Genomic DNA, 72,089 nt, shown 5'->3' on the forward strand with positions numbered 1-72,089 from the left:
TGATGCCAATTGAAGGATAGAAAAATACTTAGAAAGGGGGGGGGTTGAATAAGTGTGACTTTAAAAACTCTTAAGATAAAAACAATGAACACAATATTTTTATCCTGGTTCGTCGTTAACGAAACTACTCCAGTCCACCCCCTTAGAGTGATTTACCTCAACTGAGGATTTAATCCACTAATCAATCTTGATTACAATGGTTATCCACTTAGAAACACTCTAAGTCTTCTAGAGTATTCTGGTCACACCTTGATCACTCTAGGAAATCAACACTTAGAAACTTCTAAGTCTTCTAGAGTCTATTAATCTCACTGATCACTCTAGGAACCTTTTACAATCAATGTAAAAGTAAATGTTTACAAGAGTATGAATTGCTTCTTATAAAGCTATAATCACAACTGTGATATTTCTCTTAAATTCTAAGCTTAACACTCACTAAATATTACAAGAACTTGTAAGGTTGAAGATGAAGTTCGTGAGATTTTAGTTGAACAGCGTTTCAGTATTTTTACAAGAGATAGTTTTGTTGCTTCTGATCAGAACTTCCATATTTATAGGCGTTTTGAGAAGATGACCGTTGGGTTGCATTTGATGCTTTGCGTGAATAGTACAACGCTGCATTTAATGTTGCCTTCGATGTTGCCTACAATTAAATGATGATAGCCCCTTCGAATGCTAGGTATCCCTACGAGTTGCCTTCAATGATCGTATGATGACCCTTCGATGTCCCGCTTACATCCAATGAAAGGACTTCCTACCCCGACTGGTATGGATAGTTTCTTTCCCTCAAGACTAAAAGAACAAGAAAACTATATTTTTAGGGTAGTTGCTCCTAATTGCTTGCTCTAAAAAACAAATGCTTTTCACACCTCCTTTTAAAACAAATTCAAAGGCTACGCTTTCTTTTCAAGCTAAAGTCCTTTCTTTTTTCAAATTATTTTTCAAAGCAAACAAACAAATCAAATTGAGATAAGAAATTAAGAGCCCATGGATAACCATGGATACAAAGGGTGCTTACACCTTCCCTTTGTAAAACCTACGCCCCGAACTCAAAATCTTTCAAAGGTCTTTCCTGTTCTTTTTCCCTTTCCTAAATTGGATAAAATAAAAGTCAGTGGCGACTCTTGCTATCCGCACATTTCAAAAAGTCAGTTCTCCCACCGTGTTACACCTTCATCTAAAACACTCTCTCTTCATCAATTGTCAGTAGATGAAAGCTTTTGGTGGTGTGTTCTTGAAGAATATTCAAAGTTTGTGAAAGAATTGGTAAATCCCTATATGCATTCCATCTTCCAAGATGTGATCCATTGTTTTTTGTGTGTGATGCACCTTTGATGCTACATTGATGCTATTTGATGGTATTTTCGTGCACAAGTTGATCCAAGATCACAAGGTGTTTGATTTTATGTTTAAACAAGTTTTCTCCCTTTAATTGCTGTTAGTTTTTCAAAAAATTGCATAGTGCAATCGATTGCTCTCTTTGTGCAATCGATTGCAGAGTTGTTTTTATGCGCAGTTTTTGAAAATTTGGAGAGGTGCAATCGATTGTAGCATTAGAGCAATCGATTGTATGATGACAGAATATGGTTTTTTTTGCATTTTTTTAACTTGTTTTTTGTATCTCTTCTTCCTCTACTTTATTAATATCATTGGATCTAGGATGTTGATAGGTTTGAAAGAACCAAATTCATAATATTAGATGAATGATATTAATGATAGTTTGAGTGATTTTATTTTAATGTGGTTATATCTTTCTTCTTCTTCTTTTTTATTTTGATCGATGAAAGTATTCAATATCATTGGATTTCTCTTGGCTTTTTGATGAAGATGAGACTACTACCTATTTTTCTTTTCGTGCAGTATTGCTCTCAGAGAACGATCTACACATCATTTCCCTCGCATGAATTAGCATAAAAATTGTTGACCGGCCTCGTTGTAGGGTAACTTCTACATAAGTTACTTGGCGATCTGCTTAATATAGCGTAACATTGTCCCTAAATAGGATAAAAGATCAAATATGGCAGAGATTGTATGTGGTTGGTTTAAGACTTACGAAAGTTTATCACGTAGTTGCTATGATTTTATCAAGCTTCTGATAAACTTTCATTGAATTTAAACCCAAGATCATCATTCACTTACCATCGATCTTCATTACTAACAAATCAATGATATACTTGACAAGTTTCAAGATGGTCATCTTGCTAACATTTAACAATTAACTTTAATTTACGAACTTTATTATATTGTTCTTTATATTTCTCGCTTTATGGTTCAGTTATTTTCCCTTTGTCCATTTGGACGTATTGTTTATTTTTCCTCCATTTTCCTTTTGTCCATTTGGACCATACTCTATTTTTGTGCTAAAACATTAATAAACAACTTAAAACAACAAAAAATACTTAAGGCTCTTTATGGACTATTGGTTACTATCCCGAGCATTTTGGAGACTTAGAATTTTTAGATTTAGTACCTCTGGACCCTATTATTCTACTGTTATTCTCTTGGTTATTCTGTCTAGAATTGGGTTGTTGTCTGTTTGTGTGTCAGGTATTTCCTCAAAAGTCTTTGATGGTTAATTCTAAGGCATTGTGATAAGGATTTCGTCTATACACAGCCGTTATTGTAACACCCGTATATTTTAATTTTTAATTTATTTGGAAATTTAGTTAATAATTAGAATTATTGGTGGTTTGTGGAATTTAATTGGAAAAGAAGGGTTTATGGTGTTAGGCCATGTATGATGTTAAGGAATGAGGGGGGTGTTATGATAGTAAAGGCCATATTCTAATTAAAGGTTAGTTTATAAAATAATAAGGAATTGGGAAGAAAGGAAGGGAACGTGAAAAGAGTTTGGAAAAAGGGAGAACATGAAAGAACTGGAGGATTTGGAACACGAAGAACGTGAAAGAGGAGCAGTAGAGGGAGAGACCAATCAAGAACTCTTGTCTAAGAAAATAGGGGACTCTCCGGTTAACATTTCTTACCGTGTTTTGGATGGTAACATTGATTAGGGATATTGTCAAGGTCAATTGAATTATATGTTAGGTTTAGAGAGGTTATAATTGATGAAATTGCATAGATTATTGGTTAATTGTGTGTTGTTTTGATGTGTGATGATGAATAATGATGCAATTGATGATTAACTGTCTGTAAATGATGTTTAGAATCGATTTTGGACTTAGAATGGGTGAGATCGCAGGGTCTGTCGTAGACCTGAGAATCTGTGAAATCTCCAGTTTGCGCCGCGCCCATGTGTTGGCGCCGCGAACTTCTTGGCAGAATGTTAAAGGAAAATTTGATTCGCTCAGTTCGCGCCGCGAACCTTGTTTGAGCCGCGAACCTTGTTTGCGCCGCGTGCTGTTGGTGATAGCTGTTTTGGAAAATTTTTAAAGATGCATAATTTTCAAACCGTAAACCTGTTTTTAGTGTCGTTTCTAGTGTGACGCACCTTATGAAATAATCTACCTGTTTAGATGATGAAATGAGGTATAACTTAATTATTTTAAACTATGATTTAATTGCTTGTTGAAGGATGTATTGTACATATATGTGATGAGATGTGTTAATATATGCTATGTTTAAAATATGAGTCGTATGATGATTTGTTTAGTTGGATGATGAAGTTTATAAAATACTCTATGCGAGGATATGAGTAAGATGTGAATATTTTGTTGTTTGATGGATGATTTATTGTTGACATATGTGAGGAAATGTGACAATATAAGATGTGTTTGAAAACATGATTATGTGATGTGATGATTGTTGAGAATTGTATAATGATGAATGTTTTGTTTGGATGATGTGAATACATGTATGCTCCTTATGAATGATGATAATGAGGATTGATATGAATACATGTATGTTCTTAATGATGATGATGATTGATTGTATTTGAATGATGCTAATGTATATAAACATACTTTGATGATGATGATGATGATGATGATGGTTGAGTATTGGATGATGTTACTCATAGACTTGACGATGGTATAAGTATGTTTCATATATGTTTGCATTAATTCATAATCATTTGTTGAGGGCTGAATCTTGATGAGGTGGGGATTAAGTGAAGGGCATAATTCTCATTGTGTGGAATTTGTGCTGGCAGGGCCGTATCTTGATGATGTTGGATCTGTCGGTGGATTATTCCATTGATGAGGATTGGCACCACATGCATAGTGTCAGTTCATACATATGCATGATTAGTGTTACTTGAATGATGAGTGTGATTATATGTTTGAATGATATATTCTGTTGACGTTTATGTAAATGATGGATGTTTCCTGATAATCTGAATATGATGAAATTGGGTGGATAATATAATTATAAGGTATTATTATTTATGATGCAATAATATTTGTTAATTGTGATGAGACTCACCCTTACTGTTGATATTTTCAAATTGAGGATAACGGCTTTTGGCTTGGTGAGGATTAGCTCAAAGGCCAGTTTGTTTAGTATAGCATCGGTGAATGCTCTGATATTGTAACACTGGGGGAACGACAGTTTAGAGTTTATGATGATACTCTAATTTGTTGTTATCGGATTAATTTTGTGAGCTATTGCATAGATGATGTTATGCTTATCCGTTGATTAATGTTCCGCTGTGTAGAAACATGATTTTATTAAATTGATGATTCGTTCCTAAGTGAAGCATGACAAGTGAGTTATAATAAATTGTTTTATTGAATTGTGGCACCCTTGTTTCATGTTTACTCTGAAATTATTTTATCAAAACCTCACCATAATTACCATCATATAATCCCTTATCATGAAATAATCTCATCCTTACCTTGGGTTTAGATTGAAGACAACTCTAATCTTCAATCTTGGGGTTTACCTTGCTTTCTCCTTGTCATACCCCAAAATTTTCTTGCTCATATTCAATCAAAGGTTCCTCAATTTCCCAAGAGCACTCAGGGTTCTATCAGACAAAGCTCTTCCTAATCCAATCCAAAACTTGGGTTTGCATTTTATCAAAGGAGTTTGAATCTCTAAGGCCTCAAATGGACCTCCAGGTATTTCATATGTCTCAGAGCATCTCCAGGCCAATTTGCAAGCCTTGGATCACAAGATTGTTCAGTCAATGGTTCATATGATTAATAATCAACTATGTTGACCTAAAAGTCAACTAAAGACAAAATACAGTCAAACCTCAAGACTTCTGGTCAACATCAAGTATTTGAGGTTATATCCATCATTTGATCAAAATTTGATCATGATTCATTAATATAAACTCAGAGATGAATAAAGTCAAAAGGTTCAAATTAGGGTTTTTTAAGTAAAAAGTCAACTCAACTTTGACTGGCCATAACTTTCACGTGGAACATCAGAAATTCCTCAATCAAAGCCTATTTTGAAGGAAATTGGATTCTCTACAACTTTGTGTCTCACATGCCAAGTCCAGAAATGCTTCATTTGGGAGATATGGTACAAAATATTACAGGTCATTTTCAAAAGTCAACCAAAAGCAGTCTTTTGTCAAAGGCCATATCATCAAGATAAATCTCCAAATGGAATATATGTTCCAAAGTGGCTTGTAGAGGACATCTTGAGGTTTCTAAAAAGTCCTAGAACTCTCCCATATCATAAAAACTGAGGGAGATATGCCTTGTCAAAGTTGGGCAATTTTGGAGGCAAAATGTGAAGTAAAAGTGGTTCAAATGGGAGTTTCTTGCAAATGGGCATAACTTTTTAAGGTTTAATCTTGGTCCACAAGTTATCCAAGACATCCATTTCAATTTCCAAGAATTTATAGGATTTATTGGATTTATTATGATTTTTTATTCATTTAAAGGTGAATAAAATTCAAATAAATCAAATAGAAAATCAAGTATTGGATTTGAGAAGCAATTTGAATCACATTTAACCACCAATCCACTCCAAATTGATACAAATTCGTGCATATCAAGTATTGGCGAGATTGGATTGAAATTGACTATAATTGGAAAGTTTCACAAAATCAAATTTCCAAAAGTTTCAATCATAATTCAAGGAGGATTTGATCCTATTTTATTAACCTAAATCAATCTACTATATAAAGATACAAAGGCCAGACATTAGGGGGGGATTTTGGGACGAAATTCTGGCCTTCTAAACCCTAATCAAACTTCAAAAAAACTCAAGAAAAAACCAAACTCGGGTTCAAATTCTCAGGAGGATTTAGGCCAAAAAAAGGATCCCAACTGGTTCCCTGGAGTTTTCTAAAGCCTTTACAGTCGTTGCCTTCAACGGAAGCACTCATAATCGCGCCTCCATAGTCATGGTTTGCTCACTTTTTTCCAAACTCGGTTGTAATGATTCGCGCATGATTGGCATAGTTTGACTGCATATTTATGTTTATCTCAATGTTATGATGCTTCTTGGTTCATTTAATTGGAGTTTAAGTGCAGGAATCACGCGATGCCATTGCTACGGTTCGAGGTTTCATTCATGGGGGTTCTGCGTGGAAGTGATTTTAGGCTAAATAAATAATCTCATTGAATTCGTATGGTTATTTTGATTTGATCTGGGTTATTGTTCATGATTGATGGCGCTTGTAGCTCGAGTTTGGAATTCACAAGTTTGGCTATGGACGCGATCGTAGCTAATTCCCAGGCCAATTCGTAGCTAAAAAATACAGGCTTCAAAACATGAAGAAGATGACTGCGTGGCAGTCAGTTATTGGTTTGTTTTAAATCAAGGGGGAGCGCGCGTTTTGTCTTCTGGATTCCATATAATACTTGTTTTTACATAATATTTCATTTGTGTATTTTGTTGACAGCATAAAAACGTGGTACATTTGGCAAGAGGCTCTTCCTGGTGTCATACCCCAAAATTTACCTCCCACACTTTTCTCACAACAAAAACAAGGTTCAAATCTCAAGGCATGGCTCATTCACATAATCCAGATAATCCACAGTCAACTGATCCAAATTGAAAGGTCAATCATAATCAAGGCATGATCCAAACTTTAACCATTGGGCAAATATCAAGTATGGGGTGCATAACCATCATTTGATCAAGAATTGATCATGATTCCATTAATAGAAACTCAGAGATGAACAAAGATGAAAAGGTTCAAATTAGGGTTTCTTAGGAGAAAGTCAACCCAACTTTGACTGGGCATAACTTTCACATGGAACATCAGAAATTCCCCACTCAAAGCCTATTTTGAAGGAAATTGAATTCTCCACAACTTTGTGTCTCACAAGCCAAGGCTAAAAATGCTTCATTTAAGAGATACAAAGCAAAAGATTACAGGTCATTTTCAGGCATCCTTCAAAAGTAGTTTTTTTCCCAAAGAGGATATGATCAAGATAAAAGTTCCAAATGAAAAATATATTCCAAAGTGGCTTGTAGAGGACCTCTTGAGGTTTCCAAAAAGTCTTAGAAATCCCTCATAGCTTAAATATTGAGTGAGATATGATCAATCAAAGTCAGGAGATTTTGAGGGACCAAATGTGAAAAAGGAGGGTTTCAAAAGTGAAATTCTTACAAATGGGCCTACATTTTATGGCCTAAACTCGGTCCACAAGCTATCCAAAACATATGCCATGAATTGTATCATTTTATTTGATTTTACATAATTTTATTTCATTTAAAATTAATTTTTAATGATCTAATTAAATGAAAAATCAAATATTTGATAGAAAATATATTTTGATTATTTTTTTAATCAATATTAATGATCAAATATAATATAATTTCGTGCATACATGGATTGGAAAGATTTGATACAATATTGGCCAAAATAAGAAGCTTGCCATTCAAGAAAGAAATCAAATATTCAAATATGGCAAGATTCGATTTAAAGACTTTGGGCATTGTTTGTTAACCTAATTTTGTCCTCCTATAAGTACTGAACACAAGCCAACACACTAGGGGAGGAAAAATTGAGAGAGAGGCAGACTTGCAAGAACACAAAAATCTTCAAGGAAAGTGGAATTCGGTTTCAAAGATTGGGCGATTTTCAGAGGGATTCAAGCATTGCTATAGTTTCCTTGGATCATTCTGAAGCTGTTGGGATACTCACACGACACCAACAACCCCAGAACATTCTCCATTTAACGCAGGTAAGTCATTCTGAAAACTTGATCGATTCGAATGATTCATACACTTCCATTGGAATATGATTGCATATTTAGGTTTGTTTTGATGCTGTGAACATTTCTGGATTGCTTGTTGGGTGTTTATACGTCTGAAACGGGCCTTGCCATTAGAGCCCGAGTAGAGCTTTTAGGGTTTATATTTGGGGCTTTCTGATAGGTGTGAAATTGAGTCAAATTAATAGCGTGGATCGATTTGTATGATTAAGGCGAAGAAGTTAGGACAGGTGCGAAACGTTTATTGCAGGGCATGTGCTATTCGCTATTATGGAGGTAGGTTTGCTACGAATAAATTCGCAGCGAATTCGTAGCTAAGAAATCTGTGTGTTGCAGGCTTTTGTGAGGAAGACGAAGACGTGTCTTCGTGTTATTGGCCTGTTTAAATTTCGCGCTCGTTTTCCATGAGATTTCTTATGTTTTATATGTATATTATGGGGAGTGTTTCTTTAACATGCGCGCGCTTTGGTTGAATTGGCAAAGACCTGGGATTTGAGTTTGGGGGCGTGGGTTCGATACCCAGCTCCAACATTATTATTTTTAACTGAAGAACCTTTCTGGATCCTGTGCGTGCATTACCTTATACTCACTATACGCCTTCCAGATCTGGGCCCTTAATCCAGTCATCACCTAGATCCAACGCACCTGACCTTTGATGCCTATATCATACACCTTAATAATAATCACACCTGATCATAACCCTAATAAAAATCTAAAATAAATTCTTACTATTTGTTTTATTTTAATTAAAATACTTATATTTAATATATATTAATTATATAATAATAATTGTATTATAATAAAATAAATACATGATATTTATTATTAAAATTATAATTTGTTATTCGTGCCGATTAAATCGATTAATCGCTATGGTTAACAATATTTTTGATTGAAATATTATTTAATTAAAATATAATCAATTTCTATTATTTGGTTAAATGGTTGCAATTATTTTATTAATTGTGATGATTAACCGTCTCTTCCCTTCGACTTAATTTGTTATTCTTTTTAATCGAATCAATCGATTACGAGGAGTAACAATGCATTTAAAATTCTATAAAAATTATTATTAAAATATACCTTAATTCATTATTAGTGATAATCGTATCAATCGATTAAAATTGGTAGTGATGCAAATTTCAAATCTTTTAACTATGGTAATTGAATCAATCGATTATCGCGGTTAATAGTGCCAAATCAGGGTTGTACGCCCACGCCTTCAAATAATTCTAAACTCCATTCAAATTACAAAGACAAAACAAACTGCGATAGGCTAACCAAAAAGCCTCTAAAAAAACATATCAGATCAAATTCAAACTCTAAATGGCGTACAACCCTTCCCGAACTACGTAGACTCTGATCCTCCCTAAGGAGGTACGTAGGCACTTGGCAACAAGGCGAGTCCCCCTCTTCAAAATCTCAATCGTGTCCTAAAATTCTGTTTGCCACATTTCTCCCTAATTCCTGCCATGCAACCCTAATCTTTGAATGTTAGCCTTTAGGAAAGGGCTGAGGGTGCCTCATACCTTCCCTCAGCCTGATTATAATAACTTACCCTCAATCTCTTATCTGCGTAGGGTTCCTATTCGCCCTTCAGAATAGGTGGCGACTCGAAAGCATAAATTTTTTAGGCAGGTTGCTACAGCTGGCGACTCTGCTGGGGAAACACTTTTAGTAAATTATTATGCTCCTAAGGCTTGAGTGGGTTTAGGTTTATGGTTCGTGGTTTGTGGTTTAGGGTTTGTGGCGCATTTTAGGGTTGGGGGAGGTTTATCTTTTAATATTAAATTATTTATTTGTTTATTTGTTTTATGTTTGTTTATCTGCCTGAAAATATCTGCTTTATTATTGTATATTTTGCTCTATTCTATGTCAGTTAAACCTTAAATGTGGGAGTTAACCTTGAGATCACTAGGGGAGTATGAATCTCCTACGAATCTCATTGATAACTCCACTCGGAGTGAGTTAGGTATTTGGAAAGGTCCGAAACGAAGCTTGACTTTGTGGAGGGGTGGACCGGATACTTAGCTGATCTCTCCGAGAACCTACCCCAAAAATTCGAACCTCATGGATAAAATGAGTCGTTTTAAAATCCGAAGAGACAAAGAGTCTCGGAGGCTACGAATGACCCCATGAGACCTTCTAGAACCCCCCATAAAAGGTTGGCTCCCTAGAGCCCCCTACGTCGAACCTATGAACTTGGGTTTCTTAAAATATTGTGTTATATATGTTTGATTTGTTTTATATATATATATATATATATATTTTTTTTTTTTGTTTGTTACTATGATTTTCTTTTTTTGTGTGTTTGCATGCATCATCTCTCATTTGCATCCTCATCATGTTTTATCCACAAAAAAATAGGAAATAAAAAAAATATGATATAAATGTAAAAAATATATTCTATTTGGTGAATGTGTAGGAAGGATGAGTACCAAGAAGACCATTGTTCACCTTTCCGTTTCCACTCCGGATATCAAGAAGCTGAAAATAATCAAGGAAAAATTACCATCAAGTGCTTTGGATAGATTTGTAATCCGCTATGGGAACATTTTGGACTTGCTAAGGGTGAGAGTACAAGAAGAGGCAATTACTGCTTTGGTTCAATTTTATGACCCTCCGCTTAGGTGCTTCACTTTTCAAGACTTTCAGTTGGCTCCAACTTTGGAAGAGATAGATGCTACTTTGGGGTTCTCAAAAATTAAAAAAGAATTCTATACTGGTGCGGGTAAAGAAGTTGACTTTTCAGATTTGGCAAAAGCTTTGGGGTTATCTGCTACGGAATTGAAGACTAATTATAAAACTGATGGGGATGTGCATGGGATCAAAAGATCTTACTTAGAAAATCAAGCTTTAATGTATGCTCAAAAGAAACAATGGGACATTTGTGGACATTTACTAGCTCTTTTGATTTTTGGAGTTGTTTTATTGCCAAAAAATGTTGATTATGTTGATCCCGCTGCCATTCATGCTTTCACTTCCTTTAAGGTTTATGGAAAAGATCCTACTCCGACTATCCTCGCTAATATTTACTATGCTATCCATACAAAGTACGAAAAGAAGAGAGGAATGCTATTTTGTTGTGTCCACTGGCTATATTCTTGGTTGACTTCTCATCTCTACAAATCTAGTTGCTTTATCAAAGAGCTTGCTAGGAACGAGTGGTCTCAAAAGCTAAGGGCTCTTAAAGCAGATTCTATCCTATGGTATGCAAAGAAATTAAAATCTGATAGGATCATTTACAAATGTGGAGATTTTGACAATGTGCCATTAATGGGGACTCTTGGTTGTATTAATTATAACCCCGTGTTAGCATTGCGTCAATTAGGACATTCTATGGATGGTGAACCTTCCGAACAACAAATAGAAGAATTGATCTTGCATGATAATGGGAAAGGTGCACCTAGAACATTGAAAAGAGTAATTCAAGCTTGGAGTCAGGTTCAAAGAAAATATTTTGGGCCAAAGAATGCAATTGCAAAAGCACCTTACACCACCTGGGTTCAAGAAAGAGTTGGAAAGATTTTGCTACCTTTTGTTGTGGATCCCGCATACAAGCCTGATTCTCCCGATCCTGTTCCTCTATCAATCGAAGAGATAGAAGGGATCAAGGCTGCCCTAGAGGCATCCCAAAAGGAAAAAGAGAAACTAGAACTTGATTTGCATCAACTTACCAACGAAAGGAGTCAACTACGCTTTGACCTCAAAGAGAAAAATCAAGAACTTCAAGCAATGAAGGAAGAGAATGATAGGCAAAGGGGTAAGAGGAAACGTGCAACCGAAGGAGTTCTAAGTGCTAATTTTAATTTGGAAGCACATAATGAGAGGTTGGAACAAGCGGATAGGGAAATTGCAAGGTGGAGAAGGCGTTACGAAAAGGCTTCCCATGACAAAACAGAATCTGAGAAGAATCTAGAAGCTGTGATCTTTGAATTAACTGATAGGACTAAAGATCAAGAGGATGAAATAAGAGGTCTCAAATATGATCTTCAAGAAGCCCTCAATGCTGGACAACAAGAGCATGCAAGAAGATTAACCACGGAGGAAGAACTTTTACAGCGCACTGGTGAGTATGAAAGGGCATTTCAAGCTATGGTGTCACTTAGGGAAGTATTCACAAGACAAAAAGAGGAATTTGAGGCAGCCTTGGAAGAAAAAGATTATTGGAAAAGACTTTATTCAATTATTTCTGCGGCGAATGAGCATGTGAGCATGGTTCCCAAGATGCTCGAAGAATATGAAAAATGTCGTGAGGATCATGCTAAGCTAGTCTTCTTGTGTAATGATCTAATCCTGGATATTCCAAAAAGTTTGGAAAGAGAAGAATCTTCTCCCATCATCCTTCCTGAAGTCGTCAAAGAGTTTATGGAGCTTTGTAGGAGCATGGTGGACAAGTTCAAAGAAGACATCCAAAGGCGCTCTTAGTTTTATGTTATTTCCTTGTTGCTTTTATTCCAAGTACTTTTGATTCAAGTTATTTTAAGTATTTTTAATTTTCAGTTTCCTTTCTTTTTTGTAAACCAACAATGAAGTGGTGTTTCCTTTCAATTAATAAAGTGTGTTTATTTTCGCATTTACTTGTTGTTCCTATAATATTCACCAAATAAATATATGCAAAAAAAAAAAGAAAAAGGAAGAAAAAGAATAAAAAGAAAGAATGTATATTTACTATAATAATGTGGATAAGACATGAACATAGCATAAGCATAACATTCATATCATGCATGTCATATTTAATTACCAAGCATTAAAGAAAAACTATCTTCATCTCCAGTCACACCATTGCAACTCAACCGCTAATTCAGACAAGATCTCAAAAGAAAAGGGCAATGGAACAATTGGAACAGAACCAGGCCGCCCTTCGTGAGGAAATGACCCAACTAAAGGGTACTGTTGAAGACCTCCAGGGAGGAATGGCCCAAGTGCTGAGCTTCATGAAAGACCTCAAAGATAAGCAAGACAAAGCTAAGGAAGTTCATGATCAGTATGAAGAGATACCTAAGGATGGCAACCCATTGTTAGGATATGTTAAGGGTCATGACCCTCACAAGGCAAAAGCTCACTCCTCAAAAAGGGTTATTACAACTCATGAAGAGGGGGAGGCCTCTCAAGAAGGATTTATCCCTACTACTCAGAAAGAAGGGACGTCTCGCACAGTTCGCATTCCAATCAACAATCCGCTTAGGGATGAGGACTACTTGGATCTACAGTATGGGGACACTAATGACACAGATCAAGTCCCTCAACCAAAGATGACCTCTGCTGATTCTGGGGAGAATTCCAAGGAGAGTGAACAGATCAAGGCGCTGGAAGAAAGGATGAAAGCAATGGAAGGATATGATGTCTTCGATGTGGATACCTATGAAATGAGCTTGGTGCCGGATTTGACTATTCCTCATAAATTCAAGATACCCGACTTTGAAAAGTACAAGGGACTCTCTTGTCCGAAGAGTCACTTGCGCATGTATGTGCGAAAAATGGCTGCTTATGCTCATGATCAAAAGTTGATGATGCATTTTTTCCAAGATAGCTTGAGTGGAGCATCGGTTGACTGGTATATGCAATTAGAGAAGTCTCACATCCGAAGCTGGACCGACCTTGCTAATACGTTCCTAAAACAATATAAATACAATTTGGACATGGCACCCGATCGGATGCAACTCCAAAATTTGTCGCAAAAGAAAGAGGAATCGTTCAAGGAGTATGCACAGAGATGGAGGGAAATGGCCTCCCGAGTCCAACCTCCCCTGTTGGAAAAAGAACTCGTAAAAATGTTTATGGCTACATTACAAGGGCCATACTACGATAAAATGGTAGGGAGTGTGTCCTCAGGTTTTTCAGATTTAGTGGTTATTGGTGAAAGAATAGAAGACGGAATTAAGAGCGGGAAAATACAAGGAGCATCATCTAACTCCTATCAGGCAAAGAGGCCTACCCCTAACTTCACAAAGAAGAAGGAAGGAGAGACTAATGCTGTAGGGCATCAGGAGAACAGACCCCCCATATCATATCCACCACAACAAAACCGGTTTCCGGGAGGACAAAGGAGATTCGATCCGCTACCTACTTCCAAGAAAGAAATTCTGAAATATTTAATAAATGAATCCTTGGTAGAAGTTAGGCCACTGCCACCTCTTCCTCCAGGCAAGGTTACACCCAACTACAAGCCGAATGAAAGGTGTGAATTTCACGCCAATTCTCCTGGACATACCCTGGAGAAATGTTGGGCCTTCAGGCACGTCGTTCAAGATTTGATTGAATCAGGGGCAATCGCCTTTGACAAACCCAATGTGAAGACGAACCCGATGCCACACCATGATGGCGCAGTCAATGCAATAGAAATTGTCAATGAGCAAGAGTTGGTTCAACAACGTAACTCCCCCATAGATGCCCTTAAGAGGTATCTTCTTATAAAGGGGCTTGTCCTAGAACACAACGAAGCTTTCAAAGACACTTTGCAGAGACTCACGGATCAAGGGTTGATCCAATTGGAGGAACACCCTGAAGAGGAATATGTGGCGATGGTGGAAAGAAACGAGCCTTTAATAATACCCGCACAAGGGGCAAGAAAGCCATTAATCATCCCGTGCTCAAGGTCACCAGTGATGATACCTACGCAAGAGCATACCAAGATCATCCCAGTCAGAGGACCATATCCTTTGGACAAGATGAAAGCGGTACCATGGGAATATGAGACCGATACTAATACTGCAGTATCAAGCATCGTTGGACCTGGAGGTATGACCCGTAGTGGGCGCATATTCAAAACTGCGCAAGTACAACCAACGTCTAGTGGAAACTTGACACAATCTGGAGAACAAGTTGTCACGAGATCAATTGACGAGGCTGAACCTAAGGATAAAGCAACTTCTAATAAGGATGCTGAGGAGTTTCTCGCTCTGATTAAGAAGAGTGATTATAGAATGGTAGATCAGTTGCAACAGACACCGTCCAAGATATCGCTCTTATCACTATTGATACACTCTGAGAAACATCGAGATGCTCTGATGAAGATCCTAAACGCTGCCCATGTAACTAAGGACATCACAGTCAATCAATTTGACGGAATGGTGGCCAATCTAACTGCTGGGGCATGCCTAGGTTTCAGTGACAATGAGCTACCCCTACAAGGTAAGTCACACAACAAAGCCTTGCATATCTCCATGCAGTGTGGGAAGGCTCATCTGGCTAGAGTTTTGATCGACACAGGGTCATCCTTAAACGTGATGCCAAAAGCAACACTTGACAAGATAGCCTTAGAAGGACTTGTGGTTAAACCTAGTCGTCTGGTGGTTAAGGCTTTCGATGGGTCACAGAGTCCGGTGTTTGGAGAAGTAGACCTCCCTGTCATAATTGGTCCCCACACTTTCTGCATCAATTTCCAAGTGATGGAAATTGAGCCGGCTTATACCTGCCTGCTAGGGCGTCCTTGGATTCACGCAGCTGGGGCAGTCACCTCCACCCTCCATCAGAAATTAAAGTTTGTGAATGGGAACTCCATAGTGACTATCAATGGAGAAGAGGATATATTTGTCAGCAATCTAAACTCATACAGATATATTGAGGCTGGAGACGAAGCATTGGGTACCGCATTTCAAGCTCTAGAAATTGCAACTGCTATCACACTACCAGTGGAGAAGATAAGAAGGGTGGTAACCTCATGGAAAGACCTACAAGACGCAGATACTAAAGGCTGGGGCAAGCTGCCAGAAGTTCTGGAGAAGAAGGATCGCCTGGGGTTAGGATACCAACCCACCAAGGTCACAAGCATTAAGAAAGAAGAACGACCATTTCCCCCAATAATGCAAACTTTTGTGACTGGCGGTTATGAGCATGTGGCTATGGTGTCCAATCAGGACTCTCGAGAAGGGACGTCCAATTTCATTCGAGAGATCAGGCCAGGAGAACAGCTTCAGAATTGGACAAGCCTGGAGATACCGGAGATAGTTTTCATTTCGAAGTAATTTGCTTTTGTGTGTTTTATTTCCCTTTTTTTAAATAAAGAAAAATAATAACGCTCATGCCTCGCCCGAAGCATAGAGCTAGTTTGTAAGGGCCCCATTTACTTTCAAGTTCGAAGTTTATTAATAAAATTGTCTTTGCATTTTGGTATTGAAAATATTGTCTTTTCTCGCATTTATTCCTTTTCCATTTCTGAAAATGACAAATAAATTTCTTGCACAAACAAAGCACGTTCACATCTGCATACTAAAAGAAAACAAACATAAAACATGTGCAGATCACTTTCTGACACCACCGATAATAATACTGCTGAGACTCTATACAAACTCGAGGCTCTCGCTAATCAGGCTGAAGAAGGGGATGAGGAAGACGATGAACCTCCGGAAGAGTTGTCAAGGTTAGTGGATAAGGAATCCAAAAGCATGCTCCCTCCACAAGAGGCCATTGAAATCATAAACTTGGGAACGGATAAAGAACCCAAGGACATTAAGATTGGGGCAACGCTAGGTAAGGACGTAAAAGCAACGCTAATCAAGCTCCTCCACGAGTACGCAGAAATTTTTGCTTGGTCATACCGTGACATGCCGGGGTTGGATACGGACATCGTGGTACACAGGTTACCTCTCAAAGAAGGATGTGCGCCGGTCAGGCAAAAGCGCAGAAGGGTTCGACCAGATATGGATAGTAAGATTAGGGAAGAGGTGCTCAAACAATTCGATGCAGGGTTTCTTGCTGTAGTTGACTACCCACCATGGATTGCAAACATAGTGCCAGTCCCTAAGAAAGACGGGAAGGTGCGCATGTGTGTAGACTACAGGGATCTAAATAAAGCAAGTCCAAAAGATGATTTCCCACTTCCACATATAGATATCTTGGTGGATAATACAGCACAAGCTTCAGTGTTCTCTTTTATGGATGGTTTCTCCGGGTATAATCAGATTAAGATGGCTCCCGAGGATATGGAAAAGACTACCTTCATGACCTCTTGGGGCACTTTTTGCTACAAAGTAATGCCATTCGGGTTGAGAAATGCAGGGGCAACATATCAAAGAGCCATGGTCACATTATTCCATGATATGATCCATAAAGAGGTCGAAGTATATGTAGATGATATGATTGCCAAGTCTCGCACTGAAGAGGAGCATATCACAAATCTACATAAGTTGTTCGAGCGCTTAAAGAAGTACAAGCTAAGGTTAAATCCGAACAAGTGTACGTTTGGTGTAAGGTCGGGAAAGTTGTTGGGATTCATTGTAAGCCAACGAGGCATAGAGGTTGATCCTGACAAAGTAAAAGCCATACAAGCAATGCCCGTCCCGAAGACAGAAAAAGAGGTACGAGGTTTCCTGGGTCGATTGAATTACATCTCAAGGTTCATTTCACATCTAACAGCTACATGCGAGCCTATATTCAAACTACTCAGGAAGGATCAACCTATCAAGTGGAATGATGATTGCCAAGTAGCCTTCGAAACCATAAAGAACTACTTGCAAGAACCACCTATACTCTTACCTCCTGCACCCGGAAGACCGCTGATCATGTACCTCACAGTACTCGAAAGGTCTATGGGGTGTGTACTGGGGCAACAAGATGAAACAGGCAGGAAAGAACACGCTATCTACTACCTCAGTAAGAAATTCACGGATTGCGAATCTCGGTATTCACCATTGGAAAAGACATGTTGTGCCCTAGCATGGGCTTCCAAACGTCTAAGGCAATATATGCTAAACCATTCCACATGGCTAATATCGAGAATGGATCCTTTAAAATACGTGTTCGAAAAGCAGGCACTCACGGGTAGAATTGCAAGGTGGCAAATGTTGTTGTCTGAATACGACATACAATATGTAACTCAAAAAGCAATAAAAGGGAGTGTACTGGCGGAGCACCTTGCTCACCAACCCCTCGACGAATACCAGTCTATGAAGTTCGACTTCCCCGATGAGGATATTATGCTAGTAAGAGATTATGAAATACCAGGACCCGACGAGGGACCCGAACCGGGTTTGGTATGGAAACTCATGTTCGACGGTGCCTCAAATGCACTAGGACATGGCATAGGGGCAGTATTGACATCTCCCGATGACCGGCACATACCCTTCACTGCAAGACTATGTTTCGACTGCACCAACAACATTGCAGAATACGAAGCGTGTATATTGGGGTTAGAAGCTGCGATCGATCTGAGGATTAAATTACTTGATGTATACGGAGATTCAGCATTGGTAATTCATCAAGTCAACAAAGAATGGGACACTCGAGATGCAAAACTAATCCCATACCGAGACCTTATACTGGAGTTGACGGCTGAATTTGATACTATCACTTTTACTCATATCCCGAGGGAAGAAAATCAAATAGCCGACGCGCTAGCAACGCTCTCCTCTATGTTCAAGGTGACCTGGCCGAACCATGAACCACGGATCACTGTTAGACACTTCGACGAACCTGCCTATTGTCTCACGATTGAGGAGCAGTCTGACAACGAACCATGGTACCACGACATTAAAAAATACCTGGAAAAACAAGAATACCCGGAGAATGCCTCAACAATTGATAAAAAGACATTGAGGAGACTTGCATCCAAGTTCTTCTTAAGCGGAAGCATCCTGTACAAAAGGAACTATGATTCAGTGTTGTTGAGGTGTGTAGATAAAAACGAGGCCAAGGAGATTATCAGGGAGGTACATGAAGGAACCTTCGGAACTCATGCAAACGGACATTCAATGGATAGAAAAATACTGCGAGCAGGGTATTACTGGTTAACAATGGAGGCCGACTGTTTCCAATATGCAAGGACCTGTCACAAGTGCCAAATCTACGCTGACAAGGTGCACGTACCACCAAACCCGTTGAACGTTCTGAGTTCACCATGGCCATTTGCAATGTGGGGAATCGACATGATAGGGATGATAGAACCTAAAGCTTCGAATGGACACCGATTTATATTAGTTGCCATAGACTACTTCACCAAATGGGTCGAAGCTGCCTCTTACACCAACGTAACAAGACAAGTAGTCACTCGGTTCATCAAGCATAATATCATATGTCGGTATGGGGTTCCAAGCAGGATTATCACCGATAATGGGTCGAATCTGAACAATAACATGATGAGGGAGCTGTGCGAGGAGTTCAAGATTGAACACCACAATTCTTCACCATACAGGCCTAAAACGAACGGCGCTGTCGAAGCTGCAAACAAAAATATCAAAAAGATAATACAAAAGATGGTGAAAACATATAAGGATTGGCACGAGATGCTTCCCTTCGCCTTACACGGTTACAGAACCTCAGTGCGTACGTCTACAGGGGCAACCCCCTTCTCTCTAGTCTACGGTATGGAAGCCGTCCTCCCAATCGAAGTGGAGATCCCGTCACTAAGAGTCATAACTGACACAAAGTTAGAAGAATCGGAATGGGTAAAAACTCGTTTTGATCAGCTTAATCTCATTGAAGAAAAGCGACTGACAGCTTTGTGTCATGGACAACTCTATCAGAAGAGGATGAAAAAAGCGTTTGACAAGAAAGTCCGACCTCGAACCTACAAAGAAGGTGATATTGTCCTCAAGAAGATACTGTTACCTCGACTCGATGCCCGTGGCAAATGGACACCTAACTACGAAGGGCCATACATTGTAAAAACAGTGTTCTCGGGAGGGGCATTAGTCCTCACTACAATGGATGGGGATGAGCTACCGCACCCAATCAACTCAGACGCGGTCAGAAAGTACTATGCCTAGCAAAAGCAGGATTACCGGACATAAGCCGAAGGCAAACTACGAAGGATAGGGTATCGTGCAATCATCTACTTATGAAGTCGAAGGATTATTGGGGCCCTCGATAACAAAAAAGAGCAACGGCAGTATTAATATCATTTCTATTTGTCATTTTCTTTCTTCACATTTCTGTACACTCGCCAATTCAAGGCAATATCAATAAAATTTCTTTTTTTGCATACTGCGCTTCATTTCTAATTTCAGTACCAGTTGCAAAGGATAATTTATTTTCATAAACTTTAACATGGATTTAACATGAGAAACTTGTAAACTTGCAACACAAAAGCAAAAAGACAAAATCTCCGAAAGGCTACACACGCCTGGCACTAGTGTTACCCCGGGTTGATCCTTTCACAAAAAGGGGGTCGGCAAGTCATTCAATTACAAACTAAGCCGAAGTTCACAAACCATTCAAAAGAGGTTAAACAAAGGCAATGGGTGATAAGGAGATGAGTGGTAAAGAGATAAGGTGTCAGGGTTATTATACATACATCATTGCACACATTCGTCAGTATACATACAACATATACATGTGTAAGCATTCACACATACGCATTATACAATCGACAGGGGCATGTGCATAACGCATAAGCATGATGCATGCGCATTTACAAAACAAAATTCTATTGGTGGTACAGGTAAATTCTGCGATAGCATTCGTAGATAACCCTGATAATATAGGTAAATTTCACGATGACACTCGTGAATAACCCTATTGGTAGTACAGGTAAATTCTGCGATAGCATTCGTAGATAACCCTGATAATATAGGTAAATTTCGCGACGACACTCGTGGATAACCCTATTGGTAGTACAGGTAAATTCTGCGATAGCATTCGTAGATAACCCTGATAATATAGGTAAATTTCGCGACGACAGTCGTGAATAACCCTATTGGTGGTACAGGTAAATTCTGCGAGAGCATTCGTAGATAACCCTGATAATATAGGTAAATTTCGCGACGACAGTCGTGAATAACCCTATTGGTGGTACAGGTAAATTCTGCGATAGCATTCGTAGATAACCCTGATAATATAGGTAAATTTCGCGATAACATTCGTGAATAACCCTATTGGTGGTACAGGTAAATTCTGCGAGAGCATTCGTGGATAACCCTGATAATATAGGTAAATTTCGCGACGACACTCGTGAATAACCCTATTGGTGGTACAGGTAAATTCTGCGATAGCATTCGTAGATAACCCTGATAATATAGGTAAATTTCGCGACGACACTCGTGAATAACCCTATTGGTAGTACAGGTAAATTCTGCGATAGCATTCGTAGATAACCCTGATAATATAGGTAAATTTCGCGATAACATTCGTGAATAACCCTATTGGTGGTACAGGTAAATTCTGCGATAGCATTCGTAGATAACCCTGTCAGTGCAGGTGAACTTGCTAGAATTATAGCAAGCAATCCTATTGGGGTCCACAAGCTACGAAGACTTACTAGAACTATAGTAAGTGGGGGGTTCACAAACTACGGAGGCTTGCTGGCCATAGCAAGCCAATTACGCAACCAACAAAAGGTCCTCGCTATGTAAGACTCAGGCTTTAGCAGGACATTTCTCTTCGTCCATACTCAAATTCAAGGTAAATTCAAGGGTCTTCCAGTATTTAATAACTCTTCGATCGGAACGACGCGAGGTCTACACACCCTCTTGTCACCCAATCCAAGGTAATTAAATAGGGGCAGCTGTCATACCCCAAAATTTACCTCCCACACTTTTCTCACAACAAAAACAAGGTTCAAATCTCAAGGCATGGCTCATTCACATAATCCAGATAATCCACAGTCAACTGATCCAAATTGAAAGGTCAATCATAATCAAGGCATGATCCAAACTATAACCATTGGGCAAATATCAAGTATGGGGTGCATAACCATCATTTGATCAAGAATTGATCATGATTCCATTAATAGAAACTCAGAGATGAACAAAGATGAAAAGGTTCAAATTAGGGTTTCTTAGGAGAAAGTCAACCCAACTTTGACTGGGCATAACTTTCACATGGAACATCAGAAATTCCCCACTCAAAGCCTATTTTGAAGGAAATTGAATTCTCCACAACTTTGTGTCTCACAAGCCAAGGCTAAAAATGCTTCATTTAAGAGATACAAAGCAAAAGATTACAGGTCATTTTCAGGCATCCTTCAAAAGTAGTTTTTTCCCAAAGAGGATATGATCAAGATAAAAGTTCCAAATGAAAAATATATTCCAAAGTGGCTTGTAGAGGACCTCTTGAGGTTTCCAAAAAGTCTTAGAAATCCCTCATAGCTTAAATATTGAGTGAGATATGATCAATCAAAGTCAGGAGATTTTGAGGGACCAAATGTGAAAAAGGAGGGTTTCAAAAGTGAAATTCTTACAAATGGGCCTACATTTTATGGCCTAAACTCGGTCCACAAGCTATCCAAAACATATGCCATGAATTGTATCATTTTATTTGATTTTACATAATTTTATTTCATTTAAAATTAATTTTTAATGATCTAATTAAATGAAAAATCAAATATTTGATAGAAAATATATTTTGATTATTTTTTTAATCAATATTAATGATCAAATATAATATAATTTCGTGCATACATGGATTGGAAAGATTTGATACAATATTGGCCAAAATAAGAAGCTTGCCATTCAAGAAAGAAATCAAATATTCAAATATGGCAAGATTCGATTTAAAGACTTTGGGCATTGTTTGTTAACCTAATTTTGTCCTCCTATAAGTACTGAACACAAGCCAACACACTAGGGGAGGAAAAATTGAGAGAGAGGCAGACTTGCAAGAACACAAAAATCTTCAAGGAAAGTGGAATTCGGTTTCAAAGATTGGGCGATTTTCAGAGGGATTCAAGCATTGCTATAGTTTCCTTGGATCATTCTGAAGCTGTTGGGATACTCACACGACACCAACAACCCCAGAACATTCTCCATTTAACGCAGGTAAGTCATTCTGAAAACTTGATCGATTCGAATGATTCATACACTTCCATTGGAATATGATTGCATATTTAGGTTTGTTTTGATGCTGTGAACATTTCTGGATTGCTTGTTGGGTGTTTATACGTCTGAAACGGGCCTTGCCATTAGAGCCCGAGTAGAGCTTTTAGGGTTTATATTTGGGGCTTTCTGATAGGTGTGAAATTGAGTCAAATTAATAGCGTGGATCGATTTGTATGATTAAGGCGAAGAAGTTAGGACAGGTGCGAAACGTTTATTGCAGGGCATGTGCTATTCGCTATTATGGAGGTAGGTTTGCTACGAATAAATTCGCAGCGAATTCGTAGCTAAGAAATCTGTGTGTTGCAGGCTTTTGTGAGGAAGACGAAGACGTGTCTTCGTGTTATTGGCCTGTTTAAATTTCGCGCTCGTTTTCCATGAGATTTCTTATGTTTTATATGTATATTATGGGGAGTGTTTCTTTAACATGCGCGCGCTTTGGTTGAATTGGCAAAGACCTGGGATTTGAGTTTGGGGGCGTGGGTTCGATACCCAGCTCCAACATTATTATTTTTAACTGAAGAACCTTTCTGGATCCTGTGCGTGCATTACCTTATACTCACTATACGCCTTCCAGATCTGGGCCCTTAATCCAGTCATCACCTAGATCCAACGCACCTGACCTTTGATGCCTATATCATACACCTTAATAATAATCACACCTGATCATAACCCTAATAAAAATCTAAAATAAATTCTTACTATTTGTTTTATTTTAATTAAAATACTTATATTTAATATATATTAATTATATAATAATAATTGTATTATAATAAAATAAATACATGATATTTATTATTAAAATTATAATTTGTTATTCGTGCCGATTAAATCGATTAATCGCTATGGTTAACAATATTTTTGATTGAAATATTATTTAATTAAAATATAATCAATTTCTATTATTTGGTTAAATGGTTGCAATTATTTTATTAATTGTGATGATTAACCGTCTCTTCCCTTCGACTTAATTTGTTATTCTTTTTAATCGAATCAATCGATTACGAGGAGTAACAATGCATTTAAAATTCTATAAAAATTATTATTAAAATATACCTTAATTCATTATTAGTGATAATCGTATCAATCGATTAAAATTGGTAGTGATGCAAATTTCAAATCTTTTAACTATGGTAATTGAATCAATCGATTATCGCGGTTAATAGTGCCAAATCAGGGTTGTACGCCCACGCCTTCAAATAATTCTAAACTCCATTCAAATTACAAAGACAAAACAAACTGCGATAGGCTAACCAAAAAGCCTCTAAAAAAACATATCAGATCAAATTCAAACTCTAAATGGCGTACAACCCTTCCCGAACTACGTAGACTCTGATCCTCCCTAAGGAGGTACGTAGGCACTTGGCAACAAGGCGAGTCCCCCTCTTCAAAATCTCAATCGTGTCCTAAAATTCTGTTTGCCACATTTCTCCCTAATTCCTGCCATGCAACCCTAATCTTTGAATGTTAGCCTTTAGGAAAGGGCTGAGGGTGCCTCATACCTTCCCTCAGCCTGATTATAATAACTTACCCTCAATCTCTTATCTGCGTAGGGTTCCTATTCGCCCTTCAGAATAGGTGGCGACTCGAAAGCATAAATTTTTTAGGCAGGTTGCTACAACTGGTAAAGGAGAGACTTGGGGTTCGAGCCCCATACGCAACATGTTGTTTTTTTGATAATTTGTATGTTTTAAGCTGCTTACAAATCCTACGCAACAAGCCTACACGCTCCTACCATGCACCTTCATCGCATCACCACTAGATCGTCAACTTTCCAGATCTAACGCATCAAAACTGGAGGCGTACCATGGAGCCTCAGAGGCCAACCACACAGGATTGGTGCCAAGTTTTTTATAATTTTTATTTATTTATTTTATTGTTTAAATATTTAGATTAAGTATTAATTAATTGTGTTTAATTTAATTAATTTATTCAAGTGGGGTTAGGATAATAAAATTAAGATTAGGCTAATGACTAAGGTTTAGGATTATTTTCCTGATAATTTCGATTATTCGATTTAATTAATTTATTCAATTTTAATGGTAAAGATCACAAAAACCCTAGGCGTGTGTTTTCAAGGTATTAGGGTTTGTCCAATCCCACTGGCCATTTGGCCAAAATATTAGGATTTTATTTATTATTCGTTTCGACCGAATTAATCGATCGCGATGGGTAATAATCGATTATCTAATTATTTAATTAATTAAAATAAAAATAAGGTTAATGTTGCTAAAAGGTTTTAACCATCTTATTGGTTACGATGATTAGCATCTCTTCTTTTATCAATTCATTATTATTTTTAATCAAAGCTATTGTTTATGAGGAGTAACGATAAAATTAAATAAAATACATTTATTTGCTATTAGTAATAATCGAATCTATCAATTAGAATTGTAAGCAATCCTTTACTAATCTATTAATTATGGTGATCAAACTTATTGATCATTGCGATTAATAATGCATATTTAAAATCAGGGTTGTACGCCAATTCCTAAAACACTTTCTCATCTTCAAACGACGGATTTTCAAAACTTCGATAAGGCAATTCAAAATGCCTTCATACATTCATAATCAATTCTAAGGCGTACAACCCTCCCCCGAACTACGTAGACTCTAATCCCCCATAAGGAGGTACGTAGGCACTTGGATAACCAAGGCGAGTCCCCTTCCCCAAAACCTCAATTCATTCAAATCTCACTTTTTTCCCTATTCATTTCCTTAGCTATAAACCTTAACACTTTTAGCCATAAACCTTTGCCTTAAACTCAAAACCTTAGGAAAGGGTTAAGGGTGCCTAACACCTTCCCTTGACCCGAATATAATAACTTACCCCGAATCTCTTAACTGCGTAGGGTTTCCTATTCGCCCTGGTAGAATAGGTGGTGACTCTAAATTCTTTAATTTTTAGGGCAGGTTGCTACACTCCTCTTGTCTTCTCTCTTTCTCTTCTTTCACCAAATGAGCTTCTAATTCTATTCTCTAAATTCCCTTGTTTTGTTAAACCCTTACTAACTTCTCATAATGCTATTGGGCTCAAATTAGCACCTCTCAATTATTAATACTAACTTAGGCCCACTTACTAATAGTTTTACTAACTCATGTTATTTACTAATAATTCCTAATAAAATAACACAAAACCAAATTAATCACATAATTAACACATAATTCACATAACCATCAATTAATTCACACAACACATAATAACATAAATAATTAGAATAAGACGGTCGTTAAAAAACCTACCATATCTTTGATTATGTGTCCTATAACTTGCAAATCCTTCCTTAATCAGAGTTTTACATAAAGATTTGATGCATTGCCTAAGTGTTTTGATCATTAACCAAATAATTATTCCACTTATGGCATAAAGACATGACTTTCATTCTTGTAAAGTGACTTTAATCACCAACAACTCTTGCATTGAGCCTCTAACTTGTTTCCTCTGATCACACTCCAACACCAACCTAACAAGCAACACCCTAACATGAAGAAAAGCTTCCCTAAGTCATGTTTAAAGTTTACCAAGTTCCATTGAAACCATAACTTTCTCATTTCTTCACCAAGAAGGAAATTCACACAACTTGAGTTTGAAAGCACCATATGATCGATTCCCCCCCAATCACAAATATTACCTATAAAAATGAGGCTTTACCTCTTGAATCAAACACACATAAAATCTCATTTTCACTACCTCACTGGAAAACTCCAAAATTCCAACTTGCACAAACTTGTGAATTTTGAGTTAAAAACAATTATGTGCAAACCAACCATTCAAACACATCATACACATCACATAGAAGTTGTTTGATCACTCACATTACTTGTGTAATCACTCCAAGTCCAATTTCCATTTTCACTTCAAGCTCTTGCAAGTAGGAGGATTCAGGCTATCTCAAGGTGATCTAAGAATCCACTTAGCATCACAAAGGTCCAAGGAAGGAATCCAAATCATTAGAACACATCTAGAAATGCTCTAACCTGCTCGTCGATCTTCATCTGCATAGGTAAGTTTTCAAACTTGAACTCTCTCATTTTTGTAGATTTTTAACAAAACTCGATTCTATTCTGTTTGTTACAATGTGAGGATCAAAAGCCCTCAATTGGTTGCCATTTATATTTGATATATGTCATTTAATTTGATTTTGAAATATTAGGGTTCTTTTAGTTTTCTGGAAAATTATAGAGTTAGAGTTAAATTAAATTTGTGATTGATACATTTATGGATTCATGGTGAAAAACCACACAACTTTCATGTTTACTTTTTCAAAATGGTTGAGTTTGCATTTCTGAAAAAATCACGAGCTAGAGGTTGAAGATGAAGTTCAATTTGGCTTTAGGGCACATTTTTAATTATATATTATTACGTGCATTTGAATTTTAGTTGTAACGCGTTGGTTCAGTGGTAAAGTTTTAATTTGGTAACCATAATTGCGTGAGTTCAAATCCCCTTAGGTGCAAACCTCTTTTTAAATCACTTGTTTCTTTGTTTTTATTTGCAGCTTAAACATTTTATTTAAAATAGCAAATCAATTTATTTTCGTTTGAGTTTTTGCACACTCCTTATTTACCTTGTATATTTTGTTAATATATTTTTAAATCCCAAAAATTGTTATTTATTTAATCAATTTTAAATCAAATAAAAAATGATATTTTATGCCTTTTAAAATCAAACCTTTATTAAATGACCCTTTCACCAAGTCTCTTGATTAAATTTGAAAGTTTGTTTTAGAGTTACACCTAGCTTTTTGTCACACATTTATACCATGATCCCTTAAATTGGTTACTTAGGGTTTAGTTAAATTTTTTAAAGGATTAAGTTTAGATGTATATACAAAACCCTAACCCTTTAATCTTTGGTATTTCCCTTGGTTTCAAGACAAATACCATGTTCGTATAACTTGATTGCCATGACCCCTCCTTGTTTATCCACTTGTACATATGCTTGTTAATTTACATCCTTGTACTTTATACCTTGCTTATGTCTTTATCATTGTATATGTACATTATCCATTAACCCCGCATTCATGAGATATTTATCCATTCATCATACATCATACTCATACATACATGATATGATCCTAAGGTATGACACCCCTTTTATTTATAAACCTTTTACACTTGAGTTTATACATTGATATCTTTGAACTCGCCCTTTGATTGTATCCATGATACACATGTCATGTCTCACACACACCACTTAATGCTTACCCTTAATGCTTGCTTGAGATGTATAATTCCCCATTTTTGCAAAAAAATCCAAGGGAATGGAAATGGTATTGACTAAAATTGTCAAGGTACTCACTCTCTTTTCCATCTCTTTTGCTTTGTGCTTACTATTGTTAAAGCTTACCACTTTCTTCCTGTATTAAAAATGGTTTTGTATTGTTAAAGCTAAACCTCTTTTAAATCAAACATTGGTTTTGTATTGTTAAAGCTCAACCACCACTCACTTAAATTGTCTTTACCTTGTATTATTAAAGCATGACACCTTTTAAAACTTGTTAAGTATTGTTAAAGCTTAACATTTTAAAAACCCGTTGAGTATTGTTAAAGCTAAACACCCAAAAATATTTTGCCACCTGGCTCTTTATTTTCCTTTTGAGAGGAACTACAAATGCTCTGACTTCCCTATTGTTAAAGGGGGTATGTAGGCACAAGATGCAATGTCTTGTCGAGCCCAATTTTAAAATTTATTTTGTCACCATCCCACTTTATTTAAACAAAAAATAGATAAACATAAACAATAACAATAACAAACATATATATTTTCAAAGAAGTTCCTACGGAGTATCTTCCCCTTGCATAAACAAACCCCGAACCTAAGATCTCTGTTTGCTTTATTAGTTTTGATATTTAAAATTTATTTGGGTTTATTTCGCTCTTTTTCCTATTTTCTTTGGAAACAATAAAGCGCGGTGACGACTTTCACTAAAATAACGAGTTGGGTCATTCCAATGGCCTCCGTCTCAAGATTTCTCGCTACAGCTTCCACATAGGGAAAATGGCCGTTACTTTCAATTTTTGGCTGTTGATTAAGTTTTATTTTTTAATTAAGAAAAGGCAACATTTCGGGAAGTGTTACATAATGAAAAAAATACAACTCTTGAAAACTGTTGTTGTATGTGAAACCATGCATTCTTTGATAAAAATGTTCCTGAAAGGATGTTGTTTCATCAAGGGTATCAAATTTGTGAAACAACACCAATATGACCTATAAATATATCATTCCGAATTTAGAAATGACATCATCTTCATCAAAAATTCCATACACTCTTTGCTCCATTCAAGTCTTCGTCTGTCTTGCGCAAACTCGATAAAAGGCTGAATTATTCTAGGTATTCTAGTGTTCCAACTCTAAGACATATTTAAGAGTGCTTATATTACTTAAAATGAAAGTGACTCCGTTTACGATTAAATCCTGGATCCATTTGATTTTCAAAGTTTTTCTAACACTCTTATAAGTATTCTGATAATGGCTAACGAGGCTGCAGTTTCAAGCATCAAGTTCATGAACAACCTTGTCAAATTGGACCGCTTTACCCGATGGAAAGAAAAAATGGCATTCCTTTTGACTTCCTTGAAGGTTCACTATATCTTGGATCTTGAATTAACACTAATTATAGAACCAACCCAGAACGACTCGGATTGAATCTGGAAGGTAAATCTAGAAGGAGCGCAAGAAACGTAAGGAGGATTAATTTCCATGTTGTAGACACATCACAAATATGTTATATGATAATCTCTATGACCTTTATACGGATACTCTATCTACAACATTAATCTGGAAAGAACTCAAATTTAAATTCAATGCTGAAGAGGAAGGTACAGTGAAGTTTTTATTTCTAAATATTTTGATTTTAAAATGAAAGCCCATTCTTCCCCAAGTACACAAGTTACAAGTTCTTGTAAATAAAATAAAAGCTGTGAAAATAATCATTCCGGATACTTTTCAAACCTGTTCAATCATTGCAAAATTGCCACCTCTATAGAAATGGTACAAAAAAAATTAATTTATAGTTATAAGGACTTTTCTCTGGAGAAAATCCAAAAGTACCTTCGAATCATGGAGGAATCAAAAGAAAGGGAGAAGTCAGAGATTGCTGGTTTTTCCAAAGCCAATTTTGTCAACACTATGTTAGACGATGTGATAGATCTAGAAGGGGTTGAATAGATCCCTTGTTTTATTTTTAGCTCTTTTTAAATATCAACCGAAAGCGCCCCGGATTTGAAATCGTCTATGAACAATGTGTTATTGGAAAACCATATATGCTAAACTGAATTATTGTTGAAAAGTGAATCAATTACTTTAGTTTATCAATTTCCTTGACGATAATAATTTGTGTGTTTGTAAATTTGTGTGTTTCAATGCGACGACAATAATTTGTGTGTTTGTAAATTTGTCAAACACTTGGTGTGAAAAATACACCAAATTCTAACAGCTCACAATAACATAAATTATGCTAAACGAAAGTAAAATGCGAGAAACAAAAACAACATACAATTTGTTTAGGCAGTTCCCCTTGTCATACTCGCGTAGGGTACGTCTGCCCCTAATTCTAAAATTAGAATTAGGATATTTGTTATTAAGTTTCAAAGTGTTTATAAGAGAAGAATAGTTATCAATACCCAATTTACAATTGTAGAAAATTGATCTAATACTCTTCTCTTCTCTTGATTCGAGCTGAACCAAGTGTGTCAAATCCTTAGAACAAACCTCGGGTTAACGTTACTCGTTTGCATGTTATCAACGTTCGTAAAACCTTTCACTTGGTTGATTTCGATCTCAAGAATTCAACCCCAAACCAATCTTCACAATCCTTCGGTTACCGTGATATGATTAAGCGAACCCACATTTCCTCAATCTCTTCACTCGGTTGAATCTGATGAAGCTTTGATTTGTACAAAACCCCCCAAATCTTCAAGATCTTGGAGGAGAAAATCCCACAGATTTTATCTAAACTGGAATATGTTTTTCCGTGATATGTTTTGCCCTCACATAATCCCCCTTTTGGATGATGGTAAAACTTGTCTCAAAAGTGGAATTTCGCGTCAATAATCGAAACAAAACAAAGAGATAAATCTCCCCTAACTTTGTGCACTCCCTTGTGTAAACAAGGAGAGGGTTCTGCCCCTAACTTTGTGTTCCATTGTGTTGCATTTTGTTTCAGCTTTTTATCTTTCCTTGACTTCCACTTGCTTCTCCCCCTTTGACAACATCAAAAAGAGGAAAAACAATGTGTCATGGAGAATATTTATTCAACTTCACGTATGGTTAGATCATTATCTACTCAGAAATTAATAACTTTAACAAGAAATCACATAAAGAGATGTTAGAGAAAACCATGTTAATAGGGAAATAACATAAATAGAAACCACACATAGTTTGATTTCACAAATGGTGTTAAACTTAAGACAAACACAAAATAAATAATAAGTGAAAATAAATAAGCAACAAAATACACTAAAGTTCATGAACATTGCAAAGTACAAATATTTCAAAATGGCATTAATATTCACCATTCTAATTTCCTCCTTGTGGTGGTGGATTTGGATGTTGGTGGAGAGGAAAGTGTTACATGAAGTGGTTAGTGAAGATATTGAAGTTGTTTACTTGAGACTCCGTCATACCGTATAGGGTGTTATAACATTGATCTTGAAGGATGGAGTAAGCAGAAAACTGTTTGTTAGAACAAGATTTGTTCTGCTCAATATTCTTAGTTTTGATGATAACAATGAATATGAATTTTGTATGAGATAATGTGGTACTCTAATACTACGCAATTTCCATTTCAGGAATTACATAAAGAGTATGCACAAAATCAGCGCAAGAAGCACTGACTCAGAAGGTTCAGCATGCAACATCAGAACATGGTCTGGCAAGACATCAGAAGATGGTCAAGCAGAATCAGAACATGGTCTATGGAAGCATCAGAAGAACTTGAGATCAGAAGCAGAAGCACTGAAGTTCTCATGGTATCACGCTAAGAAGCACTTCAAGGTCAGAAGACAAGAAGATGCTCTGCACCAAGCTGTTTGACTCTGATGATATTCAATCGTTGTTTACACAAACATCAGATCAGAAGCAAGTACAAGATGGCAGGCTACGCTGACTGACAAAAGGAACGTTAGAAGCTATTAAAGGCAACGTCAGTAGACACAGCGAAATCAAGGTTCGAGGTAGTTGACAAAAGAGTGAAACATTAAATGCAATGCTGTACGGATTACGCAAAGCATTAAATGCTCCCAACGGTCATCTTCTCAAACGCCTATAAATAGAAGTTCTGATGAGAAGCTGAATACAACACTTGCACAAACTTACAGAAACGCTGTCAAATTCAAAAGCTTTCAAACTTCATCATCAACCTCACTACATTGCTGTTGTAATATCTTAGTGAGATTAAGCTTAAACTTAAGAGAAAATCACAGTTGTGATAATAGCTTATTTAAGAAGCATTGTAACTCTTAAACGAATTTGTTTACATTAAGTTGTAAGAACTAGAGTGATCAGGTTGTTGATCAGAATACTCTAGAAAGTCTTAGAGGGAATCTAAGCAGTTTATTCCTAGAGTGGTCAGGTTGTGATCAGTATACTCTAGAAGACTTAGAAGTTGTCTAAGTGGAAAACCATTGTAATCTTGTGTGATTAGTGGATTAAATCCTCAGGTGAGGTAAATTACTCCAAGGGGGTGGACTGGAGTAGTTTAGTTAACAACGAACCAGGATAAAAATCATTGTGCAAATAATTTTTATCTTACAAGTTTAAAGCTACACTTATTCAAACCCCCCTTTCTAAGTGTTTTTCTATCCTTCAATTGGCATCAGAGTGCCGGTTCTAAGGTGCAAGCACTTAACCGTGTTTAGAAAAGATTCAAGAAGAGAAAAACACTTCAGTACAAGATGCCTAGTGAAGATCCAACACATACATCTACATCTGGCTCTACTGAGCAACATAATGGAAATGGTAACAATGGTTATACTAGACCACCAGTATTTGATGGTGAAAACTTTGAATACTGGAAAGATAAACTTGAAAGTTACTTCCTTGGTCTAGATGGTGACTTATGGGATCTTCTGATGGATGGTTACAAACATCCAGTGAAAGCTACTGGTGTAAAGCTTACAAGACAAGAGATGAATGATGATCAAAAGAAGCTATTCAAAAATCATCATAAGTGTAGGACTGTTTTGCTGAATGCTATCTCTCATGCTGAGTATGAGAAGATATCTAACAGGGAAACTGCCTATGATATATATGAGTCATTGAAAATGACCCATGAAGGAAATGTTCAAGTCAAGGAGATCAAAGTTCTTGCCTTAATCCAGAAATATGAAGCCTTCAAGATGGAGGATGATGAAAATATTGAGAAGATGTTCTCAAGATTTCAAACGCTAACTGCTGGATTAAGAGTGCAGGATAAAGGCTACACCAAGGCTGATCATGTAAAGAAGATCATCAGAAGCTTTCCCAGAAGATGGGGTCCAATGGTGACTGCATTCAAGATTGCAAAGAATCTAAATGAAGCCATGAGATAGTGCTGGATGCAAATGAACCTCAGAAGAAAGGTAAGTCTATTGCATTAAAATCTAATTTTAAAAAATGCACTAACGCTTTTCAGGCTGAAGAAGAAGATTCTGAAGAATCAGAATCAGAAGAAGAAGATGAACTGTCCATGATCTCCATAAGGGTAAACCAACTCTGGAAGAGCAAGCAAAGGAAGTTCAAGAACTTCAGAAGTTCAAAGAAGCTTGAAAGAGGAGAATCTTCTGGAGGCAAAAGATCTGACAAGAAGGAGGTCATCTGCTATGAGTGCAATGAGCCTGGACACTTCAAGAATGAATGTCGAAAACTTCAGAAGGAGAATCCCAAGAAGAAGTTTCATAAGAAGAAGGGTCTTATGGCAACATGGGATGATTCTGAATCAGAACCAGAATCAGAATCAGACTCTGAAGGCGAGCAAGCAAACCTTGCACTGATGGCCACAGTGGATGATGGATCAGAATCTACATCAGAATCAGATTCTGAAGAGGTATTTTCTGAACTATCTAGAGAAGAGTTGGTTTCCAGTTTAACTGAACTTCTGGAACTCAAGGCTCATCTTAGTATCAAATACAAAAAGCTGAAAAAGCTATTTAAATCTGAAACTAAGAAGCTGGAAGTGGAAAACTCTGAACTGAAGGAAAAGTTTTAAAACTATCAAAAGACATTGGATCTCCTTCTGAATCAGAAAAATTCATTCATAGCCTCAATCATATTCTGAAAGAATATGACTCGAGCTTCAGAAGGTTTCTATCTAGAAGTATTGGAAGAAGTCACCTTGCTTATATGATATATGGAGTTTTTGGAAATAAAAGGATTGGCGTTGGCTATGAGGGTGATACCCCACATAAATTTGAACCTGTTGATGATATGAAAATCACATACAAGCCATTGTATGAGCAGTTCAAATATGGCCACTCACATGATATTAGGCTCACTTAACATGCCAAGAGTTTTCACACTACACAGACCAAGAAGCATGTGACACAACCTAAAAGATATCATGCTGCCAAACCTAAAGAATATCATGTTGTCCCTCCTATTAATTATTATGCTAAACCCAAGTTCAATCAGAACTTGAGGAAAACTAACAAGAAAGGACCCAAGAAATTGTGGGTACCTAAGGAGAAGATAATTTCTGTTGCAGATATCCTTGGCAGCAAAGAAGACAAAGCACAAAATGTCATGGTACCTGGACTCTGGGTGCTCGCGACACATGACGGGAAGAAGGTCTATGTTCCAAGACCTGGTGCTTAAGTCTGGTGGAGAAGTCAAGTTTGGAGGAGATCAGAAGGGAAAGATTATTGGCTCTGGAACCATAAGTATTGGTAACTCTCCTTCCATAACTAATGTACTTCTTGTAGAAGGATTAACGCATAACTTATTGTCCTTAAGTCAATTAAGTGACAATGGTTATGATATAATCTTCAATCAAAAGTCTTGCAAGGCTGTAAGTCAGAAGGATGGCTCAATCCTATTTACAGGCAAGAGAAAGAACAACATTTATAAGATTGATCTTTCTGATCTTGAGAAGCAGAAGGTGACTTGCCTTACGTCTGTTTCTGAAGAGCAATGGGTCTGGCACAGAAGATTAGGACATGCTAGTTTGAGAAAGATTTCTCAGATTAACAAACTAAATCTGGTCAGAGGACTCCCAAATCTGAAATACAAATCAGATGCTCTTTGTGAAGCATGTCAGAAGGGCAATTTCTCCAAACCTGCATTCAAGTCTAAGAATGTTGTCTCTTCCTCTAGGCCGTTAGAACTTCTGCACATTGATCTGTTTGGCCCAGTCAAAACAGCATCTGTCAGAGGGAAGAAATATGGATTAGTCATCGTAGATGATTATAGCCGCTGGACATGGGTAAAGTTCTTAAAACACAAGGATGAGTCTCATTCAGTGTTCTTTGAATTCTGCACTCAGATTCAATCTGAGAAGGAGTGCAAAATCATAAAGGTCAGAAGTGATCATGGTGGTGAATTTGAGAACAAGTTCTTTGAGGAGTTCTTCAAATAAAATGGTATTTCCCATGATTTCTCTTGTCCTAGAACTCCATAGCAAAATGGAGTTGTAGAGAGAAAGAATAGGACTCTACAAGAAATGTCCAGAACCATGATCAATGAAACCAATATGGCTAAGCACTTCTGGGCAGAAGCAATAAACACTGCATGTTATATTCAGAATAGAATCTCTATAAGACCTATTCTAAATAAGACTCCTTATGAATTGTGGAAGAACAGAAAGCCCAACATTTCATATTTTCATCCTTTTGGATGTGTTTGTTTTATTCTGAATACTAAAGATCATCTTGGTAAGTTTGATTCTAAGGCACAAAAATGTTTCCTTGTTGGATATTCTGAATGCTCTAAAGGCTACAAAGTATACAATACTGAAACATTGGTTGTAGAAGAATCAATCAATATCAGATTTGATGATAAGCTTGGTCTTGAAAAGCCAAAGCAGTTTGAGAATTTTGCAGATATAGATATTGATATATCAGAAGCTGAAGAACCAAGAAGCAAAGTTTCAGAAGCTGAAAGTCTTAGAAGCAAAGGATCAGAAGATCAAGTTGCTGCATCTTTAGAGAATCTCAGAATTTCTGAAGAGCCAACAGTCAGAAGATCTTCTAGGCTCACCTCTGCTCACTCAGAAGATGTGATCCTTGGAAAGAAAGATGATCCTATCAAAACAAGAGCAATCCTTAATGTTATACCCCAAAATTTGCCCGCATCTTGTTTCAAGAAAACTTCTATCTAAAAATTGGGAGTTTCATATAATCCTGGATTTTATTTCATAAATATCCTAATTTATGAACACTCGGTTTTTAGAATTTTTCTTATACGGTATTTTGGCTCGCTGTTGAATTCATTCTTACGCAAACGCCAATTACTGTTTATCATTTCACACACGCTGTTTATTTGAGACTTATTTGCAGATAAATAGTATTGACGCAGTTGGTACAAAATTAAATCTTTTGCAGGCGCAGAGTCCGGGGATTCAGACTGTACTGACAACAAGTAAATTATTATTAACTTTTGTTTCCCACTAATTTTTGTACTATATTCTATTATTTTCAAAATCTTTTTCTTTCTCTTACTTTCAAAATCAAATCCTAACTTTATTCTATACATCTCTTTTTTCAAACCCTACCATACACTTTCTTTCAAATCCTACTACCACTCAAATTTTCCTTTTTTTGTACGGAATCACTTCATTCCCCAACGTCTCTATCCTTCTTTTCAGTCTATAAATACATCTCATTTTTTCCATAAAATCTCACATCAAATTCTAACTCATCTCTCAAATTTCTACATCATATTCATTCTCTCTTCTTCCCCGGCAAAAATGGCGAAGCGGATGGAAACTTGTTTTCTTATGGTCATCACCGTTGTGGTGGTAATCATGTCCTTTTTCTGTCTGCATAGTCCTGAAAAATGTGGACCTGGGTTGTTTACACTCCCAATCATCTATATGTTATTATTTATAGCATGGGTTATTAATCGTCATTCTTAAAGTTTGTCGTATCTTGTGTTTTTAAATAATGTACCGTTTACTCGTCGTACTGTTCATTATATTATGTAATATTTGTACTATCAGTATTAAATGTCGTACTATCTGTCGTACTGTTGTTTAATTATTAAGATAATATTTTGTGTGTTTTCTGCCAGTTAAATATTTATTTTTCTGTACATTAAATGTTTTTCAGGGTTATTATCGGTAATTTCGTCCGCATACAGTATATATTATTTATTTATTATGTCTGTGTTTTTCTAACAACTCATGTAAATAAATTTTCACCATTAACACAACAAAAAAAAAACAAAAAGAAAAATTAACTTTGACTGTTGAATTTTCACTTTAATTGCTACGTTAATGCCTGAACAGTCAGTTGACAGTCAAACCCGCTGACAGTGCAATTCTCCGTGTTTTGTACCATCAATCAAATCAATATTTTGCATTTAAAAATTCCAAGATTTTTGTTCTAGAAGTCTTCTGAATATCACATGATTAGCAAAGACTCAGCACTGCACAAAAATCAGGTACGCTTAATTGTCTCCTACGCGAACAGTCCCTAACTAGGGTTTTTTGTTTTTTTCAGAAGAACAAGTTTTTTGAGACCTCAAATGGATTTCATGGACTTCCATATATCTCAAAGTACCACCATACAAATTTTTAAACTTCAATTCGCTCAGACGCGCAGTCAGCAGCTCAAACAGTCAACAGACGACCAGTTTGACCAAAAAGTCAACAGACAGTCAAAAATGAAATTTTTTGTCAACATCCATATTTTGTCAAAAGATTCATCATTTGATCATTGGTTGATCATAATTCATCAAGAAAAGATCAAAAATCAGCAAAATTCTAAGTTTCAAAATTAGGGTTTTCTCTTAAAAAGTCAACTAAACTTTGACTGGTCATAACTCTCTCATCCTTCATCCAAAAAATTCCAACCAAAGCTCATTTTGAAGGAAATTCAATTATCTTTCAAATGCAATTGGTACCATGGTCATTAGATTCACCATTTGAAAAATATGAACCAAGACATTACAGGTCATTTTCAAAGTCAACAAAAAGTGGTTTTTTGTCAAAGGCCATAACATCAAGATAACTTCTCCAAATGAAAAAAAGTTTCCAAAGTGGCTTGTAGAGGACATCTTGAGGTTTCTAAAAAGTACAAGAACTCCTTCATATGATAAAAATTGAGGGATTTATGCCTTGTTGAAGTTGGCTATTTTTTGGGAAAATGCATGAAATCAACATTGATCAAAAGTGTTTTATTTCCAAAAGAGACCAAGTTTCCATGCTTCAAACATGCTTCCAACAATGCTAAGGGCCTCACACGACCAACCTAAGGCCCATAACATTTTATTTCTTTTTTTGGTTTAATTTTATTACATTTAAGATTAAATTGAAAAAGAAATGGAAGGATAATGTTATGTAGCTTGGATCTTAAGCATGAGTCATCAAGAAACATTCAAAGTTCTGCCCCAAAGAGATGGTACAGCAGAAGATTGAAGAAAATTGAGCCATGGTTGCTTGAATTCAAAGCTACATATTATTAAAAAAGTCAAAATTCAACAAAAGCACTTATTGCTTCTTAGCTTAGTTTTTAAGTGCTTCTCTGCCTATATATGAAGTAGAACACTTCATCAATAAGAGGACACGAAATCAAAACCTTACTCTTGCTTGTATCACTCATAAATCAAATTGAAATTTTCAAAGAAACTTGAAATTCAAATTTTTAGTTCAAGTCATTTTTAATCCAAACTAAACACTCAAATATAATCCCCAAGCATCACTGAATCTATTCAAATCAGTTTCAAGCTTTGAAACTCAAAGAATCGAGCACTACACCTCACGGTTTGCTCGAACTAAAACTTACAAAAATCTCATCATACATGCATGTTTAACAAGATGTAGACATATATTTGAGTTTAGTATGAGGTTCTGATCATTTCTGGAAGTTTAATTGAGATTTGGATGCGTGTACACGAAACCACCATTTTAGGGTTCTTCATCTCAAAATTAGGACTTTTCAAATTAGGCAAAATTTCAGGTTCAAATAGGTCCCATTGAATTCGTATGGACCAGACGAGTTAAACCATGGCATCGCGCCAAATTTATATGCGTTTTGCTCGTATTCGCTATTTTTGCATGTGTAATAGGTTTGAGCTTTTACACCACCTGCAAATGAACGGTGTAAAAGAGTGGTTCTGATGAAGAAGATGATGCGTGGCTCCTTCCCATTGGTTGGAGGGCGCGCGCGTGTTTTTTTAAAATAACGTTTGATTCAGTGCTTTGCAGGTTCTGTACACATCATGTTCCTCAAAATCTGAACCATCAGATCATGCCAGTTACTCATCCAACGCACCAAGACACGCTCCATGATATAGACTCTTAAGCCAACCACACATAATCATTTTTTTTATATTTTCTATTTTATTTTATTTTCTTTACAAAATTAATTTAAAATAGTTTAAAAAATCAAAAAAAATATAATAAAAATATTTTTAGGCTTATAAAATAATCTATTATTTTTTGACATAAAAATATTTTATTTTTCTTAATAATTAGAATATTTTGTTTAATTAATTAGTATATATTTATATATTTGCTCTTTAATTATTTCAACCAATCAAAAAATCATAAAAAATTTGTTCTTTTTTTGTTAAATTTAGTTTATATATTATAGACTAATTTTGTACATATTTAGAATATTTTTCTCTTTAAGTTTTAATTATTTGTGTAATTATTTGCATAATTATATGATTATTTAACTTAATAGTTTTCAAAACAATTTCAAAAATTCCAAAAAAATTAGTTTTATTTTAAAATTAATTAATAAGCATTTTGAATATATTTTAGACTTAATTTTTAGGTTTAAATTTTATTTCCACCTTTTTCTCATTTTAATTAAATTAATCATGCATTAATTCTAATTAAAATCAATCATACAAAAAATCCAAAAATATTTCTTTTATCTTATTGCAATTTAAATTCCTAGATAAGTGTATAGGTTGTCAAATTTATGTAAATAGCGTAGTTTACATTTCCCGCACAATCGATGTAATAGCGTAGATTTACTTTCCGCATTTTACATTCCCGAATTTTAATTTCAGTATATATATATATATAAAACTGCGTGTATGTCAAAGATAAAAATTGAAGCGTTAGATCACTAACTTCAAAGATAAAATATTTGAATCAAAACACAATCACACTTGTACCTCTTAGGGTAATCCCTCTTTTACTCTTTTCAAAATCAAAATCAAATTCTACTGTTTCAAATGCAAAATCGAACTTTCGTTTACATTCGATGAAAGGAGAATTTTCTAAAGGAAATAGGAAAAGACCTTATAACTTAGGGTAGACCTCCTAATTGCTTGCTTAAATCAAACAAACAAATGTCTCATATACCGTTGTTTTTCAAAATAAAAATTTCAGAAAAGACAATACTTGGTATATATCCAAACAAGGATCATTACGAAGTTAACGTTCTTTTTTTTCAAAACATCTTTCGAAAGATAAAATCCTTTGTATACATCCGCACAAGGATCATTACAAGGTCAAATTACAAAGGTATTTTTGAAATCACATACAAGCATTTCAAGGCAAGAGAAAAATGATTCAAAACAAGTGAGCTAAGCAATTAAGAGCCCATGGATAACCATGGATACAAAGGGTGCTAACACCTTCCCTTTCTATAACCTACCCCCTTACCCAAAATCTCTTAAAGGTCTTTTTCTGTTTCTTTTATAAACCTTTCCTTAATTGGATAAAATAAAAGTCGGCGGCGACTCTCTGATTTTCAAAAACACAAAAGCAAAAAAGAAGAGTGTCAGTTCGTATATCGCTCCACGAGAGGTATGGTAAAAAACCGAGGGCGACAGAACTGGCGACTCTGCTGGGGAATTCAAAAAAAACAAAATGTTTTCAAAAGGGGTTACCTTAGAGTTTAGATCACTTCGATGTTTTCAATTGCTTGACTTGATTGCTCTATTTTTCAAAGGTTTGATTGGGTATTTGCTTGTGTGAAAGATTCTAACCCAAATCTCGAGATACCTTAAGTATGTGACAATAGACCAAGGAAACTGTACGGCATGTACCGATACGGTTGATCTGGTAGTCACCGTTAGTGCGACACTTTGGTTTATACTGATATCCCTTGAAAACGATCAAGGAGTATGTTAGGCTTCCGAAATGTCATTAAACACTAATTTGTCTTAGAACCTTTTAGTTGAACTTGACTTGTGGCCTATTAAATGGCTAGCTTTGAAATTGATCAAAGTTAGTTATCCTCGAGGAATATTTTGATCGGCCGTCCGAGCGCCGTATTGAGATGTTGTCTCCAAGGATCATAGAACCCAAAAAACTATTCTTGGACAGGTTTTAACCAACTCAACTTCAGTGGGGAGGGTATCACCTATGAACTTCATGCAAGCCTTTAAACCTAAGGCTATTGTTTGATTTGTTTGTGTATGCCACATGTTTGACATCATGACATCATAAGCATCATAAGAATATCATTTTCTCACTAATCATTTCAAGGATCGAAGAGTTTACCTTTGTTCTATTATTGCAGGTAATGACTCCCGCTACCAGAGATTACATCCGAATCAACATTTCAACGGTGCCATCTGAACTTAAGGACTTAATATCAGAATTTCCCAGGAATGCTCAATTCACCGAAAATCACGGTCACCTACTCCATTTGGTTACCTCAAAATTTGAAGAAGACATGATACGGATCCTGTTCCAGTTCTTTGATCCCGAATATCATTGTTTTACATTTCCTGATTACCAGTTAGTACCCACCTTGGAAGAAATTTTTGAACTAATTAGATTACCTGTTCGAGATCAATTACCTTTCACTGGTTTAGAAAAGATTCCGAAACCTGAAATCATTGCTGCTGCCTTACATTTACGAAAGTCAGAAATCGAGTCCAATTGGGAAACAAAGAGTGGAGTCAAGGGTTTGCTTGCTAAGTTCTTAATGGAAAAGGCTCGATTACTACTAAAAACCAGAAGTTACCTAGCTTTTGAGGAAGTTGTGGCTCTTTTGATCTATGGGCTGGTTTTGTTCCCTAATCCCGACCAGTTCATAAGTGTGCACATCATCAATATTTTCTTAACCCGTAACCCGGTACCTACCTTGCTGGGAGACATTCTACATTCTCTACACACTCGTACCATGAAGAAATAAGAAACTCTTATGTGCTGTGTACCACTACTGGCTAGATGGTTTACATTACACCTTCCCCGATCAGTGTTGAGAAATGAACAAAGGATGCAATGGTCTTGCAGGATTATGTCTTTGTCTCATTCAGATATCCGGTGGAACAACTTCTTTCAAAGAGACATTACTATCATTGACCATTGTGGAGAGTACCCTAATGTGCCACTCCTTGGCATCAAGGGAGGCATCACTTACAATCGCTCTTTAGCTTTACGCCAATTCGGATATGCACGGAGAAACGGTCCTCACGACATGATTATCCGTGGCATTGTGTTTGATTACGAAGATGAATCCCACAAACATCGACGAAGGTTTATACATGCGTGGGGAAGTGTCTATAGAGTAGAAAGCAAAACTTTAGGGCAATGGAATTCTATTCCTATGGAACCATACCTGAGATGGGTGCGTGCTCATGCTCAGAAGTTCTTCATGCCATATCCCGCTATTCTACCTGTGACTATTGAGCCAGAAGTCGAAGGAGACGAACCTCGAGTTATTCTACATCCGGACATGCCAACTGACCTGGAAGAGCTGCAAAAATCTTGGGTTCAACTAAAAGAGGAAAGAGACACCTTCAAAGCACACTGTCAAGACTATGAGAGGAAAGTGTTGGAGCTCACCAGACAACTCCAAGAAGAACAGCAGATCAACACATTCCTGGGTGCAAAGAGAAAGCGTCCATGGGAGACCTGAAGGATCCTTCATTTTCTTTATTTCTGTTTTGTAAGCCCGAAAGAGGCAAAGGAAAAAAAAAAGAGAAAAAAAAGAAATAAATTGTTTAACTAATAGATGTTTGTTTCTCCTTTGTGTTAACAAATCTAAATTCCAAGATCCTTGAAAACATTGCATATGCATTTCATTCATAAACATTGCATAACAGGTTCACATGACAGGTTTCTCATCTCCTCGCTGTTTATTTCAGTTAGAAGAGATGGATTCCGAAACAAGCGTCAAGAATCTTGAAGCACAGAACGCCCAAGTTCAGGTAGCAATTCTGGAGCTAGCAAAGGGGCAACAAGAACTGAAAGCCCTGATAATCAAGAAGAAAAAGAAGCCCAAAGGATCTGTAGGCCTAGGTCACCTTGTAAGGAAGATCAAAATCCCAGTCAAAAGGCCCAAAAAGCCACCGATCCCTAAAATAGTCGGTGAAGGTGAAGGAGACAATCACAGTAACCAGGGTTCTGCCAAACCCTCTCTCTCTTCTAACGAAGAAGATTATCATTCCGAAGACGAACAGGGTAATGTCAGCAGTTGGAAGAACGCATGAAAGCTATGGAGATACAAAAAATACCTGGTTTAGACTTCAATGATCTTGGACTCGTCTCAGATATCGTTATCCCTCCAAAGTTCAAAGTTCCTGTCTTTGCAAAGTATGATGGAGTTTCTTGCCCAAAACTACACCTAAGGTCCTATGTAAGGAAGATACTACCTCATACAGCAGATAACAAATTATGGATTCATTTCTTCCAAGAAAGTCTGTCGGGTACACAACTCGAGTGGTACTACCAACTGGAAAGTACAAAAGTTCATACCTGGGAAGATTTAGCTGTTGCTTTTTACAAACAGTATCAATACAATGCTGACCTTGCACCAACCCGTACTCAACTACGAGGCATGTCTATGGCACCAAAAGAAAGTTTCAAAGGGTATGCACAAAAGTGGAGAGATCTGGCTGGAAGGGTTCAACCACCCTTATCTGATCGCGAGCTGGTCGACATGTTCATGGGCACTTTAACTGGCCCTTTCTATAGTCATTTGCTGGGAAGCTCATCATCAGGTTTCACTGACCTGATATTAACTGGAGAACGTGTCGAAAGCGGCATTCAAAATGGAAAAATTCAAATAGGCTCTTCCTCTGGTACTACAAAAAGGCCCATCAGTGGGAGAAATGAAGTCAATACAATGCACAGTCAGAAAGGTCGCAAAAATGAGCATCACCAATCTGTAGGGGCAGTTCTAACCTCCGCATCTGCACCTCAAAAAGATCAACCGCCAAAATATACGCGTAGACCAGATGCCCCTAGAAGAAATTTCACCAGAATCAATATGCCAATCTCTCAAGCATTGCAGCATTTGTTAAAAGCAGATCTGATCACAATAAAAGACCCTCCGAAGAATGTCAACACTTCCTCTCCAAGTTATCACCCCGATGCAACATGTGCATATCATTCCAACTGTCCAGGACATGACGCAGATCACTGTTGGGCCCTGAAAAATAAAATACAAGACATGATAGATGCTGGGGAAATTGAGTTCGATCCTCCGGAGACTCCAAATGTCATCACTACACCTATGCCGAAACACGACAAGACCATTAACGCTATCATAGACACTGTTTACATCTATGATGTGAGAGAATTGTCAACTCCGCTCCTTGAAGTCAAAAGAAAATTAATCCGAGCTGGTTACTTTCCAGGTTGTGACCCTGATTGCTTTTATTGCGCACACCTACCCAATGGTTGTGAAAATCTGAAAATAGGAATTCAAAAGTGGATGGATCGCCGTATCATTATGTTTGAGAGGCTCCCTTCTATGGACGATTTATGCGAAGTCTTTTCAAACGGGATGAGAATAGAGGATGTCTCAGTGGTTTCTAACATACCATTGAAAATCCCTATCAAAGCTCCTTTCAAAATTTCTGCTGCACCCAAAGTGGCATCTGTCATCATCACCAGTCCAACTCCATTTCCATACTCCTCAGACAAAGCTGTCCCGTGGAGTTATGACACTAATGTTTATATCCATGGAGTTAAGCAAGATACCTTGACTGAAGAGGCCATGAATTTCACTACGCCAACTGTTGATAATATTGTGGGTACTAGCAAGATTACAAGAAGTGGAAGGATCTTTTCACCAGACATTTCTCCAAATGTTGCTACTAATCCAGTCCAGGTCCCAGTTCCTAATCCAGATATCGACGCTCGAGGCAAAGAGCCACTAGTTGAACCAGTTCAAATAACCGGTGGAAGTCACTGTTGAAGATCTGTCGAAACAAGAAATGGAGGAAATATTGAAAATCATCTGCAAGAGTGATTACAATATTGTCGAACAGCTGGGGCTCACTGCTTCAAAAATATCAATTCTATCTCTGTTAAAATATTCCGAAGCTCATGCCAAAGCCCTGATGAAGTTCCTGAAAGCTGCACATATGCCACAAGAGATTTCAGTCGATCAATTTGAAAATTGTGTTGCCAATCTAACAGTGAATAATGGTCTCGGTTTCTCTGATGTTGATCTAACCCCTGCTGGAAAAAATCACAATAAAGCCCTACACATCTCTATTGAATGTAATGGCACCACTCTATCTCATGTGCTGGTAGATAACGGTTCCTCTTTGAACGTGTTACCAAAAGCAGTACTGGAAAAGCTTGACTTCGAAGGAATTGTGTTGCAACCAAGTGATGTTGTGGTAAGAGCCTTCGACGAGTCAACAAGAACAGTGTACGGAAAGGTGAATCTCCCAATCCGAGTGGGCTCTCAGATCTTTGATTCTACCTTTTACGTAATGGAAATTCACCCAGCATATTCCTGTTTACTAGGACGCCCTTGGATACATGGGGCAAATGCTATAACTTCTACCCTACATCAGAAGTTGAAGTATCCAGTAAAAGGAAAGATTGTCACAGTTTATGGTGAAGAAGAATATGTGGTTAGCCACCTAAGCAACTCCAAGTATGTTGAGTTGGACGACGAATTCATCGAAACTCCCTGCCAATATTTTGAGGTGGTCTCTCCAGATGTCTCTACTACCAAACATATTTCTTCTACTCCTGCTTCAAAAATAACTCCAACTATGGCTTCTCTCAAAGATGCCAAAGCTGTGATCGAAGAAGGTGGTTGCACAGTATGGGGACAGCTCCTCGATGTACCTTACAAGTTCGATAAGATAGGCATGGGCTATGATAATGGAAATCAGAAGAACGATCAAAGTCCTCATTCTGGAGGATTAATGTCACATTTCATCAGCCAAGGAGTGAATGCTATTGAAGACGATGGAGTGTTCTTGAACCATATTATTCAGCCATATCCAAATGAAGTTCCACCCGTTTCCATGGAAGTTTGGGATACTTTGGGAGAACCAAGCGGCGGGTATGATTTTCTAGTAAAATATACTGCACCTCAGAGTTCTTTTATTGCTATGGAAGACATTACCCCAACTGGATGGGGTGATCAGTTTGAAGATTGCAAAAGTTTCACAAGTTCCATCACTGAGCAATACCAAGGTCCACCTAGTCCAAAAGAAGTCTGGGATACACTAGGAGAACCAAGTGGCAAGTATGACTTTATGGTGAAGTATTCTGCTCCCCTGAGCTCGCAGATCGCTATTGAAGACATCACCCCAACTGGATGGGACAACCATTTCGAAGACCATATGACATTCACAAGCCCTGACGCTCCTGAAGAAGCTTGGGAAACACCAAATAATGAGAATGATTTCCTGACACAATACACTGCTCCCCAGAATGCACAAGTCTCCCTTGAAGACATCATTCCAACTGGATGGGACAATCTTATCGGGTATCTCGCTCAGCCAACAGAGATATCTCAGCCTGGGCTCTCATATCCAGCAGAGTATATTACTTATCCTGAAAGATCACCGGCTCATTTCCCCACCAAAGAAATCAATGCTGTGGAAGATGAAGAAGACAACTGCAACTGGAGCAGCTGGATACTCCCTGCTCACGACAATGGATTGAACAACTGGGAAGTTGAGGATGTGATCTCCTTTGATCAGGAGTAAATGCAATTTCGTGTTTTCGTTGTTTATATTGTTCAAAGATAAAAATGGTTCCTGTACTATCGAACCATGAACTTGAAAGTCGTGTGCCTTGCCCGAAGCACACTGGTCCTTTTTATAAGGGTTTGTCATATCATGATCATGTTCATTCAATAAAATCATGGGATGTTTGCATATTCAAATTTTGTGATCCTTTTTCTTTCTTTGCTTTATTCATTTTTCAAATAGCTATGTGTTCTTACACACACCCACATAAAGAAATGCAGATTCACATTCACTATGGATCCTGTTGATAACGATTCTGCTATTGCCAGTCATGACTTTGAAAATCCGATCTACCAAACTGAGGACGAAAGTGAGGAAGATTGTGAAGTACCAAGAGAACTTGCAAGGCTGTTAGAACAAGAAGAAAAGACTATACAGCCGCATGAAGAACCAATTGAGGTTATCAACTTGGGAAGTGACGAAGAAAAGAAAGAAGTCAAGATAGGGGCTGATCTAGAAAACAGTGTCAAGCAAAGACTAATTCAAATGTTACAAGACTACGTTGAGATATTCGCTTGGTCCTATGAAGATATGCCTGGCCTTGAAACAGACATTATGGTTCATCGCCTGCCAATCAAAGAAGGTAGCACTCCAGTTAAGCAGAAACTGCGGAGGAGTAGGCCCTATATGTCAAAGAAGATCAAAGACGAGGTTGAGAAGCAATTCAATGCTGGCTTTCTGAAAGTTGTGAGTTATCCTCCTTGGATAGCTAACATAGTGCCCGTGCCTAAAAAAAACGGGAAAGTCAGAATGTGTGTAGACTACAGAGATCTGAATCGGGCAAGCCCCAAGGATGATTTCCCTTTACCTCACATCGATGTACTAGTTGACAATACCGCACAATGCAAGGTATTCTCCTTCATGGATGGTTTCTCAGGGTACAACCAAATCAAGATGGCATCCGAAGACATGGAAAAAACAACCTTCACAACACCCTGGGGAACCTTTTGTTACAAAGTAATGCCCTTTGGTTTAAAGAATGCGGGAGCTACATATCAGCATGCAATGGTAGCTCTGTTCCATGATATGATTCATCAGGAAATAGAGGTTTACGTGGATGATATGATTGCGAAGTCCAACACCGAAGAAGAACACCTGGGTCATCTGCACAAGCTGTTTGACAGACTCAAGAAATACAGGTTACGACTGAATCCGAACAAGTGTACCTTTGGAGTAAGATCCGGTAAACTCTTAGGTTTCATCGTCAGCAGCAAAGGCATTGAAGTTGATCCTGCCAAGGTCAAAGCCATTCAAGAAATGCCTATACCTCGTACCGAGAAACAAGTCAGAGGATTCCTGGGACGTCTGAATTACATCGCCAGATTTATTGCCCATATGACTACTACTTGTGTGCCGATCTTCAAATTGTTGAAGAAAGATCAAGTGGAAAGATGGAATGACAAATGTCAGTTAGCCTTTGATAAGATCGAAGAATATCTTCAAAAACCGCCAATCTCGTTACCACCAGTGGAAGGCAGACCTCTGATAATGTACCTAATTGTGTTAGAAGATTCAATGGGGTGTGTAATGGGGCAACATGACGAGTCCGGCCGAAAAGAGCATGCAATCTACTATCTTAGCAAAAAGTTTACCGATTGTGAAACAAGATACTCACTGCTCGAGAAAACTTGCTGTGCCTTAGCATGGGAAGCTCGCCGACTAAGACAGTATATGCTAAACCATACCACTTTCCTGATCTCCAAAATGGATCCTATCAAGTATGTGTTTGAAAAACCTGCTCTCTCTGGAAGAATAGCAAGATGGCAAATGATCTTAACAGAGTATGACATCCAGTACACTTCACAAAAAGCAATCAAAGGAAGTGTGGTAGTTGATCATCTGGCTCATCAAGTAGTGGATGATTATCAAGCATTGAACTTTGCCTTCCCAGATGAAGACATTATGATAGTCATTGATTACGAACAACCAGGACCGGAAGAAGGACCCGAGCCAGGATCCCGATGGACTATGGTTTTTGATGGAACTTCTAATGCACTCGGCAACGGCATCAGAGCTGTGATCATTTCCCCTGCAGGAGGTTATACACCATTCATTGCCAGATTATGCTTCAATTGCACTAACAATATAGCCGAGTATGAAGCATGTATTATGGGTCTCAAAGCTGCAATCGATCTAAGAATCAAGTTCCTGGAGGTCTACGAAGACTCGGCGCTTGTAATTTATCAAGTCAAAGAGGAATGGAACACGAAGCACCCGAATCTAATTCCTTACAAAGAATATGTGCTGAGCTTGATTCCTTACTTTGAAGAAATCACTTTTGAACATATCCCGCGCGAAGAAAAACAACTGGCTGATGCCTTAGCTACCATGTCATCTATGTTCAAAGTCAGGTGGGACAATGAGGCGCCAATGATCACCATTTACAGACAGGATGAACCAGCCTATTGCAATGAGATCAATGCCGAAGGAATGGAAGAAAAACCATGGTTCCATGAAGTAAAAAGGTATCTCGAAGCTTAAGAATACCCTGAAGGGGCATCCATTAACGACAGAAAGTTTCTAAGAAGATTTGCTGCCAAATTCTTTCTAAGTAATGGAACCCTATACAAACGCAACCATGACTCGACTTTGCTTCGTTGTGTAAATAAGAAGGAAGCAGAACAGATTATGGAAGACATACACGATGGTGCCTTTGGTACTCATTCAAGTGGACATACAATGGCTAAAAAGATCTTAAGAGCAGGTTATTATTGGTCTACCATGGAGATAGACTGCCGTCATCACTCCAGAACCTGTCACAAATGCCAGATATATGCCGACAAAGTACATGTACCTCCAGTCCTGTTAAACGTCCTGACGGCTCCTTGGCCTTTTGCAATGTGGGGTATTGATATGATTGGAGAAATCAAGCCTACTGCCTCCTACGGACATCGTTTTATACTGGTCGCTATCGATTACTTCACAAAGTGGGTAGAAGCAGCTTCATTTGCTTCAGTCACCAAGAATGTTGTGGCCCGGTTTATCAAGCATAATCTCATTTGTCGGTATGGCATCCCTAAAAGGATCATCACAGACAATGGCACAAATTTAAACAACAGAATTATTACTGAACTCTGCACACAGTTCCAGATCAAACATCATAATTCCTCTCCATATCGACCAAAGATGAATGGCGCCGTGGAAGCTGCCAACAAGAATATCAAGAAAATCATACAAAAGATGACGGTAACCTATAAAGACTGGCACGGGATGTTACCTTTTGCTCTTCATGGTTATCGCACATCAGCGCGTACTTCAACAGGGGCAACTCCATTTTCCTTAGTCTATGGTATGGAGGCAGTTCTTCCAATTGAAATCCAGATTCCTTCCCTAAGTATTATGAAAGAAGCTGATCTAGACGAAGACGATTGGATTCAGACCCGGTTGGACCAGATAAACTTGATTGATGAGAAGAGGCTCGCAGCTATTTGTCATGGTCAGTTGTACCAAAAGCGCATAATTAAAGCCTTCAACAAGAAAGTCAAAAGTCAGGCATACCAAACCGGTGATTTGGTTGTCAAACGCATCATCCTACCACAAGGTGACCCCAGGGGCAAGTGGACTCCCACTTATGAGGGACCGTTTGTAATCAAGAAAATATTTTCCGGCAGTGCCATGTTGCTTACTACCATGGATGGCGAGGATTTCCCACATCCTGTAAATGCGGACATAGTCAAAAAGTACTTCGCTTAAAGAAAAGCTCGCTAAGTTGAAAACCTGAAAGGGCAACTTAGGCAAGAATGAGCGTCTCAGTGGATTGAAAACCTGAAAAGGCGATCCAGGCAAAAATTAGAGACTAAATAAATATCATCCCGGTAGGCTGAAAACCTGAAAAGACAGCCTAGGCAAAAGTTAGGGAATAAAGCGTACAACTCTATTCTGTTCGGCTACCTGTTCACCTTCAAGGTTCAACACATCAAAGGCACCGATCAGTCCAATTACTTTCTTTCAACAAGTGAGGGATGAGATGCTCGAAGACAGATTGGCAATAGCAGAATTGAAACTTGATTGGATTGTTTTCACATAGCTATTTCTCTTTATATATTTTTCAAAGCTTTATGACAATCTCCTACTACTAGGATTTTTGTCTCCTTGTACTAATCAGCCTATTATGGCTCTTTTTCAAAAAATCAATGCAGCTCAGGCTCAAAAATCAACATTTTCACTTTTTCTGTTTGAATACGTAAACGTCCCAAATGATAATTTTGAATGAACATGTGCATTTGAATATGATTGATGTTTACCAGAAAAAACAGGAATAGCATTCAGGTAATGTCCCCAATCATTTGGACATCATCCCGAAACCAGCATTAGAAGAAAAATCCCCAACAGAGATGCATTTCTCAGCAAATTCCTCAATGATATTTTTTTTTCCTTTCCAACAAAATGATTCAAGAAATCTTATTCCCCAACAGGGCTGTTCAAGAGTGCTATCCCCAGAAAGTGTGGTCTCCACACCAGGACTTGGTCAAATAGTGCATCGGAGGATTATGCATCTTCCTCATTCCCACTTTAAAGGGCATCAAAATCAGAACTTTCAAATTATCTTTCATCCCCGAGCAGTAGTCAAAGATCCTCCAACAGAGCACCCTGGTTCTCAAAGAAGGTCCCCAGCCGAGTATACTCGAGCAAGACGACAAAAATCATCAGCAATCACAATGCCTTCATTTCTAAATGGCTAGCAGGGATTTATTTTCCCAACCAGAAGCTTGATACGCTCAAGACTCCATACATCATACATCATACACATATTCATACACACCATATAATGTTTCATGACAGACGCCAACATAACATGCGTATTTCTCCTTTAGTTCAAGAATCTCATACATTACATGCATTGCATGTCACTAACTTGATTTTTTCAGGTGGACTAATAGCTTCAGATCACATGCAGTGTTCCCCTGAATTCTATTCAGACAAGTAGTCCTCTCAGATATAATCAAGCCGAAGATTCATTCTGAAGAGATCTCTCTTTCCAAATCACCTATCAACTCAAAAACATACCAACATAGATCTAAGTCGATACCTCTGACAGTTCCACAACGATCTACCATCAAAGATCTAAAGTCGATACCTCAAACGGTTCCACAACAATTTACCATTAACGATCTAAAGCTGATACCTTGGACGGTTCCTTAATGATCTATAAACATAGATCTAAGTCGGTACCTTGAACGGTTCCTTAATGATCTACCATCAAAGATCTAAGTCGATACCTCAGACGGTTCCACAACGATCTACCATCAAAGATCTAAAGTCGATACCTCAGACGGTTCCACAATGATCTACCATCAAAGATCTAAAGTCGATACCTCAGACGGTTCCACAACGATCTACCATCAAAGATCTAAAGCTGATACCTCAGACGGTTCCAGAACGATCTACCATCAAAGATCTAAAGCTGATACCTCAGACGGTTCCTCATAGATCAAATTTCAAAATCTAAAGCGGAAAAACTTTGGACAGTTCCGTAACGATCAGCCTCCAAGACTTAAAGCGGTAACCTCGGACGGTTCCGAAACGGTCTACGCAGAGGCTTTCAAATCCTTCATCAAGATATAATCAATGGATTCATTCTGATGAACAAACCATCAACACATTTTCCAGATGGCATCTGAAAGCCCATCTCAGGTAATGTTTCGATCTGCCAACAACATTTCCCAGACAACATTCAAATGCAATTTCCAACATCACATCCGGTGGAGGTAAGTGCAAATTTTCAAGGCATCTAAAATATTCAATCATCTTCTACCTTCAGATTCCAAACGGTCTATTCAATCATCTTCTGCCCGCATCTTGTTTCAAGAAAACTTCTATCTAAAAATTGGGAGTTTCATATAATCCTGGATTTTATTTCATAAATATCCTAATTTATGAACACTCGGTTTTTAGAATTTTTCTTATACGGCATTTTGGCTCGCTGTTGAATTCATTCTTACGCAAACGCCAATTACTGTTTATCATTTCACACACGCTGTTTATTTGAGACTTATTTGCAGATAAATAGTACTGACGCAGTTGGTACAGAATTAAATCTTTTGCAGGCGCAGAGTCCGGGGATTCAGACTGTACTGACAACAAGTAAATTATTATTAACTTTTGTTTCCCACTAATTTTTGTACTATATTCTATTATTTTCAAAATCTTTTTCTTTCTCTTACTTTCAAAATCAAATCCTAACTTTATTCTATACATCTCTTTTTTCAAACCCTACCATACACTTTCTTTCAAATCCTACTACCACTCTAATTTTCCTTTTTTTGTACGGAATCACTTCATTCCCCAACGTCTCTATCCTTCTTTTCACTCTATAAATACATCTCATTTTTTCCATAAAATCTCACATCAAATTCTAACTCATCTCTCAAATTTCTACATCATATTCATTCTCTCTTCTTCCCCGGCAAAAATGGCGAAGCGGATGGAAACTTGTTTTCTTATGGTCATCACCGTTGTGGTGGTAATCATGTCCTTTTTCTGTCTGCATAGTCCTGAAAAATGTGGACCTGGGTTGTTTACACTCCCTATCATCTATATGTTATTATTTATAGCATGGGTTATTAATCGTCATTCTTAAAGTTTGTCGTATCTTGTGTTTTTAAATAATGTACCGTTTACTCGTCGTACTGTTCATTATATTATGTAATATTTGTACTATCAGTATTAAATGTCGTACTATCTGTCGTACTGTTGTTTAATTATTAAGATAATATTTTGTGTGTTTTCTGCCAGTTAAATATTTATTTTTCTGTACATTAAATTTTTTTCAGGGTTATTATCGGTAATTTCGTCCGCATACAGTATATATTATTTATTTATTATGTCTGTGTTTTTCTAACAACTCATGTATATAAATTTTCACCATTAACACAACAAAAAAAAAACAAAAAGAAAAATTAACTTTGACTGTTGAATTTTCACTTTAACTGCTTCGTTAATGCCTGGACAGTCAGTTGACAGTCAAACCCGCTGACAGTGCAATTCTCCGTGTTTTGTACCATCAATCAAATCAATCTTTAGCATTTCAAAATTCCAAGATTTTTTTTCTAGAAGTCTTCTGAATATCACATGATTAGCAAAGACTCAGCACTGCACAAAAATCAGGTACGCTTAACTGTCTCCTACGCGAACAGTCCCTAACTAGGGTTTTTTGTTTTTTTCAGAAGAACAAGTTTTTTGAGACCTCAAATGGATTTCATGGACTTCCATATATCTCAAAGTACCACCATACAAATTTTCAAACTTCAATTCGCTCAGACGCGCAGTCAGCAGCTCAAACAATCAATAGACGACCAGTTTGACCGAAAAGTCAACAGACTGTCAAAAATGAAATTTTTTGTCAATATCCATATTTTGTCAAAAGATTCATCATTTGATCATTGGTTGATCATAATTCATCAAGGAAAGATAAAAAATCAGCAAAACCCTAAGTTTCAAAATTAGGGTTTTCTCCTAAAAAGTCAACTGAACTTTGACAGGTCATAACTCTCTCATCCTTCATCCAAAAAATTCCAACCAAAGCTCATTTTAAAGGAAATTCAATTATCTTTCAAATTCAATTGGTCCCATGGTCATTAGATTCACCATTTGAAAAATATGAACCAAGACATTACAGGTCATTTTCAAAGTCAACAAAAAGTGGTTTTTTGTCAAAGGCCATAACATCAAGATAACTTCTCCAAATGAAAAAAAAGTTTCCAAAGTGGCTTGTAGAGGACATCTTTAGGTTTCTAAAAAGTACAAGAACTCCTTCATATGATAAAAATTGAGGGATTTATGCCTTGTTGAAGTTGGCTATTTTTTGGGAAAATGCATGAAATCAACATTGATCAAAAGTGTTTTTTTTCCAAAAGAGACCAAGTTTCCATGATTCAAACATGCTTCCAACAATGCTAAGGGCCTCCCACGACCAACCTTAGGCCCATAACATTTTATTTCTTTTTTTGGTTTAATTTTATTACATTTAAGATTAAATTGAAAAAGAAATGGAAGGATAATGTTATGTAGCTTGGATCTTAAGCATGAGTCATCAAGAAACATTCAAAGTTCTGCCCCAAAGAGATGGTACAGCAGAAGATTGAATAAAATTGAGCCATGGTTGCTTGAATTCAAAGCTACATATTATTAAAAAAGTCAAAATTCAACAAAAGCACTTATTGCTTCTTAGCTTAGTTTTTAAGTGCTTCTCTGCCTATAAATGAAGTAGAACACTTCATCAATAAGAGGACACGAAATCAGAACCTTACTCTTGCTTGTATCACTCATAAATCAAATTGAAATTTTCAAAGAAACTTGAAATTCGAATTTTTAGTTCAAGTCATTTTTAATCCAAACTAAACACTCAAATACAATCCCCAAGCATCACTGAATCTATTCAAATCAGTTTCAAGCTTTGAAACTCAAAGAATCGAGCACTACACCTCACGGTTTGCTCGAGCTAAAACTTACAAAAATCTCATCATACATGCATGTTTAACTAGATGTAGACATATATTTGAGTTTAGTATGAGGTTCTGATCATTTCTGGAAGTTTAATTGAGATTTGGATGTGTGTACATGAAACCACCATTTTAGGGTTCTTCATCTCAAAATTAGGGCTTTTCAAATTAGGCAAAATTACAGGTTCAAATAGGTCCCATTGAATTCGTATGGACCAGACGAGTTAAACCATGGCATCGCGCCAAATTTATATTGCGTTTTGCTCGTATTCGCTATTTTTGCAGGTGTAATAGGTTGGAGCTTTTATACCACCTGCAAATGAACGGTGTAAAAGAGTGGTTCCGATTAAGAAGATGATGTGTGGCTCCTTCCCATTGGTTGGAGGGCGCGCGCGTGTTTTTTTAAAATAACGTTTGATTCAGTGCTTTGCAGGTTCTGTACACATCATGTTCCTCAAAATCTTAACCATCAGATCATGCCAGCTGCTCATCCAACGCACCAAGACACGCTAGTCCATGATATAGACTCTTAAGCCAACCACACATAATCATTTGTTTTATATTTTCTATTTTATTTTATTTTCTTTACAAAATTAATTTAAAATAGTTTAAAAAATAAAAAAAAATAGGCTAAATTACAGTTTTGGTCCCTCTGTTTTGGGTTTTTCACGATTTTGGTCCCCCTATTTTCTTTTTAAACAGTTTTGGTCCCCCATCCCAATTTTGATGCATCTGTTCATGCACTGTTCATGTACGGACATGTACTGTTCATGGACAAAATTGGGATGGGGGACCAAAACTGTTTATAAAGAAAATAGGGGGACCAAAATCGTGAAAAACCTAAAACAGGGGGACCAAAACTGTAATTTAGCCAAAAAAATATAATAAAAATATTTTTAGGCTTATAAAATAATCTATTATTTTTTGACATAAAAATATTTTATTTTTCTTAATAATTAGAATATTTTGTTTAATTAATTAGTATATATTTATATATTTGCTTTTTAATTATTTCAACCAATCAAAAAATCATAAAACATTTGTTCTTTTTTTGTTAAATTTAGTTTATATATTATAGACTAATTTTGTACATATTTAGAATATTTTTCTCTTTAAGTTTTAATTATTTGTGTAATTATTTGCATAATTATATGATTATTTAACTTAATAGTTTTCAAAACAATTTCAAAAATTCCAAAAAAATTAGTTTTATTTTAAAATTAATTAATAAGCATTTTGAATATATTTTAGACTTAATTTTTAGGTTTAAATTTTATTTCCACCTTTTTCTCATTTTAATTAAATTAATCATGCATTAATTCTAATTAAAATCAATCATACAAAAAATCCAAAAATATTTCTTTTATCTTATTGCAATTTAAATTCCTAGATAAGTGTATAGGTTGTCAAATTTATGTAAATAGCATAGTTTACATTTCCCGCACAATCGATGTAATAGCGTAGATTTACTTTCCGCATTTTACATTCCCGCATTTTAATTTCAGTATATATATAAAACTGCGTGTATGTCAAAGATAAAAATTGAAGCGTTAGGTCACTAACTTCAAAGATAAAATATTTGAATCAAAACACAATCACACTTGCACCTCTTAGGGTAATCCCTCTTTTACTCTTTTCAAAATCAAAATCAAATTCTACTATTTCAAATGCAAAATCGAACGTTCGTTTACATTCGATGAAAGGAGAATTTTCTAAAGGAAATAGGAAAAGACCTTATAACTTAGGGTAGACCTCCTAATTGCTTGCTCAAATCAAACAAACAAATGTCTCATATACCGTTGTTTTTCAAAATAAAACTTTCAGAAAAGACAATACTTGGTATATATCCAAACAAGGATCATTACGAAGTTAACGTTCTTTTTTTTCAAAACATCTTTCGAAAGATAAAATACTTTGTATACATCCGCACAAGGATCATTACAAGGTAAAATTACAAAGGTATTTTTGAAATCACATACAAGCATTTCAAGGCAAGAGAAAAATGATTCAAAACAAGTGAGCTAAGCAATTAAGAGCCCATGGATAACCATGGATACAAAGGGTGCTAACACCTTCCCTTTGTATAACCTACCCCCTTACCCAAAATCTCTTAAAGGTCTTTTTCTGTTTCTTTTATAAACCTTTCCTTAATTGGATAAAATAAAAGTCGGTGGCGACTCTCTGATTTTCAAAAACACAAAAGCAAAAAAGAAGAGTGTCAGTTCGTATATCTCTCCACGAGAGGTATGGTAAAAAACCGAGGGCGACACTTAAGAACAATGCAGAATGTCAATTAGGTCTTGTTTCTTTGATCGAGCCAACTTCTATTGATCAAGCTCTAGAAGATCCAGACTGGATAATTGCCATGCAAGAAGAACTAAATCAGTTTACAAGGAATGATGTATGGGATCTGGTTCCTAGACCAAAAGGATTTAACATCATTGGTACAAAGTGGGTTTTCAGAAATAAGCTAAGTGAGAAAGGAGAAGTGGTAAGAAACAAAGCCAGACTGGTGGCTCAGGGTTATAGTCAACAAGAAGGTATTGACTATACAGAAACCTTTGCACCAGTGGCCAGGTTAGAATCTATTCGCTTATTAATTTCTTTTGCCACTCAACATAACATCACTCTGTATCAGATGGAGGTTAAGAGTGCCTTCTTAAATGGCTATATATGAGGAAGTCTATGTCCACCAACCTCCTAGTTTTGAAGACTCTAAGTCTCCAGAACATGTTTTCAAACTTAAGAAATCATTGTATGGATTGAAGCAAGCTCCTAGAGCTTGGTATGAGAGATTAAGTTCTTTCCTTCTGAACAATGGTTTCACTAGAGGACAAGTGGATACAACTCTCTTCTGTAAAACGTCTTAGAAGGACATTTTAATTTGTCAAATATATGTTGATGATATTATTTTTGGAACATCTAATCAGGCTGAATTTGAAATGAGTATAATGGGAGAACTCAAGTATTTTCTTGGGTTTCAAATCAATCAAACTTCTGATGGAACTTATGTTCATCAAACGAAGTATGTGAAAGAACTTATGAAGAAGTTTAATCTTTCTGAAAGCAAAGAAGCCAAAACTCCTATGCATCCAATGTGTGTTCTAGGTAAGGATGAGGTAAGTAAGAAGGTAGATCAGAAGTTGTACAGAGGTATGATTGGATCTCTTCTATTCCTACCTGCTTCTAGACCTGACATTTTATTCAGTGTTTGTTTGTGCGCTAGATTCCAAAAAGCTCCTAGAAAATATCACTTAACTGCTGTTAAGAGAATTCTGAGGTATCTGAAAGGTACTACTAATGTTGGTTTAGTCTACAGAAGATCTAAAGAATACAACTTAGTAGGATTTTGTGATGCTGACTATGCTGGAGATAGAATTGAAAGGAAGAGTACTTCTGGAAGTTATCAGTTTCTTGGAAGTCACCTGATCTCCTGGTACAGCAAGAAGCAATCTACCATTGCCCTCTCAACAACAGAAGCAGAATATGTTGCTGCTGCTGGTTGTAGCACACAAATGCTCTGGATGAAGAGTCAACTAGAAGATTATCAAATATATGAGAGTAACATTCCTATTTTCTGTGATAATACTTCTACCATATGTTTATCTAAGAATCCTATCTTACATTCCAAAGCTAAACATATTGAGATTAAACATCATTTCATTAGGGACTATGTTCAGAAGGGTGTTCTTTCTTTAAACTTTGTGGATACAGACCATGAATGGGATGATATCTTTACAAAACCCCTTGCTGAAGATAGGTTTAAGTTCATTCTGAAGAATATCAGTATGGATTTATACCCAGAATGAGAAGATGAAAAGGTCTTACGTATGGCTAAGTTATGAAATGTGTTGGGATTATATTTCTATAAGAAGTTCTGATAGTGATCAATTAGAAGTTCTGATTCTGTTATTACTAACGTTTCATTATCTAAGTTGATTCAGAATCTCTTTTAAAGCAAAACAGCTGTCACCAGTTTTCCAGAAAAATGAACACGTGTTCACTATTTTTGGACAAGCATGCGTGCAGTTGAGGAGACGCCGCCCTAGGTAACTGTGCAAATCATGTCATTTTGTCACTTCATCTCTCCTAACGTCATATCTCATTAAATGCAAATTGATCTCATGTTTTTCTGTAATCATTTCACTTAAAACATATTGCATTTATTATTTTCTTTTATCCAACCTTTTATATACTCCTCTTCATTTTCATTTCATCTTTTTACTCCCTCTCTCTTCATTCATCCCGCTCTTTCTTTTCTCATTCATCGCATAAACCCTAGTTTGTGTCTGCAACTTAGCATTTCACCATGAATCCTTCATCAAGTTCATCAAGCCAAGCAGAAATGTCTTCTACTCATCTAGTTTTCAGTAAGCGTGGTTATGCTCCGTTGAAGACCTGTTCCATTCCTACTTCAGAAATGGAAGTTCTTTGTGAATCCTCAGTGGATTTTGAAAATATGAAAGTACATAGTTTCAAACCTGATGCAAAGACAATGGCTCAAGGCTGGTCAAACTACCTTGATAGATTGATTGGACCAATTTATCCTGCTCTTGTGAAAGATTTCTGGGCTCATGCAACGGTTACCCCAACTGCAATCATCTCCTTCATGTTAGGGCATGAAGTTGTGATAAATGATAAGTTGATAAGGAAGCTATACAATCTGGATGATGAAGAAGGAAGTACTGGTCCTCTTCCTGGCAGAGTTTGTTGGACAACAGTTGAGAGACAAATATCTCATGCTACAGGTCTTGAATCTCATCAAACTGGTGTGTTGAAGGCATTCTACCAAGTTTGGGCTGAGATTATTCTGGGATCTCTTCATCATAGAAGAAGATCATTCTCCTCCGCTTACATCAATCCTGATCAGAAGTTTGCTCTTTTCTGCATTGGAAGAAGACTTGAACTCAACATCTCCAATATTCTTTTTTAGAATCTGAAGATGGCTGTTGGAGAGTCAAGAGATGAAGAACGTGAGAAGTATCCTCACCTTCCAAGAACTTCTATTCCTTTCGCCAGAATGATTTCAGACATTCTAATAGAAAGTGATTTGATGGATTCCCTAAGGACTATTGGAACGTCCAAGTTCTTTGGAGTCATTCAAGGGCACGTTATTAATGGTTTTGATCTGCAAAGGTTGGAACTTATCAGGGAGGTAACTTCTGTTCTTGTAATCTTTCCAGATATTCTGACCAGAAGAATTCCGGTTGAAGGTTTTGCTTCTTTATTTAAAGAATAACTTAAAAAGGTTGTTAAGCACTATCTGGAAGCTTCTGTAAGAGCTCAATCTTCCGTTGATCCTGCATGGATTCGTGGAAGAGTGCTTCCTTCTCTGGATGACCTTCAGAAGAAGGATAAGAAGAAGCAAGAAGCAAGGCTGAAGAGAAAGGCTCAAGAAGCAGAAGCCAAGCAAGCCAAGAAGCAAAGGATCACCTATGATCCTGACAAGGTCAATACCCCTGAATATCAACAGCAACACCTCAGAGAGTTTTTTGGTTCTGAAATAACTGGCAACTCCTCCAGGCATGTTTACACTCCTCCTTATGAACCTCAAACTTCTCTTCCCATCCCAAATAGTATCCAACCTCCTCCTTCTGAACCTCACAACATTTTCACCATACCAAATCCTCCCCCACCATCTCTTTCTACACCTGTTTTGAACCCCACACCACTAAATGTCTATCCCCCAACACCTTCTGACATTCCACCCTCATCAACCCTCCCCACAGATATTCCATCCTCTTCAACCACAACAATTCCACCTTCTCTATCCCATCCCTTACCTACCAGAAAATCCAACCCATATTGCCTCCTTTATCCTGACTACAAATTCACCTTCAACCCTCCTGAACCTGAACCTCATATCTACCTGGAGTTGTTCAGACATGAAGTTGTCAGTAGGCTGGATCTCTTGAGACATGCCTTCTTCAATTACCTTGATGATGTTTCTACTAGAAACCTTTGGAGAAGCTTTCGCCAAGATTTTCAGGTTGGAGCTATGGCTGTCCAAAAGAGACTAGTGGCTGTTGCACCTGGCTATGCTGGATATCTTCTAGAAGTTGATGATGGCAGATATTTTCATCCCATCAGAAACAGGAGATCGCTCGAGGAGAAAATGTTTGTTGATTAGTTCCTAGACAATCCTTGCAGGGATATTGTGGTCTGGAGACCTAAGTATCCAGTTCTGACTGGAGACTTCAAGTCACTGTTTGACTTTCTGAGGGAGAATCCTTCTGAGGAGGACCCAAATATAGTCATTCCAGAAGTTGTTGATCCTCCAGAAGTTGAAGGTCCTTCTGCTCCAAGGAATCTTGCTGCCATTCTTCAAGCTCTTGAGAATGGAGATTCTGATCTTCCTGCTCCAGAATATGAAGAAGATGCTTCTATGGGAGAAGCTGATGCTGAAGATCATCCTGCTGAGACTATTCCTGCTGAGGAAAAACAAGTTGATGATCTCACAATGGAAGCTGCAGTTGAGAATGTTGTCCCTCTGGACAGAAGTTGTGAAGCTTCTTCTGGTGAACCCTCTCTTCTGGCAAAGACTCTAGAGGTTATTCAGAAGAATCAAGCTGAGATGGCTTCTCGCATGGACAAGCAAGATGATATCAATGCTGAGTTCCACTCATTCATGGAGAAGCAGATTGAGGGCAATGCTGGGATTCATGACATGCTAGCCAAGATTATGTCTAAGCTAGGGTCTTCTTAGTCTGTTGTGTCTTAGCTGTTTCTTTGTTTCTTGCATCTGTCTTTTATGCATCTCCTTGTACCTTCTGATAATTCTCTTTTGCTATCAATGAAAATTATCCTCTTTTATCTCATTTTGTTTATTTTTCATCTGAATCTTTTGTGTTTTTGATGTTATGACAAAAGGGGGAGAAACTGTGATAAATGATCTGATTTATTTTATCAGTTGCTGGGAGTAAGTCTCCACATTTCTAACAGAACTTGCAAGTTCTATGTCTATTGAGTGTTTTTGCAGGATTGAAGACAATCTTAAAAGCTCAACATGAGAAGCAAAGACATGGGGAAAAGCAATTTTGTATAGAAACAAACTCATGGATATTGAAGCAAGCTGAGTACTGTAAAGCTTCAAGGATCAGAAGCAAGAAGGAAGAATGTTATGATATTCTGATGATAGAATATACTCTAACTCATTCTTATTCCTTATATGTTCTGATGCATGCTTTTGTTCTAAACATGCTCTGAAACATTAATGTTTTTGCTCTGATACATATTATATGTTCTGATACATATATTATGTTCTGATTCATTCATGCTCTGACTTTTGTCGTTTAGTTTGTTCTGTAACATTTCAGGATGTAGAGATGCTCTGATGATGCTCTGTTACATTCAACAATGTTTTGATACAATCTAGCATACAATTATTCAAGGAGAAATTCAAGCTCTGAAGTTGTCCTATGGAAGCAAGAAGCATAAGCTATGAATGTTTTGAAGATCTAAGCATATGTGATCGTCTCAACTGAAATGGAAAATACTCAGGGAAGTCCTTTATTTATAAATTTCTTCCATTATTTATCTCAGGGGGAGATTGTTAATCTCAGGGGGAGACATATTCACACACTATGTTAATATGCTTATGCTATAGCTGTGTAATTATCTTTAGCCGTCTGATATTCTGATTGCAAATTCATATCATTTATATATGTTTTTTGTCATCATGAAAAAGGGGGAGATTGTTAGAACAAGATTTGTTCTGATCAATATTCTTAGTTTTGATGATAACAATGAATATGAATTTTGTATGAGATAATGTGGTACTCTAATACTACGCAATTTCCATTTCAGGAATTACATAAAGAGTATGCACAAAATCAGCGCAAGAAGCACTGACTCAGAAGGTTCAGCATGCAACATCAGAACATGGTCTGGCAAGACATCAGAAGATGGTCAAGCAGAATCTGAACATGGTCTATGGAAGCATTAGAAGAACTTGAGATCAAAAGCAGGAGCACTGAAGTTCTCATGGTATCACGCTAAGAAGCACTTCAAGGTCAGAAGACAAGAAGATGCTCTGCACCAAGCTGTTTGACTCTGATGATATTTAAACGTTGTTTACACAAACATCATATCAGAAGCAAGTACAAGATGGCAGGCTACGCTGACTGACCAAAGGAACGTTAGAAGCTATTAAAGGCAACGTCAGTAGACACAACGAAAGCAAGGCTCGAGGTAGTTGACAAAAGAGTGAAACATTAAATGCAATGCTGTACGGATTACGCAAAGCATTAAATGCTCCCAACGGTCATCTTCTCAAACGCCTATAAATAGAAGTTCTGATGAGAAGCTGAATACAACACTTGCGCAAACTTACAGAAACGCTGTCAAATTCAAAAGCTTTCAAACTTCATCATCAACCTCACTACATTGCTGTTGTAATATCTTATTGAGATTAAGCTTAAACTTAAGAGAAAATCACAGTTGTGATAACAGCTTATTTAAGAAGCATTGTAACTCTTAAACGAATTTGTTTACATTAAGTTGTAAGAACTAGAATGATCAAGTTGTTGATCATAATACTCTAGAAAGTCTTAGAGGGTATCTAAGCAGTTTGTTCCTAGAGTGATCAGGTTGTGATCAGTATACTCTAGAAGACTTAGAAGTTGTCTAAGTGGAAAACCATTGTAATCTTGTGTGATTAATGGATTAAATCCTCAGGTGAGGTAAATCACTCCTAGGGGGTGGACTGGAGTAGTTTAGTTAACAACGAACCAGGATAAAAATCATTGTGCAAATAGTTTTTATCTTACAAGTTTAAAGCTACACTTATTCAAACCCCCCCTTTCTAAGTGTTTTTCTATCCTTCACTGTTCACCATGTTCCGCAACCCGGTTTGATAGGTTAGTGAGACACTAACTTACAAGAGTGGAGTTCTCATCCTGTTGGATACACAGAGCTTCCAACAAGCTCACAATATTAGCATTGTCTCCACCTTGGGCATCATCTTCCCCTTCATCCGTTGAAGTATCATTATCACCTTCCACATCTTCCATATAACTTTCCTCGTCACTATCAGCTCTTTGCACACCTGCATTGTTACTTCGTGCTATATATCGATACCGTTTTTGAGTTCTATCCCAGTGGAGACCCATCATGGTTAAAGTTTCATGAGTAAAATCTTGATCAATTAGTATCTTCACTAATGGTAGAATAGGGACACCAATGTATGCCTTATTAAGCACAAGTTGAATAAAGGACACATAGTGTAACGCCCGTAAATGTGTTTTTCTGTTTAATTTTGATGTTTGATGTATTTTCCTAAATTTTACCTTTTTTGAGTCGTGTCAGTCGGTAATAGTTCGGTATAGTAGATTATTATTTAATCGATGATTTTTACGTTTTCAGTAGTAGAAATATATATGACGTGTTATTTAGCGTTTTGGGGTTTTTCGGAGGAATTAAGTTTAGACCGTAAAGTAGATATTTTACTTAGATATTTTTATGGATGAATAGGAAGTAGGGGGAGAAAGAAAAGAGATAAGAGAGAAAAACCTGAAAAAGAAAAGAAGAAAGAAATAGAGAGAAAAGTGAGAAGAGAAAGAAGAGAAAAACAAGAGAAGAAGAATAAGAGAAAAATGTGGATATCTAAGCAAAACCTAGCAAACCAAGAATCTAACCAAGGTAAGGGGGTGAATCTAATTAATCTTGAATGTATGATTCTTATAGTTTTGTTCTTGTTCTTGTTCATTTTCTATGCTTGACCAACAATGGAAGATTGTGAGTTTTATGAGTTTTGAAGTTATAAACATGATTTTGTGGTGTGCATGTGTAGTACGATTATAGATATCTTCATTGATCATGTTTGTTTTCCATTTCTCCATGTTTTCTTGCTTATGAAGAAATATAGGTCAAAGGTGTTATGTGATGATCCAACCATGTGTTAATCATGGATTAGGTGTATATATAGCATGTTTGTGTTGTATTGGTGTTGGGATGAAGGTTTAAATGGGTTTTGAATGGTTTAGAGGGAGCTGAGACGGACTGTTGCAGAACTGGTTTTTCTAGGTTTGCGCAGGTCCGCTAAGCGGCCGTGGGTCCGCTAAGCGGAGGTCCTTTTGCACAACAATTTCTATGAGGGTCCGCTAAGCGGAGCTTATGCATTTTTGACTAATAATTTATGTCTAGGTCCGCTAAGCGGAGCTCTAGCGGACAGTGTAAAATATAGTTTTTCCAAACTTAGTTTTGTTGTATCTTTTGAACCGTAAGTCGTTTGAAGTGTTATGGAAATTATTTATGCTTTATGATAAAGGAGAGTGTGTTGGTGGTTGTATGTGTTTTCATAAATGTATTTTTGTGAAATAATATTTACTAATCAGGTGTATTTTGACGGTAAGTGTGTGTTGTGTGATTATGAAAGCCTGAGTGGTATTTATGATGTATCCGTGTGGATTAATATAACCGGTGTGATGTGGATATGTGACCGAGTTATATTTTTGTTTTTTTTTGTTATGTAATCGAGTCGTTTGTGTGCACAACATAACATTTCAATAAGTTAATAGCGGAATGCTGTTAACTGGTGGCACGTGTGGCATTGGTTACCAGTAGGAGCTTGATGCTCGCTAACGGTACATTAGCCTGAGCGGAAAGAGATCATCAGTGGGGCTAAATGCTCCATGATGGTTTGTCGTAGCTTACTGCTCGACAACGGTGTACTTTCCTGAGTGGAATGAATTCCCAGCATAATGCTCGGCAAGGTGTATTTGTCATAATGACAAGGAGGAGTTTACTCCAGATTTGAATACCACATGCATATGCATAGTCGAGTCTCATTCCTCACCATCTGTCTTTACCATTATGTTCTCCCTCATTTATCGCATTGTTCATACATTGATTGTGGTTGACTTAGTGGATTACTTTGTTGTATGATTCTTGATGATACTTGTTGGCATTACTATATTTATCATGCTTTTTCATTATAAATTATATTCTCACCCTTCTGCTTTAATGTTACCTACTCGTGGGTAATGTGCAGGTGATCCGCAAGTGTGGGTGCTCTTTTAATAGTCGTCCGTTTTGGTGTCGTCCGCTTGTGATACGTAACACCTAGGGGGGATTGAACACTTATTTTGTAGATGATGCTTATAGGATCCTTTTGATGTATATTTGATCCTTTGGATGTATTCATATTATGTATTTTGGATACCTTATCATACGTTGTATTTTGGAGGAATGATGTGGATATTCTGTTTACCGATATATATATATATATATATATATATATATATATATATATATATATATATATATATATATATATATATATATATATATATGAATACTGTCAAGTGTTTATGAGAATCTTTCCTCTTTGATTATTTGTGTTACGCATCTTTTGCGAGTATGTTATGTTTGGTGATGTGGTTCCTTAAGTGTAATACCCTAATTGTTTATATGAATTTAATTTTTATACTCTGATATTTGTACCTAAATGCTTGGGTAGAATTGGGGTGTTACATTAGTGGTATCATAGCAGGTCGGTCTTGTCTGACCAAGTGTCATGTCGTTTGGTCTAACCTTTCTTGTGTTATTCTTTGGGCTTACTTCTCTTGGTGTTATTGTGAAGTTTAGAGATGGCTGGACGTAATGACGCCGCTATTGCTGCTACATTGCAAGCTATGGCTGAAGCTATGCATACAGATGAGAATGCGAGGTCTCGAAGTTTAGCGACTTTCCAGAGGGTGAACCCTCCCGTGTTTAAAGGAATGCATGACCCCGAGGGAGCCTTGACTTGGATGAAGGAGATGGAAAGGATCTTTCGTGTGATGGATTGCACGCAAGAGCAGAAAGTCAGGTATGGCACTCATCAGTTAGCTGTGGAAGCTGATGATTGGTGGTTGGAGGCTTTGGCAAGGTTAGAAGCAACAGGTGAATAGATTTCCTGGACGGTGTTCAAGAGGGAGTTTTTGAGGAAGTATTATCCAGAGGATGTCTTTGGAAAGAAAGAGACTGAGTTTCTGGCGTTGGTTCAAGGCAACATGTCTGTGTCTGAATATGCGGCAAAGTTTAATGAACTTGTGAAATTCTACCCGCACTTTGTTGGTGAGGGAGCAGAATTTTGTAAGTGCATTAAGTTACAGAATGGGTTGCGTTCTGATATCAAGAAGGCGGTAGGGTATCAGAAGATTCGGGTATTTCCATATTTGGTGGACAACTGTAGGATTTATGATGAGGATAACAATGCTCATCATAAAGTGATTAATGAAAAGATGAAAAAGGATCCGCAGAATCGTGGGAAGCCGTATTACACAGGTAAGGGTAAGAAAAAGATGAATTATGGACCAAGGTTTAGTGGGGGAGATGCTCCTGCTAAGATTGTATGTTTTAAGTGTGGTAGACCAGGTCAAAAAAGTGATGTCTGCAATAGTGACGCGAGGAAATATTTCAAGTGTGGAAGGGAAGGACATATATCATCTGACTATGCGTCCAAGGGAGTAGTGTGTTTTAATTGTGGTGAAGAGGGGCACATGAGCAATCAATGTCCGAAGAAGAAGGTTCAAGCTGGTGGGAAGGTGTTTGCGTTGACTGGAACTCAGACGTATAAGGGTGATCGACTGATCAGAGGTACTTGTTTTATTAATGGCATTTCTTTAATTGCTATTGTTGATACGGGTGCTTCGCATTGTTTTATAGCCGCCAATTGTGTTAAAAGATTAGGTCTAGTTTTGTCTAATTTGGGTGGTGAGATGGTTATCGATTTACCAGCAATGGGGTCGGTGACTACTTCTTTAGTTTGTGAGAATTGTCTGGTATCAATATTCAGTAAGGACTTTACTGTTGATTTGATTTGTTTGCCGATGAACGAGTTAGACGTGGTTCTGGGAATGGATTGGTTGATGAGTAATCGTGTCCATATCGATTGTTGTCATAAGTTGGTGATATTTCCATTTCTTGAGGAGGATGCGGAATTTGGTGTCTTATCTACCAAGGAGTTGAATCGACTGTTAGCAGATGGGGCGTAGTTGTATGGTTTGTTTGCATCATTGACTGTGGAGGGTCGAGCTGCAGTTGGGGATTTTCCAGTAGTGCGAGAATTTCCTAAAGTGTTTCCTGAAGACTTTTCTGATGTTTCACCGAAGAGAGAGGTGGAGTTTTCCATAGATCTAGTTCCTGGTACGAGGCCTGTGTCTATGGCGCCATATAGAATATCGACATCAGAGTTAGTAGAATTGAAGAAACAATTGGAGGAGTTACTAGCAAAACATTTTGTGAGGCCTATTGTTTCACCATGGGGAGCTCCAGTTTTGTTGGTAAAGAAGAAGGATGGAAGCATGAGGTTGTGCATTGATTATCGCCAGTTGAACAAGGTGACAATTAAGAATAAGTATCCGCTTCCTAGGATTGATGACTTGATGGATTAGTTGGTGGGAGCCAGTGTGTTTAGTAAGATAGATTTAAGATCTGGTTACCATCAGATTCGGGTGAATGAGGAGGATATTCAGAAGACTGCGTTTAGGACTCGGTACGGGCATTATGAGTTTTTGGTGATGTCGTTCGGGGTTTCTAATACACCTGGTGTGTTTATGGAGTATATGAATCGCATATTCCATGATCAGTTGGATAAGTTTGTTGTGGTCTTCATAGATGACATCTTGATTTATTCTAAGTCTCCGGAGGAGCATGAGGAGCATTTGCGTGTTGTGCTACAGGTTTTGAAGGAGAAGCACATGTATGCTAAGTTATCCAAGTGCGAGTTCTGGTTATCAGAGGTGAGTTTTCTTGGTAATGTGATTTCAGGTAACGGGATTGCAGTGGATCCATCCAAGGTAGAAGCAGTGCTACAATGGGAGGTTCCGAGATCAGTTACTGAGATCAGAAGCTTCTTAGGTTTGGTGGGTTATTACCGAAGATTTATTGAAGGCTTTTCGAAGTTAGCACTTCCATTAACTCAGCTTACTTGCAAGGGTAAGGCGTTTATTTGGGACATATTTTTTGAAAGGAATTTTGAAGAGTTGAAGAGGAGGTTGACTTCAGCTGACTTCAGCTTCGGTTTTGATTTTACCTAATCCTAAGGAACCGTTCTTGGTGTATTGTGATGCATCGCATATGGGGTTAGGTGGTGTTTCGATGCAGGAAGGTAAGGTAGTAGCTTACGGTTCGAGGCAGTTAAGAATTCATGAGAAGAATTATCCCATTCATGATTTGGAGTTAGTTGCGGTTGTTTTTGTATTAAAGATTTGGAGGCATTATCTCTACGGTGCAAGGTTCGAGGTCTTTAGTGATCATAAGAGTTTGAAATACTTATTTGATCAGAAAGAATTGAACATGAGGCAACGTAGGTGGTTGGAATTCCTGAAGGACTATGACTTTAGCTTGAATTACCATCCTGGTAAAGCTAATGTGGTTGTCGATGCTTTGAGTCGGAAATCTTTGCATATGTCCGCAATGATGGTAGAGGAGTGGAAACTTTTGGAGCAGTTTCATGATCTTAGTTTGGTATGTGAATTGACATCGGCTAGTGTGAAGTTGGGTATGTTTAAAGTGACGAATGATTTTCTTTCGACCGTTAGCGAGAGACAGAGGATGGATGTGAAACTTGTTAATTTGTTTATGGTGGAAAATCAAAGTGATGATGGCGATTTCAGAGTGGATGGTCAGGGTGTTTTGAGATTCCGTGGTCGGATTTATGTACGTGATGATTCCGAGTTGAAGAAGATGATTTTAGAGGAAGGTCACAGGAGCAGTTTGAGTATACCACCTCATATCATAGCATATGCATCATTTGCATCTCTAACAAATTGCATAGCTTGTGTTTGCTACTTGTGACTCAGCAGGATTTGATCAGGAAATCACTCATCAGTACAAGTAACAATCAATTAGGGTTTTGTTCTCCCTTCATTTCAAATGAATCATCTTCATCAACAATCAACATTTGGTCCTCAGAGATTCATTTCAACAAGCTCAAAGGCTCTGAACCAACCAGATTAGGGTTTTGACTGAAGATGGTATACTCCTGACTTTTGCTCAGGATTTGACCTAATGACTTGGGACATGACCTCAAGACCCCAAGTGCATCACTTTGACCTAATCCATTGGCTCAAGACATCTCCTACACAAGGATTGATCAACAGTGAAATTTCAAATCATCAGAATAGGGTTTTAAACTATCAGGGACTAAAATCAGGGATCACATTTGGGAAACCCTAAAAATCCCCAGGAAGTCAATCAAAGGTTTCAATCATCTTCAAATAATCCCTATGACAATATCCAATGGAAATTGTGTCTCAATTCAAGATCCACAATCATCAATTTCATCAGGTCGACAATTAGGGTTTTTGACCTAATTCACTGAACAACTGACTTTTTTAATCAGGACATGGTGCCACAACTCAAACCATGGCTCAATATCCTCTAATGCCTCAATATTATCCATTCATACCATTCATTTGGTGAGGATAGCCTGGTTCATTTGAAATCTCCAGAAACGCGATTCGTCTGAAAAAGTCAGCTGTACAAGATCACCATTGACCTTTGGGGAATTTTGGTCAACCATGACTTTTGAAGTTTTGTATCATCAATATATGATATATGAAGTCATTTGATCAAGAAAAATCAAGAAAATCAATCAAGAATCAAAAAGTCAAAAGTTTGACTTTCCATACTTAGAAAAATTCTAAGTGTTTTTCAATGGTTTTTTCCAAACTTTGGAAGGGAATTTCTCAAAATTTCACCTACAAACTGAAAAAAACTTCCAACATGAAAGTTGTAGATTTTGATCCAATGAACAACTTTGTCACATATAATTTTTTTCCAAAAGATCAACCATTTAAGAGATATGGAGCTTCAAAGTTGGTATCTTTTGAAAATTTCACTTAAAACCTCATTTTCTTCAAAGTTCATGGATCTTTTTCACCCATTTCCTTAAAGGTCTTGAAGAAACTTTCAACTAGGGTTTTGAAGTGTGTAACATGAGCTTTCCAAAATGTCCAAGAGCATGAAAAAATATGGAGTGTAGCCATGGTTTTGAATTTTGACATTAGTGAACTTTTCACTTGAAATTTCAAGTCATTTTGCCAAAGTTATGAACCATTTTGCCAAATGATCCAAGTAATGATGCATAGATGCAATAATTGAAGATATTTTCTGATTTGAGATCAGAATGGAAAGAGATAAGAAGCTTGGCAAAATAACCATGGTTAAGTCACTTTTAACCATTTGCATTTAATGTGAAAGATTCCATTTTATCTCTTAAGCCAAATCATCACTTCTTGATCAACTTGCAAGAGCTTTGCATTCAGAATCCTTGGCCTATAAATAGAGGTTCAAATCATCTTCAAACTCACACCAAAACCTCACAAATCATAGGTTTTCTCTTCCTTTCTTGAATTGCAAGTTTCATAGTTTTCAAAGAGGTAGAAAACTCAACCTCCAAATCTTTGAATTCATGGCCAAAGTGATGGTTCTAACATCTCATAAACATCATATGGGATGTGTTTGATCCACTCACACACCCCAAAACACCTTAAAACTCAGAATCATCATCTCACCTCCATGTTTGCATAAAGAGAGCCTTATCATGCCAAAATCCATTCAAGATCATTTCTGGCCAAACTAACACTTCCAACACCTTATATACATCACATATGAACTATCCCAACACCCATCATCAATCAAAAACTTCAGAATCATCAAGCTCGATTCACACTTGGTTCTACTGCAGATCGGGTTCCATGGAATGATCCATATGTTTTCAATTCACTCCAAGCATCCAGACATGTTCTATAAACATCATTGAAGCTGT

The sequence above is a fragment of the Vicia villosa genome, linkage group LG2, assembly GCF_029867415.1.
Source record: "Vicia villosa cultivar HV-30 ecotype Madison, WI linkage group LG2, Vvil1.0, whole genome shotgun sequence".
NCBI classification, from domain to species: Eukaryota; Viridiplantae; Streptophyta; class Magnoliopsida; order Fabales; family Fabaceae; genus Vicia; species Vicia villosa.